General features: G+C 41.9%; 3 protein-coding genes across 3 annotated transcripts; all 3 read right to left on the bottom strand.

The window, feature by feature from the left end:
* Positions 1-21,483: 21,483 nt before the first annotated feature.
* egln3 (egl-9 family hypoxia-inducible factor 3) lies at positions 21,484-37,728 on the bottom strand. Its single transcript, XM_085440805.1, is given in 6 exon segments — positions 21,484-23,583; positions 23,693-23,766; positions 24,003-24,139; positions 24,470-24,589; positions 36,117-36,746; positions 36,748-37,728. Coding segments are annotated over 6 exon segments (1,185 nt in total). The 5' UTR covers positions 36,928-37,728; the 3' UTR covers positions 21,484-23,539.
* Positions 37,729-51,867: 14,139 nt separating this feature from the next.
* sptssa (serine palmitoyltransferase, small subunit A) lies at positions 51,868-56,327 on the bottom strand. Its single transcript, XM_085441906.1, has 2 exons — positions 56,086-56,327; positions 51,868-53,915 (listed from the first exon to the last, which is right to left on the bottom strand). Exons 1-2 carry the CDS (start codon positions 56,186-56,188, stop codon positions 53,812-53,814), a joined length of 207 nt encoding a protein of 68 aa, XP_085298032.1. The 5' UTR covers positions 56,189-56,327; the 3' UTR covers positions 51,868-53,811.
* A 974-nt stretch (positions 56,328-57,301) lies between these two features.
* Positions 57,302-63,870, bottom strand: eapp (e2f-associated phosphoprotein). The gene is made up of 6 exons (XM_085441974.1): positions 63,698-63,870; positions 62,791-62,969; positions 60,686-60,817; positions 59,953-60,067; positions 59,704-59,832; positions 57,302-58,295 (listed from the first exon to the last, which is right to left on the bottom strand). Exons 1-6 carry the CDS (start codon positions 63,775-63,777, stop codon positions 58,007-58,009), a joined length of 924 nt encoding a protein of 307 aa, XP_085298100.1. The 5' UTR covers positions 63,778-63,870; the 3' UTR covers positions 57,302-58,006.
* Positions 63,871-72,089: the final 8,219 nt, after the last annotated feature.

Genomic DNA, 72,089 nt, shown 5'->3' with positions numbered 1-72,089 from the left:
ATATTGGATGATAGCTTGAGGGAAATACAGGGTCTTTGCCTGGTTTTAGCAGGAGACTAATGTTGACAGAATTCATATTTGGTGGTAGTCTGCCAGTTTCCTTGATTTCCTGCGATGTTCTGTGGAATACTGGTGCCACAATTGTTCAGAATTCTGCTGGAACTTCATCTGGACCTGGAGCCTTAATATTGGGCACACTTATCAGCAGTGTTGAGAAGGTTACTATTAAAATGTATTCCACTACAGATTACAGAATACATGCCCCAAAATGTATTTTGTAACGTATTCTGTTACGTTACTCAATGAGAGTAACGTATTCTGAATACTTTGGATTACTTAATATATTATCATGCTTTGTACAACTACATGAATGTACAATTGCTGTGTGATTTTTTTTTTTACTATTACTGAAGGTTACTCGCCATACCAATACCAACTAGATTTTTAAATCTTAATATAAAATTAGTAACAGTAGGGTGGACATTAGGTAAGGCTGCACTTTTTGCAGCGATCTCGTATAGAAAGCAGGTTCGCAGCTCCGAACCGTAGTAAAGGGACCTCTGGCTAATACGTCGGGTTCCGTGTTGGGTTCGTAGCCGAAAACTAGCTTTACTTTGTTGTGTGGGTCAACTTTTGCTAGCGAGAGACAAAGAGAGGCGTTGAAAGGCTGCTCCAAGGGAACTTATTGTTTCGGTGGAAAACACAAGAAAAGTGTACAGTCGAGTCTTAATAGCTTACTTACAACTGGGCTACACTGCCCATGAGGCTACATTCTTTAGGGCTATGCTAGGGTGACCAACCGTCCTCCTTTCTCTGGACATGTCCACTTTTCACGTTCTGTCCGGGGCGTCCAGGGGGATTTTCAAGATGGATGAAAATGTCCAGGTTTTCCTATAGGCCAACATCACATTAAATTGTTCCTAATTTAATGTTTAAAAGCACTTGAAAAAGGCAAAATCCCATGTAAAATTAGGACAACAAACTGTATTGTCATTACTGAAAATAACCGTATTTTCATGGGAAAGTTATTTTCTGTTATTTTCTGGTATTATTTTGGTGCCCAGCTGCCGGAATATTACTGTTTTTTTAGGATTTTTTTTTTTTACGGTGTATGTATACTATACATTCATATATACCTGCACATGTCCATACACATGGAAGGTCCATTATGCATGAAGTGGTGACCGTGGATGTTCACAGTGTCCAGTGACTTATGACATCGTACACCAAAGTTTTTATCTGATGTACAACGTATAGAAATCATACATATACCAACAAAACAGTGTACACTGTCACTGTCACAACAGCGTTTGTTTTCATTCAAAGGCTTTATGGCTTTTCCTATAATACCAGGTGGGCCGGTCTCTAGTCATAATGCCCAGGCCCATTTTTTGTCCCAGTCCAGCCCTGGCTATGCCTGTAACACTCTGCCTATTGCCTTCATATTAAATAATTTTTTGAACATTAATTTTTAAAAACATTTCAAATCGAGGTGACATGGGCTGCGAGATTGAGACAGGCATTAGAGCGTCTGAACACGTGTTTTGTTTGGGTTTCCACCGGCGTGGAATTACCAAAAATAGAGAGGGCATAGCCTAACATATGAAACAGGAAAAGACTCACGTGTAATCCCTTGATTTCAACAAAGTAACGGTATTCTGAATACCACCTTTTTACACAGAAACTGCAACGGAATACAGTTACTCATATTTGTATTTTAAATACGTAATGCAGGTACATGTATTCTGTTACTCCCCAACACTGCTTATCTTCCTGGAGTTCACCTGGTGTTAGCGTCGAATCCAGTGCCACTGCTTGTCTGTCTGGTACTTTTGGAAGGGTTACATGTCAAGAATAAGGACTAAATTTTCAATTCAAAGCAGTTTTATTTATACAGCACCAAATCACAACAATTATATTGTAAGGTGGGACCTTACAACAATACAGAGAAAACCTCAACAATCAAATGATGCCTTTTGGGCAAGCACTTGGGAAGGAGAAACTCTTTTAACAGGAAGTAACCTCTGGTAGAGCTGCAGCCATCTGCCACTACTGGTTGGGGGTCAGAAGACCAAAGTCACACTGTGGAAGAGAGCCACAGACTAATAATAACTATTGATTAAATGCAAAGTGGTGTATAAACACATATCATGGGATGCAAAAGAATTCGCACTGTTCAACAAGTTTAAGCATGTTACATGAGCTATCAGAGCTGCTTTCCAACCCCTAGACTATATAAAGTTAGTATCTATTTGCCTCATAGTGTTTAGTGTTTTGGTCCACTGTTTCTTGTTTTTTCTATAGCTGTGTGAAGTAATGTTGTTCAGAATATAGGAACTAATGCAGAGTTGACTCAAACTGTAACATTACACCTCTATCAGACTGTTGATCAGATGTTTTACCTCCCCAAAACCGCACAGAGCAATGCCACGTGTCCCAAACCTACAACTTCAGTTTGACAAGCAGGAAGTACTGAACTTTGACCTCTCTGCTGACCTCTGCTGACCTCAGACTCGCCCATGTTTAATGACTCGTTTCATTAAAGGTGTGAAGCCATCAGCAGTAATTGACCATCACGGCACTAACGAACGTCAGGGCTGATGATGATGTTGATCCTGTCAGTCATTAGACCCAAAGATGTAAGAAATGAGTTTTGATAAACGCCCCTGCCATTTTTTTAATGAAAGCAAAACCAACTTCTTGAGTCATCACACTTTTTTCCTCATTTCAAAGGAAAATGACAGTGTGGTTTGGCAGTATATAAAAGTGTTGGATGAGATTAGCGACAGGAAGCATTTTTAACTGTAGTTTATCTTCTTTTAGTATTAATAGGATATTCCTTTCACATAAAATGCAATTGCAAAATGCATCAAGGGTTGATTTTATTCGATTATTGAGATGAATTATTGAATTATTGAATTATTGAGATGAATTATTTTCTCTCTTTCCTATCATTTTCTCTCTTCTCTTTCTCTTAAGCCCTCCCCACCAAGCTAGTTGTGGCAAATGCTGCCCCTCATTTTAGCCTGTCCTGCTGGAGGTTGAGAAGGGAGCTCTTTCTTCCCACTATCGCCATTTGCTTCTTCTTGGTGGGTAGCGTCATTGTTTGGGGATATCTCTGTAATATTTTTGTAATTATTTTTACTTTGAAGCATAAAGTGCATTGAGAAGATTGCTAATGGTGCAGATCATTGGGTTAGCTGGTCTACACAGCTGTGATTCGCTGTGTTTTGTCAGGCTGCAGAAGAAAGATAAAAAATAATATAAAGCGTATACAGTTCATACACTATCGATGTTTCTTTGATATTTAGCAATGGCAATTAGACAGAAAAGGAATAAGGGAATGGAAAAAGACATTAACATGTCTAGAAACAGTTAATAATATCTGGATGAAAACACTATGTTAGATTATGTTTATCGGACACTGTGAAGCAAAAAACACATTTTTAGGACAGAGACATGGGTGGTGTGTTTGTAAGTAGAGTGGAGCTGCAGAGACATCCAGAGGGTCAACAGTGGAACTGCCGCTGAAAAAGTAATTTTTCTATGTCTTATAATAAATTATGTCTTTGACTGATGTCACCATTGGTTGCAAACTAAAAAAATATTTCAGACCTCAAAGCTGCTAAATGTGGTTTGTCACTGTCCCTAATCTAATCAGAGAGGAGATGGGTTTAGAAAACAGTGACAGAGTCACAAATAGAGACTAAAAAACTATCTCCTATATTATTTATTGTATTAGTCCTTTATTTATCCAGGTAAAACTCTCACTGAGATTAAAAATCTCATTTTGAAGAGAGACCTGTCATTATGGCAAATAAAAGTCAAAAATACATGTGCCACATAACATTTAAAACAAATACAATATCCCGTACAAACGTGAAAAATGTACAATAACAGATCAAACTTAGAGCGACATTAAAAACAATCACACTGAGTAAAAGAGTTAGTCTCTCGTTTATAAGAAGTTAAGCAGCAAAATATGTGAATAAATCTCAAAATAAAATGTATAAAAGTCAAGAAAAGAACCTTTTGCTGTTATTTCTTCACAGATTAAAAAAAATCTGCAATTTGTTATCAAGTGGGCCAGGGAAGTAAATTGCTCATTACTTATAAAAAATTAAAACCACATACACTTTTTAGTGTAAAGAAGTAAAGATAAAATATGCTGCCTTGTTTGTACAAACATGCTTTCATTTTCTGTTTTTTATTATCTGTTCCCTGTCTTAAATCTCAAATTGAAGTTTAAATGATTATAATGATGTCTTTATTTCATCTCACCTGTATCATTGTAATTACCTTTTATTCCACCCGAGTAAATCATCCCTGGATCGCCTACTAATGGTCCAGTTTAGGATTTTGTTGATGACTTTCAGAGTCCAAAATTTTTAAATGCCTATCAGTCATACATGTCTGAATCTCTGAGGTCAGTGGATCAGTGACCCCATTCCTACAAAACTGCTCAAAGAATTCCTGCCATTAATTAATGCTTCAATCTTAAATATTATCATCCTATCTCTAATAAACAGCTATGTACCACAGGCCTTCAAGCTGGCTGTAGTTAAACCCTTACTTAAAAAGCATCTCTAGACCCAGCTGTCTTAGCTAATTATAGGCCAATCTCCAACCTTCCTTTCATTTCAAAAATCCTTGAAAGAGTAGTTGTCAACCAGTTTACAGATCATCTGTAGAAGCAGGGCTGGACTGGGACAAAAAATCGGCCTTGGCATTTTGATTAGAGACCGGCCCACCAGGTATTATAGGAAAAATCATAAAGCCTTTGAATGAAAACAAACGCTGTTGTGACAGTGATGTTCACTGTCTTGTTGGTATATGTATGATTTCTATACGTTGTACATCAGATAAAAACTTTGGTTGTAAGATTCAGATAATTATTTAATAAAAACTAGATATTTTAAATGAGATGCCCCCCTCTCCCTGTTAATGCCCCACCTGGCCCGCCTGGCAAAGCTTTGCTAGACCCGCCCCTGCACAGTTACCAGCTGTCAGCTACACAGAAAAGATCCTGGTGTTATTTGTCTCTCAGAAACAGTTCATAACTTCCCTTCAACTCATTCATGTCACCTAAAAGGTAAACCTGTTTCTCCATCACCTGTCCAGCTCTGATGATTCAGTGAGGACATCTCCTGGTTTCATCTTCATGTTTCCCTCTCCCCAGATAACCAAACCGACATAATCACCAGCAGCTTTTGCAGCTGTAGCTCCAGCAAACATCAGCTGATACTAGAAATTAATATTAAATAAATTCTAACAACAGCTGATCAAGCTTAAACGTGCTGCTGTTGTTTAGCGCGACATCCGCTGGTTTCCTCTTCCTGGCGCAAAGTGGGCGATAAACAAGCAAGAGAGAAAAGCCGATCAGCCGATCATTGATCAGTTTCATGATTGAATGAGAGAAGAAGAGACAGCTGACAGCGTAAAGACAGAGAAAAACTCCAGCGTTGTGTCTTTTTCCATCCTAGCTGAAGTACGGGACAAACTGTTCCTTTTCACCTCCATACCAAACGCGTAATATTTTCTCTGAATATGGGACAATTCCCTTTTTTAGGGGACGGTTGGCAACTCTACTAACTAACCTTATGAATAAAATAAAGTTCACTATCAATAACATAGCACCCACCCAGCTGTAGAAACTCCGTCATGCTAGCTAGTACGCAGTAACTGACGGTAAAAAGTCAGCACAACGAAAATAAACTCCACCTAAACTTGGTTTATATCTGACCTTCAGGTAAGAAGGTCATAACTTCTTACCTGAAGTTCAGTTCACCTGACACTCGGACCGGCGGCCGCCTCTGCTCCTCCTGCCTCACCTTTCCCTCATCCACCTGGCCTCTTGTGGCAGCTCTGCAATAGCCACCACCAAACAACTGAGTTATTTTTACACATCTGCCAGAATCTCTGGCATATCTGCCAGTCAATGAGTTGAGAGTGAGACTGCCGGACAACATTGGAGCATTGCAGTACATGTCAGTTTTCAATGTGGAGGAAACTCTAAAGCACAACAAGTCGTCTGTGGTTGGATTCAGAGTGCTTTTCTGAGACACCCCAGGGTTTCCCTTGTGCAAGTAAAATCGATTGATCACTGATTGTCTTGCTTCCTTATCGTTGATGGGAATAAGTTTCTAAACCAGCGGGACCTGTGGAAGCGCAGACCCAACACTTAGCCTGATCTAGTCTGTGAGCAGCAGGGTGCTGAATCCACTGGCAAATGTTGATGTACTCAAAGAGCCAATAGAGGGATACATCAAATCCAAACCATACCTTGGTTACGTTTTTGAGCTGAAAGCAGCTGAGTTGCATCTTGCGCCTGAGGATGAAAAAAATGTCAGAAAGCGGTGTGTAGCCTTCACCATGGATGGACGGACGGAAAAACGTCCATCCACAAAAGGTACGTCCAGATGAACACAATCACCTTTTTGGGGTTAAACCAATAGTGTCACTGCCCTCTGCTATGACTGGAGATAATATAGGAAATAAAGGAAGTGACAGCTATTGTTTTAATCACCCCATTATGTCCATTTTGTAGCACATAAAAATGTTTAGTTAATATTTGTAGACAGACATGTTTTTCCCGTAACTGCATTTTTACTCCAATCTTTGTTGAAAATGTAATTTTTGTAATGCTGAGCAGATCATTTCTAGTATGTGGGAAATTTTTGTGACCCCGTTGAGCTAATGTGATGAAATTATAACAATATCTTGATTAAAGTATCATATAAGCGCAGTGCTGGTGTGCAGTGGTGTTATATGCCTTGTAGGGATACTGCTGACATATTATAAACTGTTATGTTTATATCAAGCTTTTATCCTAATAATAATAAGAGTCTTTATTAAAAATTCGGATCCTTAGAGATTATTTGAGAAGTACAGTGGCTTGCAAAAGTATTTGGTCCCCTTGAACTTTTCCACATTTTGTCACATTACAGCCACAAACATGAATCAGTTTTATTGGAATTCCACGTGAAAGACCAACACAACGTGGTGTACATGTGAGAAGTGGAACGAAAATCATACATGATTCCAAACATTTTTTACAAATAAATAACTGCAAAGTGGGGTGTGCGTAATTATTCAGCCCCCTGAGTCAATACTTTGTAGAACCACCTTTTGCTGCAATTCCAGCTGCCAGTCTTTTAGGTTTGTCTCTACCAGCTTTGCACATCTAGAGACTGAAACTCTTGCCCATTCTTCTTTGCAAAGCAGCTCCAGCTCAGTCAGATTAGATGGACAGCGTTTGTGAACAGCAGTTTTCAGATCTTGCCACAGATTCTCGATTGGATTTAGATCTGGACTTTGACTGGGCCGTTCTAACACATGGATATGTTTTGTTTTAAACCACTCCATTGTTGCCCTGGCTTTATGTTCAGGGTCGTTGTCCTGCTGGAAGGTGAACCTCCGCCCCAGTCTCAAGTCTTTTGCAGACTCCAAGAGGTTTTCTTCCAAGATTGCCCTGTATTTGGCTCCATCCAGCTTCCCTGTCCCTGCTGAAGAGAAGCCCCCCAGAGCATGATGCTGCCACCACCATATCTGACAGTGGGGATGGTGTGTTCAGAGTGATGTGCAGTGTTAGTTTTCCGCCACACATAGCATTTTGCATTTTGGCCAAAAAGTTCCATTTTGGTCTCATCTGACCAGAGCACCTTCTTCCACATGTTTGCTGTGTCCCCCACATGGCTTGTGGCAAACTGCAAACGGGACTTCTTATGGTTTTCTGTTAACAATGGCTTTCTTCTTGCCACTCTTCCATAAAGACCAACTTTGTGCAGTGCACGACTAATAGTTGTCCTATGGACAGATTCCCCCACCTGAGCTGTAGATCTCTGCAGCTCGTCCAGAGTCACCATGGGCCAGTCACCAGAAAGGTTCATGCTTGTTTTCTCAAAACAGAAAACAAGCATGAACCTTTCTGAGCATGGTTTTGTGTCTCTGCTTAGCATAGCTGGACTAGCCATCGGGCATACCGGGCATAACAAATAATTATCTGAATCTTACAACAAACGTTTTCATCTGATGTAAAATGTATAGAAAAAAAATTACTATGTACAATAATGATTGTACATAGTAATTTTTTTGGGCCCCATCATAATTTCTTCAGAAGTAGCTAAGTAGCCTACTGTATATGATGCCAGTATTTTCCCACATTTTCTAGATTCTGTACCAGTACTGTGTGTAAAATGCCATCAAAAAGTCAATTAAGTTTTATTCTTTCTCACCTGTCTTTCTGTCTCCTTTCACTTTTTAAAGGTTGCCATGTTAGAAAAAGTATTTTGCCCTGCCATGCTGTTTATTGACGTGGCAAATGAATGGTTTATGAAAATATATCTAAATCTGCCATCAGTAATCAGTAATGATCATGACTCACCTCTAGTCTTCTCTGTCTTAATTTTAGGTTTTCACCATGTGTTGTAGATCTACAACACATGGTGTTGAAGATCTACTATCTACTATCTATAGTTCAGGAGGTTAACTCGACCAAGCAGTCTACTTTTGGGTACTGTTTAGAATACCAGAATAGGGAGGATGGCGTAGGTTTAAGTTTATTAGACTGCTACATATATACCAACAAGACAGTGTACATCACTGTGACAACAGCATTTGTTTTCATTCAAAGGCTTTATGGTTTTTCCTATAATACCTGGTGGGCCGGTCACCAGTCAAAATGCCCGGGCTGATTTTTTTTGTCCCAGTCTAGCCCTGCTGCTTATAATTTGGATACTAAGACAATAATGATCCTGACATGTGCTGTGTTCTCAGTCGGTGCCCAACATCAACTGTCTGCCCCAGGGTCCCTGAGAAGGTTGATCCAGCCATGATGATGACTGTGGATAAAGAGATGCTGGAAACAAACCTCAAAACTACTTTTGAACAGCATTTTAAAATATTTAACTGAACCATCACTGAAAATTGTTGGTGAGTACTTAAAGCATAGTTTTAAGATCATCTAATGCAGTGGAACATCTAAATAATACACTTGAATCTTTAAGCCACACAATTACTTTTTCAAAATCGATATTTTTCCTGTTTTACTGTGTCCCTCAACATGTAAACAAAGTGTGCAAAGTGATGTTTGAATTATTGAGCTACTGTGTGATTTTGCAGTGACCTAAGTAATCCACATCATGTAAAAAAAACAAGTATCCAACTAAAATTTAAACAAAAACTGCAATGATCAGAAAAATGTACTTTAAAATATATCTGCAGTATTTAAATAAACCTGTAGACAGTAACTGCCTTCATACAGCACATTCTTGTTACATTTTAATCAAACTTTGGGGTGATTTCATCTCAATGCATGTTAGTGTTATTGAATTACAGATTCTTGAATATAAAATGTTTGTGTTACAAACTCAAGAACAGTTGCTGTTATATAAATGCAGTGAAGTCATGACGGTTAACAGGGTGTTAATTAGTTTGTTAGTTTTTTGTATTTTTCTGTTTAGTTTGAATTAGTACAAATATAACACTTTTAAATATCTTATCATCAGTAAATATCAGATTTTAATATGACTTTCACTCTAACTGATTTTAACTGTTAACTCACACCTTGTTCCCACATACTTGTCCTTAGTTTAGTTCTGTATTATATGAGATGTAAGAACGCAGTCTAAAGAGAGCAAAACCTTTTATAATTGTGTGTGCCACAGGATCTTAGACAGACGCAGTTTTCCATTCTTCTGAGCGACCCCCTCAACCTGTCTGTCTTTAAAATGGACATCAGGGACCAAAACAATTATATTTTGGAAACAGTGCAGTGGGAAGAAGCGCCTTCCACTCCTGAAGTTGGCATTCTGGGGCAAACATCCTACCCTTTGCCTCTCCCTCCTTTCCCCACTGGGACACCTGCTCCCCCTCAGCCAGCATCAGATCCTCAGACTGGAGGATTCTTTAGCAACATCCTCCCAGAACCAGCTCCTCCTGTGTATCAGCAGCTGGTTCCACTCATGGTCTCAGCACCAGCTCACCTCTACAGTCAGCCAGGGACAGCTGAGACACCCAGAGGTAGTGACAGGTCTCATTGAAGTTTTATTGATAAAGATGCTTAAAACTGTTGCATTCTTCAGTCCACATGAAATAAAAAGTTTTATTTGACTCTAAAATGCTGAACAGTAAACTTAGTCGCTGCCAGTGAAACATAATTCCAAAGAATAACGCAGGAGATCAAAGTCCAGCTATGTATGAATGTAGTTTTATGCACATCTTCTCCTCCCACTGATCACTTCCTACACCGAGTGGATAGATCATAGCATTCCAGCTTTTCTCATCATCTGTTGTGTGTTTTGTGTGTTTCAAGCGTAATGTGCTCAGGATTCCACAAATGATCCAGTACCTGCATCCTGCTGGAGAACTGTACGTAAAACACACAAACACACCAGTGAACACAGCTGCTGAACATCTGTATCTTCATAAACTCTGTTATCTCGTATCCGTCTCTGCATCTGTGTAGGCACGGTGTTCCAGTCTGGGATTTTGTCCCTCCTGCTCCCCCATCCAACACCTCCACTCCAAAGTAAGTTTCTGTGGTGCTTTGTGTCAGTGATCTGCAGGAATCTGTCTGTCTTTCATCTGCAGATGTTTGTGCGAATTATTGTAATCAGCTTCCTTTAGTGGTGCCTCCTTACATTCAGTTGCTGACAGTGGGTTCTCATGATTGTCTGTCTGCAGTGGAGGTCTCTCTCAAAAGAACTACAAGCTAAATATTTTGATCAGGCTGAAAGCGAGAGATGCCGTCACGCCACAGAGCATCCAGACTGGTCCACCAAAGAAAACTACGTATGTCCAAAGTGCTAACATGCAGTTCATACATGTGCCCATCACTGCACTGAATTATGAAACAACCAGTGCACAGAGTTTGGATCAACTGATGAAAATTCTCATATTTTTGTTTTTAGGGCAAAAAGAGGAAGAGAACACGAAATCGCACCTCGAGCACAGGTGAGAGGAGATTTCTGGGAATTACGACGTTTTTTCATGTGAAATGTGATGAAAAGAAGACGGAAATCTGTTAACGAAAGAAGACTTACTGTGTTTTTGTTTGTGTTTGTTTGTGCAGCATCTGAACCTAAACAGGAAGATCAACAGGCCAAGAGGCTTTGTGTGACGCCAGCTCAGACACAGCCATCTTCTTCCTATTCAGTTGCGAAGGAGCCTCTTGAGCAGCCACAGAGACAGCCAGCTGTTACCAACCTTCCTGATCAGCAGTCAGCGTGTGTGCAGCTGCAGAACACACAGACAACAGTTGATGCACCTGTGTGTCAAGTAAATCCGGTCCTCCCAGCTTCTCGTGTGGATTTCTCCCCATCTGCATCACTGGCCTCCTCTGCTGCACCCGTCCAGCTCCAGGCCACTTTTGTCAGTGACACTGATGAAGCACTGCTGTCAGTGGTGGAACAGCTTGACCCCCTCCTCACTTCTGAGCAGTCTCAGCAGCCCTCCTCTCCACTCACTGGTCATCACCTAAATCAGACCAACCCTGCTTCTCCTGTATATACGTCTCTATCCACATCATTTACCTCTTCTGCCACATTCTTTCAACACCAAAAAGAGCCTATTGGTTTCGCTGACATTCAGGAAGACATGTGGTCACTCCTTAACCACCTCCCTGCCGCTCCACAGCCGGATACATTCTCCTTTCCTAACATTCCTACTCTGATTAGCCCTGCTTCTCTGGAGAACTCCTCTCCATCTAAATTGCTGGCCTCCCCTGTTGTGCCCACTGAATGCCAGTCAACGCCTCCCTTCTTCAGCCAAACTGTAAAAAGTATGATGTCGCTACTTAACGACCTCGAACCTGGGCCCTTTGCACAGCCTCTACAGCCCTCCTCTCCTCAAGCAGACTGGTTCTGACCATAATCAGATCAGTCCTGCACCCCCCAAACCACGGCTACCTTCTGTAATAAAGTCTTAGCTCACTGCAGTCTTTCCTCTGTTTCAGAACTGCTTGCCAGAAATCTCTCCATGTGTGTGTGTTTGTGCGTATGTGTACACATGTGTACAGATAATCCTTGTTTTGGTGTGTAAATAAAGCTTGATCAAAAAGTAAGTCAGCTCTTGAGTCTGCTTTTGGATCAGCCTCTCGTATGAACCCTCTGGGTTTGTGATGATATCACTCATATAAACTCTTTAAATAAGGCTGCCATTCCCTGGTGGTATGTGGTCTCACACACTGAGGCAATGAGAGACCTTTGGTACTTTATGCTAGGGAAATGGCCTCCAAAATCCAGTGGCAGTGTATCTGTTTATGTAAAGCTTTATACCTGGCTGTCAGCAAAGCAGACGAACAGTCTATCAGATAAATGCACATCCTGAATCTGTTTAATGAAGCAGCACATCACAGGACACAGAGGTTCACAGGGCTGCTGCATTCCATTTGTAAAAGAGCACTGGAAAGAGAAAACACACCTACACTTGCCGTTCATAGGCACACAGCTCTTGTAAATTAAGCCCTCACACTTTTGATCATTGCCACCATAGCTGCAAGCAAACCTTTAGCTGAGCTGACCTCTCAAGAGGCAAGACAGAGAATGAACACTGCAGGTAGCAGCTCCAAATACATGATGTACATCTTGCACTGGGGCAGTAATGTCAACTCCTCATTATGGAAAATCACTATAGGCTGTTCTAGAAGTCGCTAGAAGTGATGCCATCGCCTAATTTGCATAATTGGTCATGCTTGTAAACTACGCAGTAGGAAAGAGAAATAACATCGTGGAAAAGACATAAAGTGAGTAAAAAACACCCTAAATGCATTTAGAATATATTGTGGCGTGTTGGGGGAACAGCTAGTTCTCTCCCATCATGCCTTGGGACATATGCTGCTATTTAGATGTTCTTGTTTTATTGTTTATGGTTACACTACTTTTAACTGTTATCTTGAATGTTGTGTTTGTACTGCGGTTCAAAGTCACTTACAGTTATTGTTTTATAGAATGAATGCAACCATAAGTGAGTTCTGTTATGCTGTTAATGACCCTCGAAGCACAGTGTAGCATCAGCAAGTGTTGTAATAAAGAGCTCCCCCTACCAGCTTGGGGTTGAATAACAAGCTCAATCTCTCTCTGTGAGCTTCTTCGTAAAGATACCTTTGCATGCCACATTGGTGTCAGAAGTGGGATTCCAAGAGCATGGCCACTATTCTGAAAGAGGAAGAGGAGCTGAGGAAGATCAAGGAGCTTATCACTCGCCTGGAAGCAGTGAATGGAGCACGATCGAAGAAGCGGGGAGAGCCCCAGGCAGCAGCAAGCCAGCCAGGGGAAGATCTGTGGGGCTTACCAGATGGAGCCTCACACCCCCGCCCACTGGGGAGCTGTCGGAGCCGCCAAGGCATGCTGCAGGCTCCAAGACCACGAGCAACCAGCCAGCCTCCACTCATGGTGATGCCTGGGAGCAGCACACCCTCATTGTTGGCAGCCGAGGGGGACAACGTCAACTGTCTCCAGGACCAAGTGCAGCAGCTGCCGCCATCAGGGGCTCCTGTCCGGGGGAGCATGAAGCTGCCACGCTATAATGGGGAGGCACCTCCAGAGACCTACCTTATCCAGGTACAGCTGGCTGCTCAGCTAAACGGTTGGTCAACAGAGGAGACAGCTGTCCAAGTTGCCCTCGCCTTGGAAGGCAGGGCCCTGCAGATCCTCACAGATCTTCAGCCAGAAGAGCGTTTAAGTTGGCCTGCTGTTGCCAGAGCAATGCAGAGCAGGTTTGGCCTCCGTACACATGCAGATGATGCCCGAGATAAACTTGCTAGCCGCCCACGGAGACAAGAGGAGAGTCTGGGTGCCTATGCTGCTGACCTACGTCTTTATGCACGTAGAGGGTACCCTGCTTTTGATGCTGCAGCACAAGAAGAGCTTGCTCTCCAGGCTTTTGTCCGGGGTCTCCAGCCAAAACGATTACAAGAGCACATCCGTCTGCATGCACCAGAAACCCTGGTGGCAGCTCTAACTGAGGCCGAAAGAGTGGAGCATGTGCTCAGCCCAGGTGCACGCAGCCCTGGCATAAGTCACCAAGTGCGCCAAACGGACTACGAAAGGAGCGACCAGGAGGAGGAGGCCCGCCAAACCACCAACACACCACCCTGGCGATCTCGGCGAGGGAATAGGCGAGCAGGAGGCCAATCCAGGGGTAACTGCCATCGGTGTGGAGAACCAGGCCACATCCCACGCTACTGTCCAGCACCAAGCCCACAAAGCTTGGCACCCCAGCTGCCGTTAAACTAAGGCGGGGTGGCACAACGGAGGAACTGCCCCCTGCCACCACTCTGTCCTCCGAATCACACTTGCAGGTTGGCCGGCTCGGCCAGACACGGGGACTGTATCTGGACTGTGACCTTGCCGGCACCACCTGTAGAGCCCTGATAGACACTGGATCCACGCTCTCCTTAGTACAGGCTGGAGTCCTCCTTGGTTCTGATGGCCCAATACCGCAGGGTTGGCAGCCTACTCAGCTCCACATCACCACAGTCACGGGGGAGCGTGCCAAAGTTAAGGGGGAAAGATCCCTCCCGTGACTGTTGCTAACTGCACCGTGGACCACCAGTTCTGGCTAGCCAGCATCCAGGACCAATGCATCATTGGCCTGGACCTGTTAGCCAAATGGGAGGCCACAGTGGACGTGTCCCGAGCAATCTTTTACCTGGGCACGGAGGCTGTGAAGCTCCACACCACAAAGAAAGTCCCGCTGCCTGCCTCTACTTTTTCAGCCAGCGTCAGGAAGCCTGAGGACCTGTCGCCGCTGGCGGGGGAAGGGGGCTCCCCTTCACCAGCAGTACCGCAACTGTCTGCAGAGACCAAGCAAGCTGTCGAGGATCTATACCAGAGGAGCTGCGAGGGTCTTCAGGCTGATCAGCGACGGCAGCTGCGAGAGATACTCGACTTGTTTGCCGACATCTTTGCAGCCAAGGATGAGGACTGCATGCAAACCAGCCTGGTACAACACGACATTGACACTGGAGATGCACGGCCCATCCGCCTCCGCCCTCGTCGCCTTCCCCTTGCCAAGCGTGCCGCAGCAGAGCAAAAGATCAGGGAAATGGCAGAGGCGGGCATCATCGAACCCTCAAACAGCCCCTGGGCAGCCCCGGCTGTACTGGTTCGGAAAAAGGATGGTACCTGGCGGTTTTGTGTCAACTATCGTCTACTCAACAGCATCACACGCAAGGACTCCTACCCATTGCCCCGGATTGACGATGCCCTCGACGACATTGCTGGGTCCTGCTGGTTCAGTTACCTCGATTTGCGCAGTGGCTACTGGGAGGTGGAGCTGACGCCAGAGGCCCGCCCAAAGACTGCTTTCTCCATTGGCCAGGGACTGTGGCAGTTTAAGGTGATGCCCTTCGGCCTCTGCAATGCCCCAGCCACATTCGAGCGCCTAATGGAGAGGGTTCTGGCTGACATCCCCCGCGACCGCTGTGTGGTCTACCTGGATGACCTCCTCGTCCACGCGACAGACTTCGAGAAAGCCTTGGCTAACCTGACTGCTGTTTTCCACGCTATCCGCCAGGCTGGCCTTCGCCTCCACCCCAAAAAGTGCCATCTCTTCCGAAAGGAGACGACCTTCTTGGGTCACGTTGTGAGCGGAGCAGGGGTTTCCACTGACCCTGCGAAGGTGGCCGCTGTGAAAGATTGGCCCATTCCAGGCAACACTGCTGAGTTGCGGAGTTTCCTTGGCCTGGCATCATACTACCGGCGTTTCGTCAAGGACTTTGCTACCATTGCAAGCCCCCTGCACTGGCTCACACAGAAGGGCCGGGAGTTCCATTGGAGTGAGGACAGTGCCGTTGCATTTGATTGGCTCTGATCTGCACTGGTTGAGGCACCGGTGCTAGCCTACCCAGACCTGCAGCTCCCTTTTGTCGTGGACACCGATGCCAGCAACACAGGGGTGGGGGCTGTGCTGTCGCAGGAAGGCCCTGAGGGGGAGCGGGTCATCTCCTACTACAGCCATTCCCTCAGCAGACCGGAGAGGAACTATTGTGTCACCCGTCGAGAGCTGCTGGCCATCATCCTGGGTCTGCGCCATTTCAGACCCTACCTCTACGGGAAGAAGTTCCTCCTGCGCACAGACCATGCGTCCCTCACTTGGCTGCTCAGCTTTAAAGAACCGGAGGGACAGCTAGCCCGGTGGTTGGAGACATTGCAAGATTACCACTTTGAGGTCCGTCACCGGGCGGGACATCTCCACACCAATGCAGATGCCCTCTCCCGACGCCCTTGTGAGGAAAAACAGTGCAGGTACTGCCAACGCTTGGAGGACCGGGAGGGCATGACTTCAGTGATCGCTTCACCACAGGGCGGCCCTGAGAATGACTCTGTTCCAGGTGGGCATTGTAGCAGTCTTCAGGTCCAGTCCGCCGCAGGGGATACTGAGGGTCTGGAGGCCATGGATCCCCAACAGCTGCAACACGACCAGAACCAAGACCCTGCCCTTTCCCAGGTTCAGTGTTGGATTGGAGCTGGTCAGAGACCATCATGGCCAGAGGTATCTGCACTGGACCTCGAGACCAAGGCTCTCTACTCCCAATGGGTCAACCTCAAAAACCGAAACGGCCTCCTCTATCGCCGCTGGCAGGCTCCCGGGGGTCACCGTGAGGTCCTCCAGCTCGTGGTACCTCAACAGTTGCAGTCCAGGGTGCTCCAGTTGGTTCATGGTGCAGCAGGGGCAGGACACTTTGGAGTTACCAAGACTCTGCGGCAACTTCGGTCTCGGTTCTACTGGCCCAGGTGTCGCCAGGACGTAGAGCTCCATGTCCATCGGTGTGATGCCTGCACGGCTCAGAAAGGGCCTTCCCAACGCTCTCATGCCCCCTTGCAGCAGTATCAGGTGGGGGCTCCCATGGAACGGGTTGGTGTGGACATCCTGGGACCCTTCCCCACCACTGACCAGGGGAACCGCTACGTCCTGGTTGCCATGGACTACTTCACTAAGTGGCCTGAGGCCTATGCAGTCCCTGACCAGAGTGCTGTTACCACTGCTGAGCGTCTGGTCAACGAGATGTTCTGCCGGTTCGGGGTACCAGAGGAACTGCACAGCGACCAGGGCCGGAATTTTGAGGCTTCGGTGTTCAAGGAGGTCTGTCAGCGGCTGGGTATCAGGAAGACCCGGACGACGCCACTGCACCCTCAAAGCGATGGGTTGGTGGAACGCTTCAACCGCACCCTGGCCACGCAGCTTGCTATCCTGACCTCCCATCAGCAGCGTGACTGGGATCAACACCTTCCCCTGGTCCTAATGGCCTACCGTTCTGCAGTCCAGTAATCTACTAAGTGCACTCCAGCGGCCTTGATGTTCGGTCATGAGCTTCGTACCCCAGTGGACTTGGTGTTTGGATCCCCCCCCCCCGGGCAGGATGTGTGCGGGGACCCCGGGTTGGACTACCTCCACAACCTCCTCGCCCGGCTCCGATAGGTGCATCAGTTGACCAGGCAGGCTCTCCGAGATGCAGGCTCCCGGCAGAAGCGAGCTTATGATACCCGCTGCAAGGGGGAAGGACTTTCGCCCGGTCAGCATGTGTGGGTCTACAGCCCGGAGAGGAAGAAAGGGCTTTCTCCCAAACTGATGAGCCAGTGGGTTGGACCCTGCACTGTTCTTGAGAGGCTGTCCGACGTGGTCTACAGGGTGCGGCTGGTCAAACGGAACAGGGTGGTCGTACTCCATCGTGATCGCCTGGCACCCTATCAGCCCTTGAGTCCATCCAGGGAGGCGTCAGGGTCCCAGCTTCAACCGCAGGCCCCCAACCTGGCCTCGGAGGCAGCTGGGGGACCCACGGAACGTCCTCAACGAAGCCGTCGCCTTCCCCAACACCTCAGAGACTTTGCTATGGACATGCCGGTTGCTGGGGACAGCTAACCACTCAGGTGGGGGCTGTGTGGCGTGTTGGGGGAACAGCTAGTTCTCTCCCATCATGCCTTGGGACATATGCTGCTATTTAGATGTTCTTGTTTTATTGTTTATGGTTACACTACTTTTAACTGTTATCTTGAATGTTGTGTTTGTACTGCGGTTCAAAGTCACTTACAGTTATTGTTTTATAGAATGAATGCAACCATAAGTGAGTTCTGTTATGCTGTTAATGACCCTCGAAGCACAGTGTAGCATCAGCAAGTGTTGTAATAAAGAGCTCCCCCTACCAGCTTGGGGTTGAATAACAAGCTCAATCTCTCTCTGTGAGCTTCTTCGTAAAGATACCTCTGCATGCCACAATATTTAGAACCACAAGTTACATTTATCTTAATTCCAACCCTCCTCCTTTATCTGGGCTTGGGACCGGCAAAAGTGACCCGAAATAGGCACGCTTTTTAAGTAGTTTTAAACCACACAAGACTAAGGGTAAAAGTTTTTTACCATCATTTTGTTAACAAACTACATTAGCAATCTAAATGGACCAAAAACAGACAGTAGAAATAAACAGTGTCAATGTGAAAAAAAGATGGGGATTAGTCTGGTCCTAATTCAGCCTGATTGCTTTGTTTTTTAGTTTTTTTTCAGACATCCCTCCACACACACAGGCTGTGCTGGCTCGGTCACTCTGGCACAGCTGGCTGCAGGTGGAGCTCACAGGCACGTCACTGCAACCCCCCCCCCCGGCTTCTGCTCCGCGGCTGCTCAGTGACTCCTCATCTGGGGCTCTCCTCAGCTCTTTCTGGGAGAGTGGCGCGGCTGCCCCTCTGTTGGTCTTCCTTGGTCTCTTGTGCTCTGAGAGCCTCTGGTTGTCTAGAGTCTTGATCTCCTCCATACCTGCTTCATGCCCTGGAGGACGGGGCTGTGGCTCCCCACACCCTCTAGCAGATCATCTGTCTTAAACACCAAAAAGACCAAGGAGATCATTGTAGATTTCCGGAGGAAGGGTCATAACAACCATCTGCCTCTCTTCATCGGCAGTGAGGCGGTGGAGAGGGTGAGCAGTTTTAAATTCTTGGGGGTAACTGTGACCGAGGACCTGTCCTGGGGCAACCATATCACCTCAGTTGCACGGAAAGCCCAACAGCGCCTCTACTACCTGAGGAGACTGCGGAGCGCACACATTCCCAGATCTCTGATGTTGAACTTCTACAACTGTGCCATCAGCAGCGTTCTGACGTATGGATTTCTAGTGTGGTTCCCCAGCTGCACCAAGGCCGATCAGCAAGCACTCCAGCGGGTGGTGAAAGAAGCTGGCAGAATTATTGGAATAAGTCTGCCAGAGATTAGTAATATCTTCCCCACTCGCTGTCTGAGGAGGGTGCACAGTATTCTGCGGGACCAACATCACCCTGCGCGCCACCTTTTCCACCTGCTGCCCTCAGGGAGAAGGTACAGGTCTATACAGGCCAGAACATCCAGACTGGCCAACAGCCTGTATCCACAGGCTGTGAGGCTCCTGAACTCTCTGCCCCCCTCTCACGGACAATAACCATATCCAACTTCTTAATAGCACTGAACTTACTTGTCAGGTTCTCATGTTTACTTGTCATGTTCTCATGTTGTTGCTAAGGATTGTCTTATTGCACTGGAGTCACACTGGGTTAAATATTTACACTTGGGTTTTAAGGGGTATTTATTATTTTCTTCATTATTTTATTTACGGGTTGTACGGAAGCCCCAAATGCAATTTCATTGTTCTCTGACAATGACAATAAATAAATAAATACTAAATACTAAATACATTACATGAAGGAACCTTTTAAATACAAGCGCGCTCATGCTCAGAGGTGTACACACGGGTGCTCACACACACAAACTACACCCTTTTTGGCTCCTACCTCAAAGCACACTGTGCGCTGTCGATCTTACGTGCTGCACAATAATGTTTAATATTTAGTATTTACTGTTATATTCACATAGGTCATTGCGATGATGTTGTTTATTATATTGCTCTCTTTTTTTTTGCTTGTTTTCTCTTTTTTCTTTCAGACAGGTGATCCAGGTGATTGATATATGTATTTTTTTGTCTGTTTGTTTTGTTGGTTTTTGTTTTTTGCCCTTTATCTTTCCCCCAGTCAAGTCTGTCCCATGTGTAGCAAGTGAAAATAAAATAAAATAAACAATAAAAGCAAAGGTGAATCAAATAGACCAATACTGCAAGGCTGGGATGGTCCATTTGGTAAAGTAAATCCGTTGGGCATCTTTCTTTGCCTTTAATTCTGATGGCAAAAGAACCAAACGGGATAGGTGAAAAAGAAAAAAAGTTTGTGTTTAGGAGTTTTGTCTTTGGGCTTTGGGATGAACCGGTTTTTGTCTGAGTGTGTGGCTGGGTCTGAAGTACACTGGGATGTCGTGCTTAGAGAAGACTCTCCTGAGTTTTTCTGATAAACCGACTACATAGGGGATGACAATGTTGTTAAATCTACCAGTTAACGCTTGCTTGTTAGTTAGCTTAATGCTTATTCTTATCTTTGGCTTATTCTTAATTACTTTTAATCATTTTTAATTATTTTTTTGACTGTTTTATCCTTACACTTAGTTTTCTTTTATGCTTTTATATGCAATTCTTTTGCTTTTGTGTTTTAATGCCATTCAACCTGCTAGCATGTTTTGGTACCTTGCCATAGACCTCATCCTTCCCTGTTACTTCATCCTACTCTCTTAAGCACTTTGGTACACCACTGGTTTTTAAATGTGCTATATAAATAAAGTTTGTTGTTTTGTTGTTGTTGTGTTTGTCTTTCGGATCCTTCTTAGTTGGGAGGATAGGGCTTAAAATCTGGGACTCTCCACCAGTTGCTCTTAGAACTGAAGAAGCTTCTCCAAACACTTTTCTTTCCAAGCTCCTTAGACCACACCAGACTACCTTCTACCATTGCTCCGTTGTCCAGTTCTGATGCTCACATGCACATTGGTGGTGGTTTTGGTGGGAGATGCAGGTCAGCATGGGCACCCTGGGAGGTCTGCAGTTATGCAGCCCCATTTGCAAACTGGAATGCACTGTGTATTCCCACACATATCAATTGAGCTATCAGTAATTTTTAAACCAGCATCAACTTTTTTGGCAATTTGAGCAACATTAGCTTGTCACAGTTACTCCCTGTGTGCATCAGTGAGACTTGGCCAGTGATGACCCTGTCACTGGCTCACCACTCTTTCTTCCTTGGACCATTTTAATAGATACTGACCACTGCAGACCAGGAAACTCCCACAAGAACTGCAGTTTTGGAGATGCTCTAACCCATCTAGTCACATCCCAATTTGGCCCATTTTTCCTGCTTCTAACACATCAACGTTGGGACCTACATGTTCACTTGTTCGCTGATATAGCCCACTCACTAACAGTTGCTATCATGAAGAAATGTCAGTGTTATTCACTTCACCTGTCAGTGCTCATGTTATACCTGATCAGTGAATTGCACTGGAGCAGCCCTTGAATTTATATAAGAGTTCATAATTGAACCACTTATTTTACTTGTAAATAAAACCACTAATTGCTCAGCTGTACCGGTGATGTGAATGGTTAAATAAACCATAAAGCCATAAATAAAGTCAAACACCACAGTCTGTTTTTTTAAACCGAAGTTGTATTCAACACATTTGTAAATATCATGTTTACAGAACATTCGGATTGTGTACAAGACTTAACTCTTCCACCAAAGAATGCAGTAATACCAGCAGAGAGCCCAAGTGGGGGGGGGGTTGTCCCACTCCCGCTGCAATGAAGATGACAGATCAGTTTTAAAGGTGGTGTAAGTTGGCGGTGAGCGTTATTGTTTCAGGACAGCGACTCGAGCGCAATAATGTCTCAGAAGGGCTGTTTGAACGGAACATCAATTATTCATCCTCTCATATGTACAGTCTCTTTGACAGCTGCTTCACACGCTCCCGTCAAATCTGCTGTATCAGTGGAATCTGTCTCCTCATCGTCCTTCTCCGTCAGCAGAGGACGGCGCTTGCACCAGACACAGACATCCGTTTTTTGATTCAGGGACCGAACTCACGGGGACCGGAGTAAATGGAGCGTTTTGTCAAAATAATTTACGGAAGACTATTTGTGAATCACACTTAAAGTGAAAGGTTTTTCTATTTCTCAGCCAACAAAGTTCACTAATACACAGAAGCATTCCGAGAAGGGTATGAAAAACAAATCTGCAATTGTGGATATTTAACACATTTTACTATAAAAAATACGTCATTTATCAAATCTCAGTAGAATTGTGTTGGAAAGTAAAACCTTTCACATATGATGATGGAAGGTAGTGCAATATAAGAGATCATATGGTAAACTTCAATGAACAATTCATTCCCATTAAATGCAAACTTGACCTTAAAGGGGACCTTTTTGCTTTTCCTTCTTTTCTATCACACGAACATATTTCATGTTATTCACTATGTCAAGGAAGGAAATCATTTTCATGAACTAAGCAGGATACGGTAAGTAGGCATTATTTTGAACTGTGAATCGTACGACGTTGCTCATTTAAGAGTTCAAGAATAAAAATACGGAGTGAGAATGAGCAGAATGGGTCCCCTTTAAGAGCATTTTGTCCGAGGCCAGCAGCTTAGCTGAACCTACAAAACCATTTACTAGAAGGTGATTTGCAGCACACGCTAGTTCCCAATTGGAAGCTTGGTTGAAGCTACAAGGAATTTGGAAAAGTAACCGATTAAACTATTCGTTTTACTTTTCTGGATTAGATGACACAGCTATTTTCCACAAACGTTTTATATCATCGCGGCAAAGTGCTCTTCCCAAAATTGGCACTCCAGCGATGCACTGTATGATATATTAAGTGGAAACATTTACATCTAAGTTCTAGGGTAATAAAACTATTAGTGATTTAATAAATTTGTTGAATTTAAAATAAATAATTGACTTAATGCTAATGGAGTTTTTTTAAATAAAAGAAATCCTTAATGACTCAGTATTTCAATCTAGCAAGCTCTTTTTTTCCTTTTGGTTGTTCACAATAAAATATACAAAGTTTTTTCAAAAGTTTCTCCTAATAAGATCTCAAATTTGAAACATGTATTTTCATCTTTTTCAAGTTCAGCCCTCATTGGTCGGTGGATATCGAGGCATCATCTACTGGTAAACAATTTTTCTTCTTCTTCTGTAGTTTAAGCAACAGTTCTGTGCTCCTCCTTCTTAAGCACACATTTAAGTGTGAAACTTCCGTCACAGTGGTTTAAAAACATCATGTCTCTCTGTAAACCCCGAAAGCTGTCGGCAAACTCTCCTCCTCCTCTCATCTGAAGGCGAGGCTTTAAAAGAAAATTTACCAAAAAAAAAAAAAAAAGTACAGTGTACAGTTTTTTCTCTCCACTCAGACGAAATCAGCTGCGTATTGCAGAAACATCATGAAAAGCAGGGAATGTCCAGAACAGCTGCAGGTCGCCCAAAGTGCCTCGGGTTATAGCAGCAGCAGGAGCAGCAGCAGAAATGCAGGCAGGTCAGAAACGCCCGTCCTTAGATCAGGACAGGGTAAAAACTTTTTTTTTTTGTTTGTTTTTCAACTTTTCTTTCAGCTTTTCCAGAAGCTTCGACGACCAGAAGGAACCCTGCCGCCCTCTCCTGCGGTTTGGAGGTTGAACACTAGGTGGTGACACCTCCTCGTGATCAGCTGGAGCTGCTGGAGCTACCGCCCTGCTGCGCCTTTGATGCTGAAACAGAAAAAACAAAGACATTCAGAAATGAAATTCTGTCTCAAGATATAATTTGAAAGCATTTGCTGTGGAAATAAACTGCGCTTTGTCCGGGGTTCGTTTGTACCTGTGAGGTCTCTGAAGCGTCTCTTGGCCTCGGCTCGCTCCTCAGAGTCGAAATACCAAACTGTGATGGCGTACCTGAAACACAAACGGCAAGAACAGTGTCTTCAGTGGTTGCCATTGCTGTCTGTAACGACCAGTGTGTGTTAATAAGGGTTACGTTTTTGCTAATTAATTTGCCATGTTTTAAGGAAAATTACAACACATCTAACAAATGCCAACAAAGGCAGATGGTCCAAGTCATCATGTCTGTAGTAGTTACAGGAGAAGCTGCCTCATGAATTGGGGTACTGATGGGTTGGTTGGCGGGTTACCTGGTGGTATAGGAAGGCTGCACTTCATGTGGGTTCCTGCGGTCTGACCAAAAGAAGAGCAGCCTATCAAAAAGTGGCTTGATGTCTGCCACGTACGACTTCCCTTCTGGAAAGATCCTGAGGATGCCGCCATGCTCCTGATAAACAACAGCAGGAAAGACAATTTAGTGAAAGTTCTTTTTCTCTCATTTCTATTCACTCCTGTCCCCAGACAGAAACCAATAATGTGCAAATATTCACATCTTAATTCTAATCAGTCGCGATCACTTCCTCTGATTTTATCAAGTCAAAGGAAGCAAAAAAACATTTCATACTGATATCATCAGAGATCAAAGTCAGAAACTTCACTATTCACTCAGCTCACAATCAGACTTGAAATCATAAAAAAGATTCGAGATGGTGATCAAACACGAAAAACTGAAAAGAGGGTTCGATAAATGAATAAATGAACAAAGTGTAATAAGCACCTTGGCATTCCAGTTCTTGTTGAGGTAGTAGATGCAGGTGATGCAGCGTCCATCACAGTTGGGATTGTCCACGTGCTTGACATAACCCGCCCCATTTCCTGGGTAACACGCCACCATAGCCTAAACAGACACGCACAAGCAGAAATAATTAGAGCACTCCCGTGTCACTACTACCACAAAACCCTGCTGCTTTAAATGCACTTCACCACGAGCTCGGACATCATAGAAAGTGCTAACATTAACTGCTATTTTTTTCCTCATGTGTCTCATATTTGACTACATTACACAGATAAATAAAGTTTTTGCTTCACAGATTTATTTACGAAACATAATGGAAAACAGCACATATAAACAGAATTGATTAGTTATTACTTGGTTACTTTTTATTTTTGTTACCACTGATATTGTAATTATTCATAATTGTGGTTCTCATCAGTAGAATTTAACTGAGGCTTTGTAAACTTGTGAGCTGTCACAACTGCTGCTCACGTTTTTCCAAAGTTTTACAAATCAAACCATCAACACATGAATCAAGAGAGAAAAGAAAAGAAGTGAAGTTCTGAAACTGGAGTATAATGGAAGGAACTGATGAATAGTAAAAATACTAAAATATCAGGAATAAAATTGTAGTGTTAACAGAGATAACAGGAAATAAAAATGTACTAGACTGTTCTTTTAGTTTAGCACAATCTGATGTAATAAGATGATCATTTCCTATGGCTTGTTTTGGAAATATAATAACATAATATAAAAACAAGTAATGCTGAACGAGTACAGTGGCTGATATAATCTTCGAAATAAAAGCTGGCGCGTTGAAAATCAGTTATGCTGACACAATTACACATACTCCCTCTATGTGTGTGCGCACCAATGTAGGTGTGTGTGTGGTGGTTATTTACTAATATTTCTCGTGTCCAGATGTGCTTGTTGTGGTTGCATGCCTACACACCGAGTCGCACGTACACGTGTATGTGTACATATGTGTGTGTGTGCGTACGTGCTGCCAGTCAGTATTGGGAGGAAATTGGAACAGCCGCGCTTGTGGTTACAGTATTGATAAGAGGCCATAATAGTTTTGCAAAGACCGACAGATTTCCCAACACAACCAGGAATCCTGACGTCACTGAGATTTTGGCCCCATCATCTATTTGTTCCACTATTTTTTGAAAATGAGCCATTTCTTTTTACATGTTTAAAATGAAAGAAATACTAAAACTAGAATACCAGTTCTTACAAACCAGTGCTTTGACTACAGAGTCCTCATAATTAATTGCTTCCTCGAAGCAATAAATAAAAATAAAATAATAAAAATACAATAAATATTCACAGAAAACGAGTTCATTTCAGTTAAAATGGAAACCTTTTCCAAACAGGACATGGGAGGTGGGAGCTAGGGGGGGGGGTTTCCCTGCATCCCCTCCCTGCAGCGCTGCGACCTCATAACCCCAGCAGGAAGTGTCTGATAAGCTCAGAGTAAGAGACGAGACTGTGAGACGTGAGACTGTGTCTCAGAGTCCACAGAAAACAAAGCACAAACTGTGATCCTTGCCGATGAAACAAAACCCAGTGGTCACAAACAGCTGATTCTGTGCTACTCAGGTTAGATCTGCTCAGACTGCCCACTGCAGCTAAACACCTACATCTAGCATTTCACAGACTGATATTATTATTTACTTGGGCTTGCAGTAAAACACACCTGCCCCTTTAATTTTTTCCAAAACAGAAAAAAAATATTAAAAGACAATTTATTAAAGTTTTGTGCAAGTTTCCATGTTTCATCATTTGGCACTGAAAAATCAATCATTTTTTCCAGAATGTGGACCCTACTTTACAAATGAAAGAAAAAAAGAAAAGGAAAATGACGTTAGAGAAGATTGATGCTTGTTAAAAACACATGTTCCTTAAACGCGCCAAAACAAACATCAGCAGCACTGATTTATGTCAAAGCGTGTTATCTTTACCATCTCTCTGACGTCAACGTCGTCACCTCACCCCGATGATTACACACAGACTGCACGCAAGCCCCTCGACCAATGCCTGTAGCTCAATGTACGCACATGTCCAAGACATGAGCGTGATTTGCATTTATTCGCGGAACCTCGATAGCAGACAATTATAGAGGCAAAGTCACGGCAGCAGTCACGCTGTCAACGTGCTTGCCCCTTTTCTCTGATGGGATTTCATTGTGAACCCCCCTTATTGTCAAACACATGCGTGCAAAGGCCTTCTACACCTTTGCACGCTCCATAGAATCTCATGGAAGCGAACATCCTGTTCACTTCCTTTCCTTTACGATTATCAACACACATGCCAGTTTATACAGGAAGGTCACAGTGCAGATTAACCCCAGATCCAATAGACCATTCCCTCGATACATCAACGACAACAGCAGCACACCTTTAGTAACCTTACCGACATCAACATGTACCACCTGATGTCTGTGTTTATACACCCGTCGCATGCAACCATGTAGAAGCCACATCCCTTCCCTTTTGGGCGCTCTCGCTGTGAAACGCCCCTCTCTATTGCTTTTCATGAGAAGGGGATCGGGATGGTGGGTGGGTGCAGAAGTCAAGCCCCCGTCAGTATGCGCGAGGGACTCCAAACGTGCACGTAGTTTCAGGCCTCCCTGGCTGCCAGTGACGACAAACCCCTAGCGCTGATAACGAGCGGCTGACCTGCTCCACAGGCTCGCTCTGAGGGGAAGTGGAGAAATCACGCAAGTTTGTTTACACGCCGCCACTAGGGCACGTACACACACACATACAGGCTTCATCATCATTACTGTCATCGTACAAGTGAGTTCCTGTAGAATGAGAAAAAAAAAAAAGCGCAGTGACACAGGAGGGGGGCTGAGCGGAGATGAAATGATACACTGTGAGAGGAAAAGGGCTGAAAACAAAACGCCTTAGAACTGTTTTTCAATTCAACTTTATCTTATCTCTCTAGCAGAGGGAGATGCAGAGAGGGGGGAGGAGAGGGGCACGGGGAGATGTTGTGCAGGTGTGGTGATGTCTGTGCGGTTGTTTGGCAGGTTTCCAGCCAGCTGATGGTTTAATGACAAAGCTACGTGTGGCGCGTGAGGCTACAGCGCGTCTGCAGCGCCACCGACATCCAGCAGCAGTGATTCTGCAACTTTTAGCAAACCCAGTCCAAGAGGTTTTAAGACCTTTTTAATGCCTCACAGATACTGGAGCTAGACTGTTTGGCTTCAACCACCTAACAGACTGGTGTCAAGCAATGCTTGGAGTTGGGTTTGTCTACTACTTTGGGTGCAATCTTTGATTTTTAATTATGTCCAGCTGCTTGTATCATAATCAGAATTGTATTTCAAACTATTATTAAAGGTGTTTTGTGTCCTCCACACAAAAGACAAATCCTGCTGTTTATTCTCCTGCATCATCTCCACGTGTGTGTGTGTGTGTGTGTGTGTGTGTGTGTGTGTGTGTGTGTGTGTGTGTGTGTGTGTGTGTGTGTGTGTGTGTTGTAACCAGGCTGACCCGTTTTCACAAGAAGTTCTATCTGATAACACGTACACACACAAACATGTGATAAGAGCTTACTGTACACTGCAGCACGTGAATGTGTGTGTGTGTGTGTGTGTGTGTGTGTGTGTGTGTGTGTGTGTGTGTGTGTGTGTGTGTGTGTGTGTAATGAGGATACTGTATGTGAGTGAGTGAGCTTTAGTGTGTGCTGAGGAGGAGTGAAGGAAGAATTGAATGTGTACGTGAGAATGTCCACTGCTACACGCGCATACCTTCACGCCCACTCACACGAATGGGCGTGTATCTGTTCTGCTGTGTCTGACTTTCCGAGGAACAATGTCTTTATAGGGACATTTTTGAAAATTTAAGACAGTTTGGTCGCTCCTTGCTTTGGGATTTAAAACTTTAACAAGAACTTTTTGAGAGTTAGGCTTAGTTTTAAAGTTAAGGTCAGGGTCATTCGAGCCCAAGTGATGCTGATCTCAGAGAAAAGGACACAGACACAGTCTGGCATCCATCAAACACTGACTTGATGTTGTTATTTCAATAAATTAGCTGACTAGTTGTTGCAGGCTTTTGATATCATTTATCTAACATATTTTTCCATCTGTGTAAAATAGAATATCTGTAAGTGACTGACTAGATCTCCCCCTTTCTGTTGAGTTTCAGTTTTTCTGCTCTCCTATAACCAAAATGTAAAGTCTCAAATCTCTTAGATATATTCAATTAGATTTTTAGAAATGTCAAACAACAACAACAACAAAACAAAATGTGAATTTTTGCAAATCAGATCCAAATGACATTGAGGTATTTTAATAAAATGCAGTCTCAGTCTTGGAGTTCCTCTAAGTGCCACTTGGGGCTGGTACTAAAAAGGAGTCAATGCCCATAGACTCCCATGTTGAGCATTAAAAGCATATCCTAGTACAAAAATTGATTTTGGCCTCAATGGCTGGTTTCCACTTTCATAAAACTCTGAGTAGGGGGAATATGTTTATGACACATCCACCTGAATTTTTATATTAGGAAGATGCCCACACTGATTGGGACACCATACAGGTGGTCATGGGGTTTGCTAGGCTTGCTGTGACTATAGACGTGAAATTATGTTACGAGATGACAAACCCTTCAAATTTTTCTTAAAATGCAGCTCATAAATGTCTTTTTTGCGGGATGAATCAAGGAGATCCCAAGATTCATTGTGGATTGGTGGTTTGGACAGTCCAAGCAAAGTGGTCAAAGAATTCTCTTTTAGATGTAAGCACATTTCACTCGCCGATCGAGCAGTACCGATGTTAAAATTACTGAATTTCAAATTAAGTTACATTTGTGACGCGAGTCGTTACTTATTGTGGCTCAGGTCCAGCAGTCTAAAAGCCTTTAAAACAAAAAGCAGCTTAAATTTTTAATTTAATCTTACACAGACTGTGGCAGTGTTATAGGTAATGAATACTATCGTCTTAATTTGTCTTAGGACTGCAAATGTCTAGAGTGAGGGGAGACTGAGAAACCCACTGATGCAAAACTTCTTTGGTGCTTCAGAGGAGAGGTGATGGGATAGAGGTTTTCCACTGCTGATGACCCTCTGGGACAAATTCATCAATGTGCGAGAAAAGGGAAGAGAAACTGGAGTCTGGAGCACCAGCTTAATGCATGAGCTGTTTTCTACCAGTCCCTCAACTATAGAAAAATTTAAACCGATTCCTAAATATTTGCTACCTATATTTAAAGCAAGTATCAGCAACAAAATGTCCTTGAAGATAAGTGAAAGAAATCTCCGTCCCGGGTTTCTCCGTGGATCGGGTTTCCTCCGAGGCGTGGGCACCTATAAGCAGAGTTTTGTCTTTACCCTATGAGATTCAAAATTATTCAAAGTAACACTCAGGTATGCCGTTCAGCAGGTTAGTTACAGCGCCGGGAGTAGCTTGGGAGAACAAGGAAACACAGACTGCTTCAGGTTGCTTTCCCAAAATCAACTCAAAGGTTTATTCATCAGACAACAGTTTATATAGAGGAAAAAGGTTCGTGTGTCAGCAGAATCAGAATCAGAAAGGGGTTTATTGCCAAATGTTGAGCAGGTTTACAACATTAGGAAATTGCTGCGGTGCTTCAGTGCAAACATAGTGTCATAAATAGCACTTAAATGGACATGAAAAAATAAAAGTAGGGATAAGAATTAAAAGTGCTACGTAGAAAGATATGTGCATGAGCTATACATGAGATATATACATGAGAATAAGAATTAAGAGTGCTACGTTGAAAGATATATACATGAGTGCAGGTGGTGATCAGTGCCAAACATGGAATGATGCAGTGAACACAGCGTAGGGTCATGTGTTAGTGGTGGGAACAGTCATATGGTTATTGTTCATGTGTCCAACAGCAGAGGGGAAGAAACTGTTCTTATGGCGAGAGGTTCTGGTGCGAATGGACCGGAGCCTCCTGCCTGAGGGGAGCAGGTCAAACAGACTGTGTCCAGGGTGAGAAGGGTCAGCTGAGATCCGAGCTGCACGCCGCAATGTCCTGGAGGTGTACAGGTCCTGCAGAGATGGGAGTCTGCAGCCAATCACCTTCTCAGCAGAGCGCACAACACGCTGCAGTCTCTGTTTGTCCCTGATAGTGGCTCCAGCGTACCACACGGTGATGGAGGGGGTGAGGATGGACTCGATGATTGCAGTGTAGAACTGCATCATCGTCCGTGTTGGCAGGTTGAATTTCTTCAGCTGCCTCAGAAAGTACATCCTCTGCTGGGCTTTCTTAATGACGGAGGTGATGGTGGGCTCCCACTTCAGGTCCTGGGTGATGGTGGTACCCAGGAAGCGGAATGAGTCCACAGAGGTGATGGGGGTGTCAGTCAGGATGATGGGGGGGAGTGGGGCTGTGTGCTTCCTGAAGTCCACAATAATCTCCACTGTCTTCTGGGCATTCAGCACCAGGTTGTTGTGGCTGCACCAGGACACCAGACGTTCAACCTCCCTCCTGTAGGCAGACTCATCCCCGTCCGACATGAGTCCAATAACGGTGGTGTCATCTGCAAACTTGATTAGCTTGACAGACTGGTGGGTGGAGGTGCAGCAGTTGGTGTACAGGGAGAAGAGCAGAGGAGAAAGAACACAGCCCTGAGGGGAGCCGGTGCTGATGGTCCGGGAGTCCGAGACATTCTTTCCCAGCCTCACATGCTGCTTCCTGTCCGTCAGGAAGTCAGTGATCCACCGGAAGATGGGGTCAGGCACATTCATCTGGGAAAGCTTGTCTCGGAGATGGTCTGGAAGGATGGTGTTGAAGGCAGAGCTGAAGTCCACAAACAGGATCCTGGCGCAGATTCTCAGTTCAGACCGGTACAGACCAAATAAGGAAACGTCTTCCTGCCCTCTGAGCAAAGAAGTATCCTTTGTATAGTTTATCAGTTCAGCTACAATTTATGATTATCCCAGCAAAATACACTCCTAGACATAGAATACAGAGTTCTTTCATTAGTGAATTCTGAAACAAACCACCTGGCCTTTAACAAGCTCTTTTCTAGGAGATAAAGAAGGGAGGATGGGAATAAGGAAGTGATCTCTGTGGTATTTTCGACCTTGGTACCAGCCTGTGATTCTTACACATTAATTCTTGGGTCACAGAGAAAGAGAAAAACAACTAGTATTTACTAGTTGTTTTTCTCTTTCTCTGTAACAGTTTTCCTGTATAATATCACTATAAAACAATATCCTGTAAATGCTACCATGGTATCAAAATATCACAACTGTTCCTAAGTAAATGTATTTTGATCAGTTAAATTCCACCTCCGGCCATTTTTATGGAAATGTATGAAAAATATACATCCTATAATAAAATAATCCATTTAATGTAGGCCCTTGGATATTTTATTATACTGTGCCAAAGTGAAATGACATTAGTCACACAAACTACACTAACTGTTTACTGACTAATTGTAACACTACTGTTAGCTAAAGGACACAGCTTAATAACGTTGTTTTTACATGTGCCAAGTACATCACAAAATCTAAAAGTTCTCCAGTAAAAGTAAAACAAATTAGATAAAATAAAGATTTTCTCTAGCTGCTGTGCACACGAAACAGTGCGTTGTATCTACACCATCTCACTTAAGGGTGCCTTAGTTTCAGCCTTCAGTCTTCACAACTTGCATTATTATTCCTACAATACTGCTGTTCATTATCTGTCTGAGAGTTGTAGAGTTAAAGTTTTTAACACATTAATAGAACTTTAGATCTACTTTGAACTGCATTGTACTGCATGTCAATTCAGCAGTTTATATACTGCTAGTAAATACAATATTGTTATTATTATGTGGAGGCTCATTCTGGGTCAATGCCCACAGGTTTCTGTTCAGGTTAATAGGTAGAGACGATACATGTAAAAGCTGAGAATGGTACTCCTACGACGGAACCGTAATCTTCACGCCATTAATCATCACAGCAGCGGAGAACACCCAGAGGACCTGACCTGATGTCGTAAATTCCCTGCCCTTCCTGCACCTTGTTCTGGTTTCTGAAACACTGGCTCAGGGCCCAGAATTGGTCAGTTACTGAAATACTGCCAAAAGGCCAACAAGTTACTGAGAAAAAGAAGAACGTCCAAGCACAACAGAAAGAAAGAAAAGGATAGAGGAAATAAAGCAGAGCTCCAGTCAGTGCCTAGTGATTAAGTTATGTAGAGTCCACTTGAGCTCACATCTGCCTTTTTCACAACTAACAATTCGCTGTAATAAATACCAATATTAAAACCACTGTCACAGCATGCCATGTTTTTGTGCAAGAGCTTTGGTGTGTTTACTTCTACGCATGATGCACCTTTCCACTGAGCAGCTAGAGGAGGAGAGCATGTGAGGAGCGTGTGATGAGCCAAGCCGTTAAATGAAAGAAGGAAGGCCTGAGATAAACAGCATCTCCTGATCTCAGCATCACTTATAACCAGCTGGAGTCCAAACCAGCGCACAGCTTCAGCACAATGCCACTACTGACAGTGGGGAGTGACATCTCCGTTTTTATTTTAACCTGTGAGTTCCAGACACACGAAGTTTATTTTTAACTGCTGACTGGAGTTTGTTGATGGTGAAAACTACACGAAGCAAGTTATAAAGTCTTTACGGTCTACATCACAAATAAATTATATAAAAAACAGTTAAAGAATTTGTTACTTAACTAAAATGAGTTTACTAAAGTCGGCTTTAAACAGTGTACCCTTTTAAAAAGTACATATCTTATGATGCTTATTTCGGGGTTTTACTCACTTTAACTCTGAATAAACTACTCATGATGTGCTTTATTTGGGCTTTTTGGTTTTCAAACATTCGACGACAAACTACACATGTAAGCAGGTCTGATCGTGTTTAAAGATCGGTTCGTATTTTGCTTTCCTCAGTTTTGTCAGCTCTGGTCCTCTGCGTCTCCTGTTTGGTCGCTCCCGATCAAATACTGGCACATTTTGGCCCTTTATTAGCTTGTTTTTCTGAATCGTCACGATGGCTGTAAACCAGGATCGTGCCACCAGGCGGTTTCGCTTACCTGGGATCTTTCCCGAATCGCTTTGTTTCCCAGCCTCCCGGAGCAAAAGGAGATCAGCTTATCGATCAGGTTGAGCAAGAAGTTGATGGCCTCGCAGCCGCGTTCCGATCCGCTCACCCAGGCGATCTTGTCTCCACGGATGCTCCTCCGGTGGACTGCCGGGACGGATCCGGCCAGCCGGCCGTCCTGCAGAACTCCAGAGCGGTGCATGTCTTTCACCTGATCCAACACCGCGCCCCCGGCCAGCTCGCCGAGGAGTCCGTCCACGTAGTAGAAGCCGTATTCCTGCAGGGCCGGGACGACCTGCTCAAGAGCCAAACGCTCCAATTCCGTGTCCGATAAGTGTTCAATGAAAGGCATTTTAACTGTTGAGGTAATCTTGGAAGTTTAAAAAACGTACAAAAAGAAACGAGTCGCAGGTTCAAAGTTTTGGCTGTAAAATGATTGAATCGACAAACAGAGAGAGGGAAGCCCGTTTCGCCGTCAGCTCTGTTTCTGTGACGGTCTGAATTCAGCCCTGCTGAAGTCCAACAGTCAAGCACCGAGCTGACAGAGTTCACGGAATACCTCTGAAGTCCTGCGTTTCTCCGCTCGCGTTTATCATTCTGCCCACGACACAGGCGATCAAGCGACTGTACAAGTACACCACATCCGGTAACGGATTTCACAATAAGTGTCGCACTGCCTGACAAACCTTTTGCCTCTTGGTGTGTTTAATTTTTAACGGTGGTCGAGGGGATTGCTAGTTATTACAAGGGTGTCTGGAACATCAGTTCCAGAAAAAATTAAATAATATATCTGAAAGAATAAACCTTCAGCGTGGGACTAAAATATTTCAGTATGAGACTAAACAGGCTGCTATAGAGCATTTCTCATTAATTGCTGAAAACTAATCAATAATATGATCAAAAGACATTTTAACAAATCATTTTTGTACAAGTGATTTGTCACGTAAAATGCTAAATATTCTAAGCTCAGCAATAGTTCAAACTAATCTGTCGCATTATATATACACTAAGCATTCTGATGAAATTCAACTGTATTGAAATTCGTCATGATGCTTAACTGTAAAACACAAAGCTAACTTTTAAATCAAATGCACTAATTCTGATATTGATTCGACATTTAGCCTTCAATAAGACGAATTCCTCTGAATTGACAATTGATTCTTGAGAGTTACGATAGTTTTATAGCTTTATTTTACAGGAATGCCGGCCTACTTCCGGTGGCATTCCTCTAGCTTTACAGTAGAGATCGGGGAGTGAATGTGCGAGGAGTGAGAGACGTGCTGGATGTGATGTCCACTGTGTGGGGGAGAGGTGAGGCTTCGTGACTTCCCCACTGCGTTTCTCTTTTATGGCCTCCTCTTACATCACGTGACGATTCGCGTGCCAAATCATTTTCACTTGAATTCCCACACAAAACAAGCGGTACACAAAAAAACAATGTGCCACAACAAGAAACCACGGCAGCACAAACTCCACACAGATCATTCACCTCGTTGTCAGCAACACAAAATATCACGCAGTAAAGTTGCCACAATGCGAGTTAGTTAAAGTTAAAGGAGCAGTAGTGGTTCGGTAACGTGCCCACGCGCTGGGCGTGCCCGTCGCCATTAAGTACTACGTGAGCTGCATGTAGCCCTCGCGCTCACTGCCTCCTCCCCTCCCTAACGGAAGTAAACAGTGAACGTGTACTTGACCACGTGCAGGGAAAATACAAAGCAGCTGCAACGGAAACTATCATGCAGCATACAGGATAATAATATTAAAATAAATAAATAAATATATAAATAATAATAACAATTAAACTAAACCCGTAAACAATTGAAGTGTATTACCGGGTATGTCTTAAAATCGTTCATCTTTAATTAATTATTTGCAGCAATTTTAAATTCTAGTATTCAATTAAATTTTATTTATACAGCGCCAAATCACAACAACAGTCGCCTCAAGACTATGATTATGGTGCTATAATTACAGTGGAGTGTTGAATGCTGCACACTTTGATTACAGAGACTCAAAAAATAAAGATTGACTCTATGTCAGATATTGGATTATTTGAACACATACTGGGAGACGTTAAGCTGGAAAAAAAAAAACCCAAAAAAACAAATCAGGATTCCACAGACCTGCTGAGATATGTGAGCCCAACAGCTCTTTGCTTTTCACAAGACAACGGAAAGGTTTGAAATGGCTGGTTTAATCTACAGCATTATAAAATGTTGTATTGTTCACTGTGTAAAAACTTCCTATGATTACCACAAGCTGTAAAAACGCAGTGTAGTAAAAAGAACAATGTTACACTCTGAAATAATTTGGAAGTATAATTCAAGAAAAGTGTACTCAAGCACTGTAACCTCCTAAATGTTCTTAATTACTGTCAGGAAAAACATTTGAAATCTCTCACAGTAGTCCATCCCAGACTGTACACATAAACTCCAAAGTAATCAAGAGTTTATTGAGAAATAGGTCCCCTGCCAATATTGGCAGTTATGTACAAATCACTGATAAAAATAAAGATTCAAAGATCCTGAGGAAACACTAAAACAGAATTCCTATGGAATAAAATAACCTTCAGATATAAAGTAAGTGAGGTGCATGGGGATGTAGACGGAGTATGACAGCTACTAACCTTGTGCCTTCCTCTGATCTTGTGCTTCCCCAACTTCCCATCGGCGTAGGTGACCAGTTTGTCCATCTTCGACAGCAGGTAGCCGATGTTCTCGCAGCCTGGCTCGTTTCCTTCCACCCAAACGATCTGGTCTCCACGAATACTCCTAGTGTTGTCCAGGCCTCTGCTGGCCAGCTTGCCGTCCTGCATCTTCCCGGAGTGGTGCAGCTCTTGGACCTCTTGCAGAACCCGGTCTCCAATTTTGCTCCCGAGGAAGTTGTCAATGATGCACATGCCATAGGAGTTCATGCTGGGGATGATGTAGTGGAGCACCAGTCTGTGACTGCTGCGGTACCTCCGGTCTTTGGATCTGGGATGGGCGCTCCAGGGAAGAGCATAGGGTACGATCCCGGCCCTATTTTTCCCAGCCCCAGCCCTGGCTATATCTCTGACTGTTTTCCCGACTTCACTCACAGCTTCAATTCCAGCTTCAACCCCAGTCCCATTTTCTTGGATCTGACCTTTCATGTCTGCAACTGTAACACTGTTGCTGCTGGTCCCAAATGTAACGCCATCTCCAGTATCGAACCCTGTATCAAATCCAGCTTTGACACCAGTCCCAACTTGGGGCTCTACCCCCACAACTGTGGGGCTCTACCCCCACAAAAGTGTCTCCAGGTCCAGTGTCAGCACTGCTAAACCTCCAGGGGAGCAGCTGATCTGCATGTCTGTGGTCATTATCATCATCATTGACAAGTTTGTGGGAGTCAGTTTTAATTTCTTCCTTATTCACAACCTTGGATAGAGGACTCATGTCTGCATGCGTTCCCATCCGACTTGTTTAGCTGCTCTACACTCTGCTGACTGTTTTATAGGAAAGCACAAAGCCCCCAGGAAAGAACAGGAAGACAGAAAATGAGCAAGCTGGTTTCCAAAATAAGAGTGAGAGTAAAGGCCACCTTAATAGCTACACAAACAGCCATTACAAAAATATATCAAAAAGTTGAAAAAAAAAAAAAGTATCACAAGAATATATGCTGGAAAGGACTTTCCTTCACTATCCAAAAATCCAAAATCATTTGTCGACAATGCTTTTATTTTGAAAGTTTTGGTCAGAAGTTTTTGTTGCATTGTACTTTAATGGGTTAGGATAGTTTTTGAAAGTCTAATAATAATAATAATAATAATAATAATAATAATAATAATAATAATAATAATAATGTTTTAGGTTGTTCCACCGTCTACCGTGACCTTTTTGGCAGGATAGCCTGTCTATCGAAGTTGTACTTTTAAACTTATTCAGTAAAATATAGGCGGACTGTTCCTCCAAAACATACACAGAATGTCTTAAAACAGCTATCTGACGCGCATTTCTGCCAGCACCGCGCTGTTTGGCCGACTCCAGACCGTTTGTATCTGCCAAACTGAGAGTAAAGTCGTATTTTTTACGTTGTCATTAAAAAAATAAAAACAACATTTTCTCGGAAACAGCTGTCGGGGTAGTGTACCTGCTGGTTTTTCCCCCAGTCAAAAAGCCGTGTGAATCCCGTTACTGCTCCCAAAAAAGTCGCAGTGGAATAATCTGCTGTCACCTCGGAACGTACGTGACTTGCGGCAGATTCTAGTACAGAGGCTGCCTCGGATGACCGAAGCACGCACTGAGAGTCGAGCGAAGCGTGCACGTTAGCTGAGACATCCCGAGAGTGCAGGAAGGGGCTGAAACATCACTGCTGCTATATAAAGACGCAGAGCTAAACTTTAAAGAAGTGACCATCAGATTAATAATATCGGTTTGCTAATAAAAGCAACACGTATGCCGATTTTCTGGTGACTGTATCTTACAGCCGTCGAACTGTACAATACCCCTATTTAAACGTGCATTGGTTAAGTTAGTTATCTTTTTAAGCACATTTAAGTAGAGAGAACCAAGAGATTTTGAGTAATTATCAAAAAGGAAGAAGAAACCTCTAGGTTCATTTATTTAATGATAAATAAATGATTAATGATAATTTAATCCTCTTTCTCAGAGGAAGGCGTATAGATACGTAAACACGGCATAATACTATTTAGCTCTAGAAGGATCTAAACTTTAGAGATCGCTATAAGTAGACATTAAGGTCAGGGGAGAAGATAAGGTGTGGTCAGGGGTGGCCAAGGTCACCACAGCAACTCTATTCAACCCACATATAAAATGTAAAAGTTTACCTTCATGAAATGAATGTTTTTGTTTGTTTGTTTAAAATTACAGACATTGATTTTTTTTAACAAAAGGATGTTAGAAAATTATGTTGTCAGTAAAGGTTCTAGAAGAAGAATGTAAGTCAAAATGAGGTTTCATATGCTACACTCATCTTTATGGTGGAATAACCATGGAAATTTGAGCCAAAATGCACTTTTTGAATAATCCAGGGCATCAGCGTTTGTTTCTGCTCCTCTTCAACATGATCATTGAATTGGTGCCATTTTGCTATTGAAACTATGTAATGATACTGATGCTCAGAGTATGTTTTAGAAGAAAATTATGTTGAACGACAAGATTCCGGCCTTGGGTTGTGACATGTGGAGATGGTGTAAAAATGATTTTTCTGCAGTTTTTAACAGAGCTTAAGATCTGTTTTTCAACCATGAAAATATAAGACACGAGTGACCCGTAAGAATCTGCATGGCAGGCATAACAACAGCTCTTCAAATTCCCTAAATAAGTGAAGGTGCTGTAGTGCTTCCCATATTATGTCCTTTAGGCTACACTGGATGATTCTTTATGAAAGGAAAGGAGGTAATGCTCTCCTAATAAACCGTCAGACAATAAAATTTCATGCCATAAATTGCTGATTTGGTCTAAACCAAACTTTCAGATACAGGCTGTATTAAACCCTTCACTGGACTCTGAACGTCACACTTTTGTGATCCAATCTACATTTTGTCAAGTTATTGCTTTATATGAATATTTATAGTAAATTAAATTAAACATAAATAAATAAAATCTATAAATTAACATTTTAATAGTAACATGATTTCTTTGCAAGTGGTTATATGACACTCATGAGAAAACATGGTGAGAATTTGTGGAGGGAATCATCTAAGACGTTCTTTTTGTAGTCCCTTTTAAGGACATTGTAGTTTCACCTTAAGAGACCCACATTAAAGATCAAGGAGCCAGTGTAAGGGCAATTGGAATCTCTTCACATAAATCCTTATAAATGCTCCTTAACATATGTTCTTGATCACATGATGTTAATCATGGCAATTGCTTTGGACTATTCCATTACAGCCATTTCATTGATAATGATAACTGTGTGTACATATGTTGGGTTTAAAACTTTAAATTACATTTTTTTTAAAAACCTAAGACCAAATTAACTGAACAAAACCTGAACAGACAAACTATCAAATTCTTAGCTCCTGGAGACACAGGGTGTTTGGTTTGTTGTGGTTCATCATGGTTCTGGTCACACAGTAACATGTGTTAACAAGCATCTGCAGAATGCAAATCTACAGTACTGGACAAAATGACTAGTTTCACCTCATTTCTTTATTTTTTGCTAGGAAAATGGAAGAAGTCAAAGATGGAAATACAGCAGCATATAAGCAAAAATAGAGTTGTTACAGTTCTAATGAGCTTGAATGTTAATTTTTGGTATTGCCACCTCTACTCTTTAATAAAGCAATATTTCTTTTAGGCAAGCTTTCTTGTAATTTCCTTAGGTAGTTTCAAGAATAGTTCTCCAGATTTTTTTAAGGACTATCCAAAGTTCTTCTTTGGGTGCTGGCTGCCTTTTATTTCTTGCTCTTTCAACCCCACGCTATTTTAATAATGTTTGGGCTCTGGGGAGGCCAATCCATGACTGACAGTCAGTGATGGGAATAACGGCGTTACTTTTTTCAGTAGCGCGTAATCTAACTAATTACTATTTCTATTGTTACAACGCTGTTACCGTTACTAACAAGAAAATGCGGTGCGTTCACGTTACTATTTTTCAACAAACAGTGTTGAAGCTGTCTTCAGCTTATCCCTTCTTATATCAGTTGCACGGAAGTAGCTGTAAGTAATCTGGGCGCTACAGCTTTAATCAGAATCAGAATCAGAAAGGGTTTTATTGTCAAATGTTGAGCAGGTTAGGAAATTGCTGCGGTGCTTCAGTGCAAACATACTGTCATAAATTACGCTTAAATAGACATGAAAAAATAAGAATAAGAATTAAAAGTGCTACGTAGAAAGATATATACATGAGTGCAGGTGGTGATCAGTGCCAAACATGGAATGATGCAGTGAACACAGCGTAGGGTCATGTGTTAGTGGTGGGAACAGTCATACAGTTATTGTTCATGTGTCCAACAGCAGAGGGGAAGAAACTGTTCTTATGGCGAGAGGTTCTGGTGCGAATGGACCGGAGCCTCCTGCCTGAGGGGAGCAGGTCAAACAGACTGTGTCCAGGGTGAGAAGGGTCAGCTGAGATCCGGGCTGCACGCCGCAATGTCCTGGAGGTGTACAGGTCCTGCAGAGATGGGAGTCTGCAGCCAATCACCTTCTCAGCAGAGTGCACAACACGCTGCAGTCTCTGTTTGTCCCTGATAGTGGCTCCAGCGTACCACACGGTGATGGAGGGGGTGAGGATGGACTCGATGATTGCAGTGTAGAATTGCATCATCGTCCGTGTTGGCAGGTTGAATTTCTTCAGCTGCCTCAGGAAGTACATCCTCTGCTGGGCTTTCTTAATGACGGAGGTGATGGTGGGCTCCCACTTCAGGTCCTGGGTGACGGTGGTACCCAGGAAGCGGAATGAGTCCACAGAGGTGATGGGGGTGTCAGACAGGATGATGGGGGGGAGTGGGGCTGTGTGCTTCCTGAAGTCCACAATAATCTCCACTGTCTTCTGGGCATTCAGCACCAGGTTGTTGTGGCTGCACCAAGACACCAGACGTTCAACCTCCCTCCTGTAGGCAGACTCATCCCCGTCCGAGATGAGTCCAATAACGGTGGTGTCATCTGCAAACTTGATTAGCTTGACAGACTGGTGGGTGGAGGTGCAGCAGTTAGTATACAGGGAGAAGAGCAGAGGAGAAAGAACACAGCCCTGATGGTCCGGGAGTCCGAGACATTCTTTCCCAGCCTCACATGCTGCTTCCTGTCCGACAGGAAGTCAGTGATCCACCGGCAGATGGGATCAGGCACATTCATCTGGGAAAGCTTGCCTTGGAGATGGTCTGGAAGGATGGTGTTGAATGCAGAGCTGAAGTCCACAAACAGGATCCTGGCGTAGGTTCCTGGGGAGTCCAGATGCTGCAGGATGAAGTGTAGGGCCATGTTGATTGCGTCATCTACAGACCTGTTGGCTCTGTATGCAAACTGCAGGGGGTCCAGGAGGGGGGCCGTGAGGGTCTTGAGATAGGAGAGAACCAGGCGCTCAAAAGACTTCATGACCACAGATGTCAGAGCCACGGGTCGGTAGTCATTTAGTCCAGTGATCCTAGGTTTCTTGGGGACAGGGATTATGGTAGAGGATTTGAAGCAGGCAGGCACATGACATGCCTGCAGTGAGGAGTTGAAAATGCCAGAAAACACTGGGGCCAGCTCGTTTGCACAGTGTCTGAGGGTGGCAGGAGACACACCGTCTGGGCCGGGAGCTTTTCGAGCATTCAGACTCCTAAACTGCTTCCTCACACCTGCTTCATGAATATGAAGAGTTGTGGTGGGAGGAGGTGGTGTGAAATCCTCCTTTGTGTGGGGTGAGGAGGGGGGTGTTGTAGGTGAAGTGTTTGAAGGTGGTGATGGCTCTATGGAGGGGGGAGAGGTGGGGGAATGAGTGTCCAAAGTGCCTCTATTGTTGGGGCCGTTGGAGGTGTGAAGGCTGCCTGATGGCTCGTCAAAACGGCAGTAGAAGTCGTTGAGGGTGTTGGCTAAGAGCAAGTCATCAGTGGAGTGGGGGGTTTTAGGCTTGTAGTTGGTGATATTCCTAAAACTTTTCCACACAGAGGCCGAGTCATTCTCTGAGATCTGCTGCTGCATCTTCTCAGAGTGCTGATGTTTAGCAACGTCCACTTCTTTAGTGAACCTGTACTTGGCCTCTCTGTAGCAGTCCCTGTCTCCGCTTCTGAACGCCTTTCTCTTTTCCAGCCACAGCTTCTTGAGTTTAGGAGTAAACCAGGGTTTGTCGTTGTTATAACTCACCCTGGTGCGTGATGGCACAATGCTGTCCTCACAGAAGTGGAGGTGACAGTGTCCGTAAACTCATCCAAGCTGTTAGAAGCAGCCTTCATTGTGTCCCCGTCTGTAGACTCCAAACACGTGCGAAGCTCCTCCACAGCCTCGTTGCTCCACAGTTTTTTGGTCCTCACGACAGGTTTGGAGAGCTTCAGCCTCTGTCTGTACGCGGGGATTAGGTGGATCATGACGTGGTCAGAAAGTCCGAGTGAAGCGCGGGGCACCGCGCGATAGGCCCCGCTGATCGTGCTGTAACAGTGGTCTAATGTCCTCTCCTCTCTGGTCGGGCATTTAATATACTGCTTGTATTTGGGAAGCTCATGGCTCAGATTGACTTTATTAAAGTCCCCAAGAGCAATAATGAGAGAGTCCGGGAATGTCCGCTCCATGTGCAGTATCTGCTAAGCAGCTGCGCGCATTGTCATTGTCATTGTTTTGCCAATCACATGACCACTTCAAGATGACAAAGCAACAAGGTGACATATACCAGTTTTTAAATTGTGTTGATAGGCCACGTGAAACCAGAGTCATGATAAACAATACATACGTGTGTTTTTTCCTGAATAGTTTTGTCACGTTTACTGTCTAAGGACAGCGCAGCGAGCACTCTCTGCTTATGACCAAAAAACCCCCAAAACCCCGCCCTTTCGTGTTGGTGGAAAAATGCACCGTGTCGACCAATCAAAAAATGATATGGCAACATGATATTTGGTTGTTTAGGAAGACGGGGAAGTTATAGGAGTGACGGCGAGAGAGAGAGAGAGAGAGCGAGTTTTGAGATGTGAGAGATTTGTGACGTTTAGCGTGTTGGGATTATGTAGTTAATGTGTTGTCTTGTGTAGTTAGTGTGTAGTGTTGTGGATAGTTTTGTTTTGTGTGTCAGAACAATGAGCTGACTGCTGTCTCCTGGTAGAAACAGGAGTGATACACCTGCTGCTGTCAGACCTGCAGGTATCAGGCTGTGATGTTCTCCTTTATAGTGGACAGAAATTTTTGGAGTGGCACAAATAATTTGTGTGGCATCTTATTGAATGCAGAACAGCTGATTGTTACCTAGTTTGAAATGGTTATTAAAAAAGGGTAAAAGGTAAATGGCTGCAAATAACTTGCAACATAGGATTTTAAAATTGACAACTTATATTTGCATTTAAAGTTATGAAATATGATTCATTAAACATGTTAGTGGTTGTTACAGTAAAAAATATAACTTTTTCTACTCAGATATTATGTTTTTTGTCTGATTTTAGATCAATTGTGTTAATACAGTATGTCAAAATGAAAACATAACTGTAAATTCAGACATATGAGGTTGACCTCATTGGGTCGCAAAGTAACACAATAGTTACTTTTCAATTAATTACTTTTAGAATCTTGTAACTCAGTTACTAACTCAGTTACTTTTTTGAAGAAGTAACTAGTAACTATAATTAATTACTTTTTCAAAGTAACTTGCCCAACACTACTGTGTATTTGCTTTTATCCAGATAGATGCATTGGCAACTGTATTTGTTGCTTTTTTCATGTTGAAAAAAGACACAAGTGACAGCAACAAATACAGTAACAAATACAGATGTTATTGCTTGATAAATCAAAATCTGACACTAAATTGCAAACTGACTGTTTTTTATGGAGCATCTTTATACTAAATTGACCACTCAAAGCACTTGCCCAATCACATACACATTCATTTAGCACTTCTGTGTTCATAGTTCCATCAGTTTTGATCTCAAATACCACTGGCTGAATTGCAGCCCCATGCAATGACAGAGCCTCTACCGTGTTTTACAGATGGCTTTAGACTCTCACTGTTGTATGTCTCGCTTGGCTTCAGTAAACAGTAGATGGATCAACTCAAGGAAAAATGATGAATCTGTCCATTTTTGTGTCAGGTCTGTGCTGGATTTTTTTCTAATTTCTTAGTGACATGACTTGAAGATACTGTTCATAGTTTTAAGGGCTGCCACAGTCTTTCACTTGTCCAGTTTCCTCTGTTTTTTTAAGGACACATGGCACACCATGCTGAGCTATAGATAAGATTTCAGCCAATAACTCTTTGGGAATCACCTTATTGTACCTCATAGTACAAAAATACTATTTTATGCCTTTAAAACTGTATTATTGGGACTTTTCGTGCTGATTCAGTGAAAGAAATGATAACAAACATATGTTTTTGTAATGGGCTGCTAGTAAAAAAAGTGAGGTGCCTGTTATACAAAAGTTGAAATACTTTCTAAATAAAACAGACTGCTGGCAATACTAAAAACAACTGGACTAGACTGCCCCTTTGAGTTATTTTAGTTGCTTCTATTTCAAACATTTTTATTTGTTTTAAATATTATTAGCTGACTATAAATATCAATAGCATTAAAAGTCTTTCAGTATCACTATGTTGTGTTGGCAGCGCTCTACAGCAGACACTCAGTGACCCTGCAGGGTGGATTCAAGGTTGAAGAAAATAACCCGTGTATCTGATAACCAAGTACTTAATAAGGAATCAGAGGGTGCAGACGTGTCACGTCGTGCCTCGCTGTCGCTGCTCGCTCCCCGGAGCTCCATTTCTGAGGAATGTCTGCATACGTGATTCTCCACACAGCAGTCAGCTTCCTGTTGCCAGATGAAACAGGGACGGTGTTAAAGAAGCTGTGCCAGCTCTACCAAAGGCTTGCCCTTAATCAGCACAGTGACGCCCATTAATGACCACACCCCCTATGAGTCAGTGTTTGCTGCAAACTGGTTGTAGTGTAAATATTTTTTTCTCTCTTCAGACAAACACAAAAGTCAGAAATAACAGTGACTCTTGAGAGCAGAGGGTCAAAGGTCACCTGAAGGGGAATGTCATTTTGGTAAGTTCAGCTTGTTTCCATTACATGTAATCAGCTTGGATGATGGCCCTGCAACTTATAGTGTCAGTAGAGAGGGCGTAAACGTTTTAATATAATTTAACATCATCAACATTCAATTCAATTCAATTTTATTTATATAGCGCCAAATCACAACAAAAGTCGCCTCAAGGCGCTTCATAGGTACAGAGAAAAACCCAACAATCATATGACCCCCTATGAGCAAGCACTTTGGCGACAGTGGGAAGGAAAAACTCCCTTTCAACAGGAAGAAACCTCCAGCAGAACCAGGCTCAGGGAGGGGCGGGGCCATCTGCTGCGACCGGTTGGGGTGAGAGAACATATCACCAACATAATGTCTTTGAAAAAAGAACTACAAATTCTATTCAGCACAATATGTTATTTGCTCTCCAACAGTTTCCACAAAACACACGAATGTTTTTATGCATTTTTATATTTTTTATTTAAACTGTATTGTGAAAGGGCTTCCGTTAGGTCTAATAAACATGTAAAGGTTCTTTTAGCACCTAGTTTGGGTTTTACACAAAATTTATTTGAACCTATATCCAAACTGATAAATCAGCCTTGCCTGCTGGTATCTTAAATGAGCTTAAATTCAGTTTTATTTATATTGCACCAAATGACAACAATACTCGCCTCAGGATGCTTTATACTGTAAGGCAAAGACCCTACCATAGTACAGAGAAAATCCCAACAATCAAATGACCCCTTATGAGCAAGCACTTGGCAACAGTGAAAAGAAAAAACTCCCTCTTAACAGGAAGAAAACTCTTGTAGCATCAAGCTCAGGGAGGGGCAGCCATCTGCCGTGTGCCATTTGGGGTGAGGGGCTGGAGACAGGACAAAAGACACACCATGGAAGAGAGCCAGAGAAATGTTTCAAATGGTTTTTATATTGGAAAAAAAACTAACTAATAATTGATCTTCTTGAAATGAATAATCCCCCTAGTAGAATATAATATGTTCCTACCTCTGAAGATGGCAGTATATAAAGAAATTGTTTAGACCACCGCCATTTAATCACACAACTACAAAGAAGAAAGTGTTGCCAACAACCACAGACAGTATAAAAGACGGACAGAGATACTGTAATGTCACCACATTATTTCTGAAGTCCTGCTTTGAAGTGTTTCCGCCATCTTGGTTGCAAAAACTGGATGTGACAAGAAGGTCTTACTGTGTGACTGCATGCTCATTGGCTAACAGCTTTTCCAATCACAAGTCACTACCCAATGGATGATGCCCCTTTTGGCCCAAGAATGATTGACAGTGACTATAAGTCAGTAAGGTTTGTACAGAGGTCAACAGAGACATGCTGGTTTTCCTTAGACTTCTATAGGACTGGAAATCCTTTTGCAACTACAACTAAACACAACAAATCACTCTAAGAGTTTAAACTGCCACAACCATCACCATCATCAGGTTAGTGCCATTATTCTTGGTTAAGCAAAGTATACTCTTTATAATTGGAAGATTTGACCATTCAGGGCTCAAAAAGGGCGTACAACACAGTCAAGCTTTGTTTAGGTTTGCACGTGTGGGGGGAAAAAAAGCACTGTGTTGCTTCTTGTTCATTATTTAGCATAAAAATGAACATCTATTAAGAGCACTAAAACACAAAGCAAATTAAAGTAGGTGTAGCCTTTAAAAGTTAACATCTGATGACATATAAGAGACAATAAAGGTATATTTGTGGGCAAATCAGATTGTTTTTGTGTTTCATATAACGGCGGTTCAAACTCCAGTGAGCACCCTCTTGTGCGTACGTGAGAATAGCTTCATCGTCTGAGTTAACCAGTAACCAGACCTCTGTTTCCTTTCTGATCTGCAGCCAGAGAGCAAAGGAAGGAATGATTCCTTGGCAGAGTGCGTACATGTTGTAATTTGAGAGTGTTTTTGAAGCCTGGCAGCGACACAGAGGAGATTTCGACTGAAGCTCCTGATGGCTGATAATCAGGAGATATCAATTTGTGATGATTTTCAAGACCACAAAAATCCACTCTAATTCATCTGTTTTTCCTGGAGGCTTCTGAAACTGAGGTTAGAATGTCATGGGACATGACAGGCTTTTTCTTTTTTTTACTGAGGTTTATACAAGTTCCTGGTTACAGGGCAAGGCTAAAATAACGCCTGACAGTCTACTGCAAGCCATTACATTATGATGCCTCATAACAAATCCTACAACATTGTACTGTCTGACAGGATTAGATTCAGATATATGCAGAAAATATGCAGTTTAATCCACAAAGGAGTGACTGAAGGAGTTTCACAACCTTTATCCACAAGGCTTCTCCAGTTGCGACTGACTGATAGGAATTTCTGTAGATTAGCAGAGCTCCTATACTTTCTATTAGAAATTGGCTGCCATTCAGGAAGGGGGCAACAGATGGTACCTTCTATGAATAGGAGACAATGGTAGAAAAGCCGAAAAAAGTTTTTACTTTTTGTGTCTGTAGCTATAATATGTACAAACAAACAAAACAGAATTTCTGTCCTTTTGGCTTTTCTTACAGAAAAGCTGGTATAGCCATAAAATGCTAGCTGATGTATGCTGACGGGTTTACATTAAGCAACAGCACATGCATAGTTGTGGTGGTTGTAGGTGTGACTGTACATGAAGTCCCCATGTCACAGCAGAAGTCCAGAGTGGTGCATATTAACAGTATATTAGACACGAATGTTAAATGTGTCGTGGAAAGCATGAATTAAACTGTCTTGACTGTAGACAACATTAATATTAAGTGTGTTCCAAGACACAACATGTTGTACCATAATTTCCGCAAAGCGCACACATGTGTCTCAACATACATTTTGAAACTATTCTTGCAAGTTTTACAGCTCAACCTCCGCCATGGCCATTCACAATACACCAAAGTGTATCAAAATGATAGATTTTTGTTATTTTACACATTTACTTCTTACAATTTAAGCCCAGTTGTGCCGACAGATTTATTTCATTTACTACAGCAGTATTTCTTTATGATGTAGAAAAACAGACGTACTGTTGAAATTGTGCTTCTTTGTCTTATATTAGGAAATCTTAGTGATTAAATGTGTAGTTAAGTTTCTTTATACCGACAGGTTTCACAGGTCCGGCCCACATAAGATCAAAGTGAGCTGTATATGGCCTGCCATGTAAAATGAGTTTGGCATCCTTGCACTACGCAACAAGCATCAAAGTTGGGTTTGAGTTAAATAACCTTGTGTTTGTATCGTTCTGTTCTGTCTGGTGTTGTACTGTTACTTGCAGTTTTATTTGGAATGTTGCACTTTATGTAGTCCTGTGTTGATTGTCTATGTAGCACCATGGTCTTGGATCAACACTGTTTCCTTTCACTTTGTACTGTACCACTGCAGATGGTTAAAATGACGATAAAGCCAGCTGACTTGACTTGAATTGAAATAAAGAGAAAACCAGCAAGCCAAGCGAGCTAAATGAAGCAGTCAGATGATGGACATCCTCCAGTAGCTAAACAAAGAGATGGGAATGACAAAGGTGAAGGTGAACAATGTATTGGTAAAAAACCAACAGCAGGCTGGGAGCTGGAAAGATGGAAAGCTCATTAATTTGTTCAATTCAATTCAATTTCTTTATTGTCCCACAAGGGGAAATTAATTTAGCAGCAGGATAAAAGTAAACAGAAGAATACTTTAAAATAATAATGACAATAATAGTGATAGAAAGTCCAAGGACAGTTATTTGCCATTGAGGAGACAAGATGCAGTGAGGATAAAAGAGACCTGGGCCCGTATCCCTAAAGAATCTTTGTGCAAAAAGTGGCTCCTAGCGGCCAAATTCTAAGAAAATTCTCAGAGTCATGACGTTTTCTTAGAATTTCCCCTAAAAGTGACACGACAATCCCAGTTAATATAAAAGCTATTCCTCAAGATTCCTAACGCTTAAAAGGGCTCCTAAGGCGAGATCTGCTAAGAGCAGGGAAGAGGACTTTTAGTGGCTTAGGAGTTCCCCTAAGCAGCTGCACAAAATGGCCAACAGAAGAGGCAGGAGAGATGTCCTGCAAACACTGGATGACAGGGAATTATTGAGATGCTACAGATTGGATCGTGCAGGAATCATGTTTGTGGTGGATCTCCTTAGAGATGCAATTACTTCACCAACTCGACGCCACAACACTATTACACCAGAGACGAAAGTAATCACAACCCTGAGGTATTTGGCATCCGGGAAAATGCAACAATGCAGCAGTGATGACTTGGGTCTGCAATCACAGACATTGCTAAAAGCTGAGCCGTGTTACCCTCGTTAAGACCACACTGGACTTGTAACGTTGTGATTTCTACTTCATTAAGGACAGCCCCTTGAGATAGGCCATCTTGTTTTCAACAGGGTCCATATGGGAGTGAAAGTACAAAATATGTCAGCTAGGATATTAATATGAGCAAATAAGACACAAATCATTATTTGAACAGGGTGTAATGAGTTTAAGTTTTCACATATTTTAGATTCTAATGTTAGGCTATAACCCCTACAGCTTACTATTCATTTTCCAGATATTTTCTTGAATGTGAAATATTATTTACAATTACAGTCAGCATAAGATTAGAGTGTATAATTATGTTTATTGATTTGAGGGTACATCCTTTCTCATTATCACCAAAAGCTCATTTCCATCAAACTTGTAGGATCAACCAATCACGGCTTTTGAAATGATGACTCATACCTAGTAACGGGGTCAACCACACCTCCTCACTAAGATAGGATTTTTCATCCATTCCTTGCTCAGAGTTCACTGAAAATGTTCTGGAATCACTTCTAAGCTAAAACTCCTGGCAAGGAATTTTTAGGTTAAGTTAGGAGCTCTCTGAGAGGATTCTCAGAATCTTTAGGGATACGGGCCCTGGAGTCTGGAGAATAGAAATTCCACAGTGGTATTCGCTACATTACATCTCTGTCAGTCAATTATTTTTTACTGCTTCCAATTCAATTTAGTGTCAGTTAGTTTACTAAAAAACAGAACAAAAAAACCCCAAACAAAAACAAATGAAGAGAGAAGAACAGAAACGGACTCAGCATGGGGGAAAAGTATTCTTCCACTTATCCAAAATCTAGTGAAGTCAAAATTTACAGTTATACTGAAGTAACAGAAGTATCCAAAAATGAGGCCGTGATGATTCACCTGGCTGAGTGTGCTCTCAACGGCTTCCCTCACAAACTTCTCTATAACAGAGTCCTGGTGCTTGTGTTTGTCAAATGAATGACAGTAAAATTAACACATTTTGGCTAACTTACCATTAAAAAGGGGAAATTGTGGGGAAAAAATACTGAATTGAAACATAATTAGAATTACATTTAAATTCCATTTCACTTTCACCACAACAACAATCCCCTCAAGCTGTTTTATATTTTATATTTATTTTACATTTATATAAAACACAGAGAAAGCCCCAGCAATCAGATGACCCCCCTCCCCCCATGATATTAATTACAAGTTTTAAAAATCTACATACAGCTCTTTTAAACCTTTAATATTTGCTGCTGTATAAAGCTACAATTATTTACATTGTAAATACTTTTTATAATTTTTTTTATTGCATAAGTAAATGAAAAAAAATACTTTTGTTCATTTGTGCAAAATTTTACTATGATGGCTAAAAATGTAATAACTGTGGACAGGGTTGTTCTTTAACTGCTACACATGCATGCAGAGACTTTTAAACACAAGTATGTCCCAAACATACACTGGAAACAATGGATATAGTCATCTGTTAGCTTGTGCACACCCACTTAAAACCTTTAGTTGAATATGTTGGTTGGTTACCAGTTACAAAGTAACCTGTTTTAATGTCTATTTTAATCAACTTTACACAACGGAAATCATAATTTATCAGACAAGACCTCATAGTAGTGATGAGTATTTGTCAAAAATGGTGAAACTTCAGATTTGCTGTAATTCAAGACCAAAAAAGAAGCAAAATTTCAGCTTTTATAAGTTCTTTCTTTTTTTGGGGGGGGGGGGGGGGGTCTTTTAAATGAACCATAAATTATTTAGTATTTTATATTACAAATTTACTTTAAAAAGTAACTCTATAGCCCATGGGGCAGTTGACTCATTAACAATCAGGCCAATGGTCATCAAAAAAATCATAGTAAAAAACTTTTAAACAAAGAATAATAATACTCAGGTGCGGTAATCTTACCTTAAATTTGTACTTCAGTTTATGTAACTCCCAGAAGGTTGATTCTGTTCATCTGGATTTGGCGCTTTCAGTAGGAGAAACGTTTTATCACTCATCCAAGTGACTTCAGTCTCAGCTGACTGCAGGTTTCCCCAATCTTATAAACAGTACCTTTGTGCAATGACTGAAACTAGCTCACTGAATGAATAATGGGCTGTGAAGTCAGTTTCTTGATAATTAATTAATAATTAATGTGCAAATGCACGGTTTATAAGGTTGGGGATGATTGAGCATGCATCAAGACCTTCAGTTTATGTAAATACTCATAAACATGTTTACAAAACTTTGATGATGAAATCCACAAGATCCACTTTAAGGCTGTCTTTTTTTTATTGACGAAAGTCTTGAATGGACTGTTTACAATAAGTTACATTCACTGATAACAACGCACCTGCGTTCATTCTTGTTTGGATTGCAGGAGCAAGAGAAAAAGAAAAACCATAGAAACCCTGCCATCTAGTGGCCTACACTGACAAGTGCACAGGAAGGATTGAGACCAAGTGGAACAACGTTAGTTTAACATCCCTTTAATGAGTTCAGTCATGTAGAAGAAGAAATAGCTCACAAAAACAAATGATTAATTCCATTTACTAATATATTTGACTATAAAACTTTACAAATATGTATTTAAGGTTATATATACATAATTGAGAAAAATACATCATTTTGCAAGGAAAGGGGATCGTAATTCTTACAGGAGTAACATTGGCAGTACAAATACACATAAAATATTTTCACATTAAAATGTATTTTCGCTAACATTTCTGTGCTGAAGAAACTCTTAATGACGACCACAGTAACATTAACTTTGGATAATTGAGCACTCTCAAGCATAAAAGGGGACAATGCTGGCTTTTCAGAGCAATGCATATGTACAAGCACATAAAACCACACGTTACCATCTCACAGCCTCATAAAGGGAAGAAATCGCTGTAGTTTCTCAGTAGATCAAAGTGAATTTACTAATATTGACTGTATAGTCGTTCTTGGTGTGCTCTAGTCGCTGCAGTTCCATTGGTCTAAATTAGACTTGGCAGCAGATTAAAATCAAGCTTAACAACATCTCTACATTTTCTGCATCAACAAATTAATACTTGCACCATTCTCATGACAATGAAACTTCATTCAGTAGTTTGGAGGTGTATTCTGCAGTAGTACTTAGTGCAGGCAGAACTGCTGTGCCCAAAATCAGACCGTGTTAATTTGGCTTACAGCAATAAGGGCTGGAGTGTAAAGTTAAAAAAAAAAAGGAGGATGTGTCAAACCCAGCTTTGTTGCAGCAAGTTCACACTGTCATGACTATTTATTTGATCCCTGGAATTTTAAGTGATTACAGTGCCACTTAAAAATGACAATGTGTGTGGAAGGGAAAAGAGACAACTGAAGAATATTGAAATAATTTATGGGGACTAACCAAATTTGGAAGACGGCAAATTGAGTCAACTCATGTCCACTCAAGACCTTCAGGTGGGCAACAAATCCTTTAAAATGGGCGGGTGTTTTAGACCAAGATTCTCTAAAATGCCCAGACTGCTTCATCACACTCACATTCTGACCCAGCTTGGACTAATGGGATAAGGATGAAGGTCCTTATTGTAGTGGTGGAAGTAGAAACAAAAGCATTTTTTACAGATGTGCGCCTCCAACGTGGAGAATAAATCACTCATTTAACTGACTGCAAGTGCATTTGATTTGAGAGGAAGTCACTGAAAGTTACTCAGCAGTTTAAGTCATGCCTTTGACCTTTATATTGTAAAAGGATTAACCTTTTGACTGAACCGTCTGATGATGCACACGATCAACAGTTACAGTGCCCGTATGTACAAACCATAGCATAAAAGTGATGGGAAATAGTTACGGTGGAAAAGAGTTTATCAGTTCCTAAGAGCAACAACTTGACAGCCTGGATTGAGAATCAGGTGCCCTTCGGATCCAGTCCTGCTCAAAAAATGGTGTATTTTTTATTCTATGTATTCTGTTCATCGTCCAGTGTGTCCCATCTCTGAATGTAACTAAGACAACAACTGTTTTAGTGTATCAATGAAATTAACAAAATAGTCCTCTTAACGTACACACATTAAGGCATAATTGATCCAGAAGAGAGAGGGGGAAAAAAAGAAGAAGAAAAAGCACAGCACAAAGAACAACCTAATGTGAATCAACACCAAGCACACCCCTTTTCAAGGCTTTGCCTCCAAGCCCAGCACTGCTCACAATCTGAACGTCAGTAGCAAAGAAACAGTCGTGAGGACTGTTTCTTTGCCTACAGTGTCCAACAAAGTATCTGGCATGACCCTCCCAGCCAGATACTTGACCGTTGATACTGGATCAGTCTTGGAAAGGAGAAAATTTCCGCTGCAGAACCCCAGAGGACAGCAGAAAGACAGGTGAATGGGGAGTAGGCAGATGGACTGACAGGAAGCCACAGACATACACGACGATCCGGATCCCTGGATCACTGGATGACTTCAAAGTAGTGCAAGATGGCCATGATGTGCTGTGGCATGAACACATAGCCGGTGTATATGGCCATACCAGCCACAGAGATCAGCAGGGAGTCTGAAGGAGAGACGTTAAGGAGGAATTTCTGAAGACATTCAAGTTTTACTGCAGGGAACCACAAACAAACTCTAACTGATGTGCCTTCAACAATCAGTAGCTGGTAATGTGATTTACATCCAACAAACACTGCCTGCTAATGGATACAGGCTGGCAGCCAGTTACACCTGCATGCAAATGTTTGGCCACCAAACAGTCAGTGACCTCTTTTCCTGGTTTGTGAATAGAAAAGATATCAATACAAGCCCTGCAAAATGTTAACTGGCTTATATAACAGCTGTGGCTAAAGTGTAGACACAAAGTCTCATAATTTCAGTAAGGCAAGTCAAACTTTAGTGGTAAATCTTCTAGCAACTGGAAAGAATTTCAAACTCGTTCGGCAGGATTTACATTCCAGAAAGCAGGGAGGAAAAAATATTTGAAATAACTTTAAAACTATGTACAGAGATAGCCACAATAATGCTCTCAAAATCACACTATTGAGCGTAAAGCATGTTTACACACTTTATAATTACCTTGCTAATGTAAACAGGAAAGCAGACTGTTGCCATCATTTTGCTCAAAGCATGGTCCAATAGACATTTTCATTGTTGAATGTCCTTGCTGATAGCTATCATATAAGATCACCACTACACAAAAAGGCAAGTTGCAGAAGGCTCTGCAGCTCTTATACTTGCTGCTTTCCACAGGCAGCATCTTCCAGTGGGAATATGTGACACTGTTGTCTTGCCTGACAAAATTACTGTGCTTACAAGAAAATTAGCAACCGCATCACACACACATCTGAAAGCTCCTGGTTCTTCAAGGACAGAAACTGCTGCTTTTTATCATCTTACATTTTTAACTTATGACTCAAAAAGATCATTTACAGTACCAGGAAACTTTAGGTGGAGGAACTTCAGTGTTTATTTTTGCTCCATTTAGCTGTAAATGTTGTACAAAACAGATTTTAAACTTGTGACAGGATGTTTTGCAATGAAAATAACCTTGGAGGTCACAGCTCTCTACAGAGCTGTACACCTTCTATCAAGTGACCAGATATTTCCTAACAGATTTGTCAACCAAGAAATTTTGTCAGTCACTGACATTTTCTAACGCTCATTCACTTGCTATTCCCGATAGGAAAAGAAACAGGAAAAAACCCAAACCCTTAAATACTTACAAAACCTACAAAAGTCTCATCAGCCACTGGAAGTTAAGTTCATCGTAGCCATAATCTGCTTCCTGTAGATCAACAATAAAATAACCAGTGTGATCCCTGAGCGACTGCGTCAAGTTATTTGATGAGATGCAGGCCGATAACGATCAGGAAGACACAGTAACACACCTGACCCTCGGAGGGAGACGAGATACACCCCGACAGTGACGCCATCATGCACAGAACGTGATACTGATGACTTCCTGCACTGCCACAGATCAAAGTACAGTCATAAAACCATCAACAAGGGGTACACTCTAATTATTAACTTCGTTCAGTTAACATTGTTTGCGTTTTTTTAAAAGCATAAAATTAAAATAAAGGTCATACGTAACGTGTATGTACTTCACGCGACAATCACCTGACCGACTCTCTTACAGTAGCTGAAGCTAGCTTAGCTTTGATGCCGCCCAAAGAGTAAACTAACCGCACACACGCTGGACTTGAAAGGCAAAGTACACAGCACGACAACAAAGTGTGAAACATTCTTTAATGTATCAATGAAAGGAATTTGACGCTTTACTCAAGTCTGTCACTACAAACACGTTTCTTTATGTCAACTAGGTTATGAACTAGGAAGCGGTTTACGCACACATCGCTCCAGTTTTCATCCGTTTATACACAAACCAATTACAGATTAAAACACATAACTTGTAGAATAACATTTAGAGCAGTCTCTACAATGTGGCGGATGAGTGTTCAATTCAGAATTGACTAAGCTGTGAACTCTTTAGCTTTCAACGATAACAAGGGCCGACTCGGTCTATATGCCGCATTTGCCATAAATCACCGCTCATGTGTTAAAATGCTGTAAATGGTTTATACAAACAACTGAAGCTATGTTTACTTTTACCCAAAGTTAGCGCTATCAGTGAAAGATCTAGGCCAGTCAGGCTAGCGTTCGGCTAAAGGTAGCAAATTAGCTCGGTAGTACATCCCTTCAGAAGCCACTTCAATACGGAAAAAGGATACTGAACACCGTCCTCTCCCAGGGCTCCAGCATGTACAAGGCTGTCACCAGAAGATACTGGTAGTAAAACCAGGATAACTGCTTCCAACACTCTCCAAGTGCCATGGTCCAACTTTTAAAATCAACTTTGCTCCTTCCTCGCGGCTCTTATCCTCTTTATGTTTCGTGGTGAGGTGTTTTGTGCTCACGTAAGGTTTAATCGCGAGGCGCTGGTTTCCGGCAAATCACAACTCCGCGTTCAACCGTATGATTGTGACGCAGACCAGGGTGTTCCACCTTCCTAATTTCAAAATAAGAGTCAAAAGTAACTTTCAACACCACATCAAAGTTGGATTTATACTCTATGTTTCAGAACAGCAGCTCTATTTTTATTTGCTTGTTTATCTTGCTTTGCCTTAACCGAGTGCCCATCTTAGTGTATTTTCTTTCCATTAAGCATCAAATATCTTGGTTCTTTAAAACAGATTTTGAGTCACCCCCCAAACCAAAGCACTCTACTGGCCCAAACACTCACTAAAGCACTAAATGTGGATCATTCCATGGCTGAATAGATTCCCCAACAAAATGCTATACTCCCCAGTTTGAAACACATTTCCTTAAGAAGTACAGATATTTATGAAATCAGTTAACTACCAATTAAATGTCAGGAAACTATATTATGATCATACCAACTGTGTACAAGTGAGGCAGACAAAGCACTGTCTCTATTCCTACAATTCTGATAGACATCAGAACATTTACTTACCGAAGCCATAACTGTGGCATGCATATGCTGAAAATTACCCGTCTCAGGCGAGATTATTTGTCAAGGAAAAATGATGTAGCCTTTCAAAAGTTTCAGAAAACTGTATTTTTTTTGCATTTTAAAAAATAAAAACAGCAGCAAATGTAAAACTTTTAGAAGTTTTTCAGTGTCAGTGTGATTTAGTCTATATTATTTATGGCCAATTACACAGGCCACATTAGCATGATGGCAAAATTGCAAAAATACACTGATAGTCGTAGAAAGTTCTGTGGCTGCTCTACTAACAATGCACAATAATGACCAGCATTCAAACTACAGCGGTGCAAATTGGTCGAAAACAAGCAGACACTATGAGTGTCGAAGTATTCTGCTAATAAAATAACAAAAAATCTAATAAAACAAGGCACAGGTTTGATGATGCTCTTGTTAATATAAACAGCATTGTAATTCAGATTAATGAGGGGAAGCTAAAGGAAAATCAATATGTTTTAATATAGGGGCAAACTGTCCTGTCAGAAATTGATGAGGAATTTGTGTAATCAAGTGGGAGGAGGTGAAGTATAGGATTCAACCAGAGGAGAGCTGCATTATGCTGACCTGTACCTTAATAAATCAGATTTGTGTGACCGATTTAAATTTTCTACTCCCAACATTTTTGCTCTCCAAATTACACACGCAGTAAGACAAGACACAAGAACACCGGAGTCAACGGCAAAAGGTTGTGTTCAGGCGCAGCACTTAAAGTTTTACAGACATGAGGTGGTACATTTTTTCTAATGCTGAAAAGGATTTCATTTTTGTTACCTGTTGAACAATGTGTTCAAAATGTGTATGACAAACATGATCAGGCGACTGATCACAGACTGATTTGCCATCTCAGCCGTGACGCTGAAGCAAAAAAAGCTGTCAAAACTGTTGTAACTCCTGTAAACACAACACTGACAAGTTATCACTGGCGCCATGATCTTATTTGCAGAAAAAGAAAAAAGAAGATGGACATTTACACATCCTGCAAATACAGAACAATAACAGCGTTAACTTAAAGTGATGAGCACACGTCCAGCGTTCACTCCCCTTTAGCTTTGCTTTGGTGAGCATTTTGGATATAAAGACAAAGATCTGAGCCACGAGGTGTGAAGTTAGAGACAAAGTCCAGCTCAGACCTCGTTCAGTCCTTGTCAGCAGTGGCTGGCCAGGATGTTGAAGAAGTGGTAAACCTCATCTTTATCGAACACGGCCACCTCAGTGGAGCACTCAGAGCACTGCACCGGGTGGTACACCTCATCAGCATCCATCCCCATCGCTGCTGGAGTCTCATCCGCAGGCGTCTCTGTCTGCTGTCCCCTCCTCCTCTTCCTGTTCCTCCGGTTCTTCTCCTGCTGGTTTTTGTAACGCAGCACCTCCTCTCTCTTGACTGTGCAGTTCATCACAAACATTGCTCGATACTGCGTGCGGTACTTCTCGTGCCTGAACGGACACAAGAGTGAGTGACATTTTAAAATGACAAAATCTCTACAAACTAATGAACATTTCTCTTACAATCACTTCAAATCTTTTTTAAAAAACAAACAAACAAACAAACAAACAACAAAAAACTGATGTAGAGTATGAAGTGACTCACATGCCTTGTGTTGTCAAAACAGCTTTGACTGTGATACTATGATCCCTAATCTAACCAGGCTAATCAGAGACATGTAATGGGAGTTGGGCAATGGCCCATTGGCTCTCCTTAGTCAGTTTTTATTCATATTTTCATCACATATTTAATCACTCCAGCTTGTCAAACATGGGAACTAGTCCTGTGCATATATGAAAACATGGGTGTAGCTTTGGTGTCAGTGAAGTAAAGCTTAAGTGGAAGTGGATTAACCTGCATTCTTTGTAATGGCCAGCAGGGGGGCAGCAGGGGGCGAGTCCTAGCTTTGCGAAAAGGTTTCCAGTTGTTTGAAGTATATGGCTAAACGGCCCTCAGCTCCTGTTATCTGTGCCCTCAGCAAGGACATTCTGGATAAGTTAAATCACCAAATTAAAGTCATAAGGCTCCAGTACACCCTCTGCTTTGGTCGCTTCACACGCTGCAGCAAGCTTATCACGCAGTCACTTCTATTTATGCCCATTAGGGCATAAAGGAAGTCAATGCATTATTTGCCTGAATGATGGGTGTCGCCACTCAAAGAATACCGCCAACATCAGCACTAATATATGAGGAGAAGAAGTCAAAACCCCAAAGTCTCAAGTTTTCAAAATGTTTCAAAATCTCCCTCTGTATATGTGTATGTCTCTGAGCTTCTGTCCTGGAATATCATTAAAATGGTGATGAAAACCTGACACAATCGTACACTTGTGTTCAACCCAGCTGCGACAGCTGCAGTGGAACACTCCAGGTTACAAAATCAAGAGTTGCACCACAGGTGGAAGATAAATCAAAACAGCAGTGTGTGCGAACTGATGCAAGGTTATTTTCAGTGCACACTGCCGTGCTTTGGGGCACACGGTGAGCATATTGAATACAACATGATGTTGTTCTCAATCACAACAAGTGACCTGAGCTCTCCTAAAATATATTGCATGTGATACTTTGGCACGCTGTGCATAAACAAGGATTAATACAAACACTTTTCAAAGACTTTTCTTAAAATGTCAGTATTATTACGTTCTAGCAATTTTCCCTCTGCTGGACTGAAACTCCACTGTGTAGGACATGAAGCACGTTTTAGTGTAATAAAAAAGAAACTTGGCCACTATCAGAGATGGTATATGTAACACTACTCCATCATCAGTCAGATTTTGTGGATGTCAAACTTCTGTAGAGGCGAGCAGCTCTGTGATCTCAGTTAACATTAGGCTGACACCTTAATCTGTTGTGGAGCCTCACCTCTGACAGTCCAGGCAGAGCGTCGTCATGCAGGCGGGACAGTTAAGCACAGCGTCGCTGTGAGGCAAAGCTTGAGGGTGGCGAAGCTTTGAGTGAAAAGCTGCAGCAGGTCGTTTTCTTCTGCTGTACCTACACAGGAAGGTAAGAGGTGGAATGAGTCTCTGGAGGGAAATTTAAAAAAAGAAAAAAAAAAGAAGCAAAAACATCTGGTGGCATGTGTTTTAGAAATTGTAAGAGAATCTGTGTTACTCTCTCCTCCTGGCGTCAACCCAGGCCTGGTCTCTGTCGTCCTCGTCGGGGTCGTACAGCAGCTCGTCATTGGTCGGAATGGTCCGCTGTCTCCGCCTCTGGCTTGTTGAGCTGCCTACAGAAGAAATTTTAAATACTGTTAGTGGCAGGTTGTACATGTATTCTGTCATCATGATTCAGTTAAAAGGACTGGATGTTAAAGTCCCTGATAATGCATTGCTTTAGATGAAGAGACTCTCGAGGGATGGCTGTTATGAGGAAAAGGCAGCCTAGAAACTTTGCCAGCAGCACACATCGTTGTGTGCCTCAACTTTCGGTCTTTTACCCAGGCTAATCTGCCATTTTCCTTCCTTGGTTAGGTTTAGGGATTAGAGATCGATCTAGATTATCATTTTAAATTTGGGACACATCATCAGTAGTGGACCTTGGATTCATCAGGTGTTTCGGCCATTATCACTAGACACCCTCATCCAAGGAGGCCCTGCCAGGGTCGATCAGGCCCTGGAGTGTGTCACTGGTTTATGTTAAATTGTTACTTCTCTCCTTTTTTCTTCTGTTCAGTTTCCTACAGTTTATTTTCTATCTATTCACTGCAACTGAGAAATAATACTTACCTCTTTAGCATTTATGGAGCCTAACTTCTTCAAAGGGATAGAAAAGGTGATAGCGAGAAGTAAGACAATGACATCTTAATGACTGTTAGTAACCACAGCAGGAAAACCAGTTCTCTTACTCGGTGTGCCGTCCTCCTCTGAGTCCGAGTCAAAATAAACCTCATCATACATCTGTGGGTTAGAAAGTCCAGGACCACCAACAGCACTTCCTTCCCCTTCTGCTGCTCCTCCTCCTGGTCGTTTTGAGGTCTCTACCAGAGAACAAACACACAAATGCTAAGCACAAACTGTATTTACAGAGACGGTCTGTCAGACACAGCAGGATAAGTTAGTTAACCTTGGGATTAAACTTGGCTTCCTCCTATACCACTAGTGACACAACATAATACTTGTTTTGTGCTTAAACATACGCTGCAGCACATTATTTAGTGAGTCAGAAATTAATGCTGGGCTTACACTGTGCGATTTGTGGCTCATTTTGAGCCGATTTTTCAGTCGTGCGACTGTTTTGGGGATCGGCCCGAATTTCGCCTTCATCGTGTTTCGTGCATCGTGTAGTATACGTAGGGTATCGAGAAGCGATTAACACCTCACGACCAGCTCCCGATCATCAATCGCTCGGTCGTAAGAAAACCAAACCTGCTTGAAATCCTGTCGGCCGTCGTGAGGGTGTCACAGCAGCCTCTCACACTGCGCACGCGCAAACACAGAAATGAAAGTGAAAAAACGGGGCACACGACACAAGCGATGGAGGCACAACTTGTAGAACTTTGGCAAGCTCATCTGAGCCTTTCCCATGTGGCCTAACAAAATTATCATGACCACAACAACCGTGAAAATAATTGGATGGACATTGCTGCTCAATCACAGCTGCCTGATCAATGTTTTTCATTAGCAATTTAGCAAAGTTGATGGTGGCAGTGTGCGTGTCTGTGTGAGTGAAAGACAGAGAGGGAGAGCGAGCGACAGATTTTCCGTTATAATGAATAGCCTTTATTGTCATTGTACAAGGTACAACGAAATTGGAGTAATAATAATAATAATAAACTTTATTTATAAAGCACACTTAAAAACCAAGGGTATGCCAAGGTGCTTAACAAGTAAAACTTCCCACCACTCCCTTGGTGCAAAATGCAATAATAAATATAAAATATAAAAAGTACAATAAAACAACCAAAGTACTCAAACAATAATAAGTACGATATATACAGAATAGCAACATTCATATAATGATAGTATGAATAGCAGCATAATATAGTGACAGTGGTAAGTATGGTATAGTTAAGCAGGTTCAATTGTTTTGTGCCTTTTTACTACGGTGATAGCTCTGGGAAAGAAGCTATCCCTGAATCTGTTTGTCCTGGTTTTATGTGACCTGTACCGTCAGCCTGATGGTAATAGTTCAAACAGTTGATTACTGGGGTGAGAGTAGTCCTTAATGATATTGCCAGCTCTGCTGAGGTACCGAGAGTTTGCAATGGCCTCCAGGCTGGGCAGAGAGCAGCCAGTGATCTTCTGGGCTGCGCTGATGACCCTCTGCAGTACTTTCCTGTCTGCAACTGAGCACCCTGCATACCATGTTGTTATGCTGTACGTTAGGATGCTCTCTATGGTGGCTCTATAGAATGTCACCAGCAGCCTCTCCTCCAGGTTGTTCCTCCTGAGCACTCTCAAAAAATGGAGACGCTGCTGGCCCTTTTTTACCACCACTGTGGTATTTGCAGTCCAGGACAGATCATCAGAGATCTGCACGCCCTTCATGTTATGGACGCACAGTGTGAGCACTGAAGTCGCATCAGAGCATTGGGGCGTATAATGTGAGCATCGTGACCTGCGAACTTCTAACCCCTGCGAGTCAATCGTGCAGTTTGAGCAGAAGCTGAATAACGTGACTGAAAAACAAACAAACAAAAAAAAAAACGCACAGTATCTGCCCAGCTTAACAACAGTGGCAACGCCGGTTGTTTTGGAGCCAGAAGTGGCCATAATTGGACAAGATGATGGAGTGCTAAGTTTTACTCAGCAAATAAATGAACCACACAGCTGATTATTTGTAAGATATTTTCATTAAAAATGCTCAAAACGACAACATCACAAACACTGAATTAGCTAAGATGAAGCTTTGCACACAGCTTTTGGCTATAGCTGCCATCTAATCAGTTAATAGAAAAGTAAATCCAGACATATCACTAAGAAAATACAAATACTAGCAGCTGGGTGTTACCTGCTGCTGGTCCCCAGGTTCCCTGCATGGTCTTGATGGTGGAGCTGAGCTCTGCCTCCATCTCTTTTTCAAAATCATCCTCGCTGGATGACTCGCTCTCCCCAGTTAGATACTCTCTGATCAGCTTCTTTTTCTGGTCCGGAGTCCCGTTCAGGAGCACGTCCAGCTCATCCTCCGAACTGAAACAGAGAAAAAGTTTTCAGGAAAAAACCCCAAAAAAACCCACAGACTCCCAAACCCAGAAGATTAAGAAATTGAAGTAACCATTCATATGTTATTCTGCACACGTAACATTATATCATCTGGTGGTATCGTATAGTATTTAAAAGACCAAATAATTAAGCACTTAATTTGAAAACCAAGAATCCACGTCGAAACTGTCGCTTTAAGCTTAACTCAAAACCAAAATAAGTTGCCTGTACTCACTGCATCCATCGGTACATACATATTTGCTGCTTTAATAATGAATAAACTTCAGATCTTCAGGTAGACAAGTTCTTTTGAAGTTTTGGACACATCAAGACATCGCAAGACATCACTTATAACTATTAATAATTATGACGTCTTGCTTAATTTTCTCCAATTTAGCGCCATAATAATAAATCCAGAATATTCTTGGCTAATTAGGGCAATAATAAGCATCTACACTCGTGTATTTTATTTTCTTCTCACCCGCTTTCCTGCAACATTTAGACTTGTAAAAATCTGCCGCCTTTCTATAAACATAATTAAGCAGTAACATCCATGTCACGTTAAAATAAATTCACCGTAAAGAGGGGCTCAGCGCAGTCTCCCTGCTATTCTAGTTTGTTTACATGTTAGCTCCCAGCTAGCTAACTGCACTTTAGCCTCCCAAAGCCAAAGCTGCGCTGGCCCCTAAAAATAAACACCCGTGTTATCCTCGCACCTGCTGGCGGCCCGCTCTTCGTCGCTCGGCTCTTCGATCTCATATGACTCAAAGTCTTGTGCTTGACCTAGCTTATTCATGTTAAATGTTAGAGGAGCGTTAATTACAATAGCATGAGGTGCTGATAAGTTAGCTACAACACGCCAAATTGCTTCTTCCGCTTCCGCTTCTTCTTCGTTTGTGTTTAATAAGGGTTGGTAAGCGTATACTAAAGTCTATTACCGCCCTCAACTGGGCTGGAGTGTGGGACAGGCTCTTAGGGAGGAATATAACAAAAGGATGAAAAAAAACCTGCTTTATGTTATAAAGTTGTATATATCCCCAACAGTGTCACCAGCAAAGCACCTCTACACTATCACACCTCCTCCTCCATGCTTGTAGAGACCATCCGTTCACCTTTTCTGCGTCGCACAAAGACGCATCTCAAATTTGGACTCATCAGACAAAAGCACAAATTTCCACTGGTCTAATGCCAATTCCTTGTTTTTCCTAGCTCCAAACAAATCTCTGTTTGTTGCTTTTCCTTAGTAGTGATTTCTTAGCAGCTATTTGACCATAAAGGACTGATTAGCACAGATGTGTCTGCTTTGGAACCCTCTTTTCCGGACTGACTGAACTTAAGTAATAATGGACTGTGATTTCTCTTTACTTAGGTGACTGCTTCTTGTAATAATATGGAACAAGGTTGTCAGCTGTGTGCCAACCTGACTTCTGCACGACGCAACTGATGGTTTCAACCCCATTAAGCAGGCATAGTTGGTGCTGTGGGAAACATTAAAATCTCACACTCCAAGCCCCGCATAATCACAAAAAGAAATTTAAAGAGTTTTCAGTGAGCAAGCTTTTCTTTATAACTTCTTCAGTTTTACCCATATGGAAAAGATATATATAAATCTTATAAAGTTTGTATCTGTCTTGTGTGAAACTTGTATGAAAAGCATATAAGAGTGAAAACAGATATAAGATCCCTTGAAAAATTATATAATGAAACTTGTATGTTTTGGATACTTACTAAAACAATGTATGAAAGTAATGCGAAAGTGGCCACTTTCATGAGTAAATCATGTAAGCCTTATATGATTTACTCATGAAAGTGACCACTTTCATGAGTAATCACATATAAGTTTTTACTATTTCTTTTCCGTATGGGTAACTGGTGTCGTATTACATTGATTGACAATGTCGATTTAGCTTGGAAATATTTCCAGAGAGTTTTATCTGCTTTGTGGACAAACATGCACCCTTTTGTCAGGTCAGAGTTAAAGGTCGGGTGGGCCCCTGGTTCAGTTCTGAACTGGCTGGTCTCCTACATGAGAGAAACCAGGCCTGGGCAGCTGTGAGATCAGATTCTGATGGTGATTGGCCACTTTTTCATCAGCTGCAGAAAGGCCAACTGTGACTACTTATTGACTTTAACCACTGACACTCGAAATGACCCTAGCTGGTGAGGTTTTGGCAAGCTATAAAGTCTCTCTGTCAGCTCTCATTCCACAGAGCTACCTCCTCACTTAATTATTAACTCCACTCCTGTGTCAGACAAAACCAAAACTCTCAATTGTTGTAACAAACACTTTGTTGCTTCTTATTCTGTGTAGCACATACATATACAACTCTGCTGGCAGTTCCTCAGTTACTAATACTTTTTCCTTTACACCCTTTATGGTAGAGGAGGTATGTATCTGCTCAAGGCATTTCCATTGAAACTGAGGCGTCATACAAATATCTAGGCATTGTGATTGATGACAATCTTTCCTTTAAGCTATGCATTGACCACCTAATAAAGAAACTGAGGGTGAAGCTGGGGTTCTTTTTCAGAAACAGATCATGTTTCTCTTTCACGGCAGGGAAAGGACTTGTTGCTGCCACTTTTTTACCCCTCCTGGATTACGGTGATATACTTTACATGAATGCCTGTGCTCATCTGTTGGATTCTGTCTATCATGGGGCATTAAGATTTATAATTGGCCATAAACCTTTAACACACCACTGTACTTTATATTCTCTTGTTGACTGGTCCTCATTGCTTTAAGCAGGACGGTTCATTGGTATCACTTTATGTATAACTCTATTTCTGGTTTGCTGCCCTCTTATTTATCAGAGTGCATGTTACACAAACAGTTTAGTCATAGACTGCGGTCTCAGGACATCATTACGTTCACTGTTCCACCAGTTCATACAGAGCATGGAAATAAGGTGTTCTCCTTTTCTGCCCTGTCTTCACATTATTGCAGGATTTGAAGCTCTCTCAACTGATTCCACTTGCAGACTTTAAAAGACGAACACATGTTTTTGTGAAATCATCACTGGGAACTTGTTCTTGCCTTTGATATGACTGTGTACATTAGACGAGTTTAGCTATTTTATTGTTTCTGTTGTTGTTGTAAGTTTAATATGTTTGTCTGGAACAGGTCTTGCTTGTAAATGACACATTGAGTCTCAGTGGGTCTACCTGTATAATAAAGGTTTAATAAAAATAAAAATGTAAACACAATATTGAGTTTTTAAATGATTTCATTCATTCAGAAAAAACAAAAAGCCACCCTAATGTACCCAGCCCTGTATCAAAAAGTAATTGGTGTGAGGCTGCTTTGATGTTTGACGACCTGGACAATTTGTCGTAATTCATGGAACCATGAATTTTGCTCTCTGCCACAAAATCCTGAAGGAAAATAGCTAGCCACTAGCTTGTACCTTGAAGCTCAAGAACACTCAGGTTATGTAGGAGCACAATGATCTGAAACACACCATCAACTTCACCTCTGAAAAAAAGGTTGTCGAATGGCCTCGTCAAAGTCAGAGCAGTTTTAGACGCATGACCTTAAACAGAAAACCCTTCAATGTGGCTGAAGTAGAACAATTCTGGAAAAAAGAGTGGGCCAAAATTCCTCTACAGCTTTGTGAAAGACTCATTGCCAGCTATTACAAATGTCTGATTGCAGTTCTCGCTGCCAAGGGTGGCACAACCAGTTATTCTGTTTAGGTGGTAATTACTTTTTCACACAGGCTTGGATATGTTTTTTTCCTTAGTAACTGAAATCATCATTTCAAAACTGCAGTTTGCATCAACTGCGTTTTATCTTTGTCTAATATTACAATTTATTGGATGATCAGAAACATTTAAGGTGTGACAAATACACAAAAACTAAAAACTTCTTCACAGCACTGTATATTACCTTATAACATTTGTGCACTCAAACAATTTTTTTCCCCAGGTGATGAAATAAATTAACAGTTTGTTTCATTGGTTGAAATGGTCATTTCAAGAGTATTTCATGTAAGAAAGCCATGAAAGCTGACTGCATCACTGATACTGGAGGTGATTCTCAGGAGTCAGGTTTTGATGGTGATGCTGGCATGTAGGCCGCACATCCACAGTAAAGCACTGGCTTCATTAATGCAGTTTGTGCACCATCTTTAGTCGTCAGAGGACATACTGGAGGATCTCTCGACACCTGTCTCTTCTCTGTTTTGATATTGTCCGTTAAAGCTTTGGTAAGCATTGGTGAAATATGCCGTGATAACATTTCAGCAGAGTTTTATGCCGTATTTATGGATGGCATGGTGAACTGTGTCCACAGACAGTGATTTCTGTGATTTCAGTGACAGAATCATGCCTGTTTTTAATGCATGTGAAATCCCCAAAATCATCACCCAGTGTTGATTGTTGACCTTGCACACAGATTTCTACAGATCTAGTGATGATATAATACACTTTATGAGATATTCTTTTGAGATAAGTCTTTTTTTGTTGGAGAGCATTATTCTGAAGTTGTTCTATTTTTGGGGATGCTTTTTTTTTTGCAGATGAGTGAAGCTCTGCCAATCTTTACTTCTGAGAAACCCTGCCTCTCTGAGATCCTTCTTTTATACCCAACCACATTACTGACCTGTTGTCATTTAACATAAATGGCAGCAAAACGTTCCTCGAGCTGTTTCTTTGTAGTACTACTTACTTTTCCAACCTATTCTTGCTCTTTCCTAACATTTTTGTTTCAGCTGAAAATGAATAGATTTTTTTTTCTAAATAGTTAAATGTGAATTGTCAATAAAATGTGGATTTTTAGGATTTACAGATCATTCTGTCTTTCTTTATATTTTACACAGTGTGCTAGTGTTTTTGGAAGTGGGGATGTATTTTCTTAGGTGATTAGAGATCGTCCACTATTGCTGAAGGAGAGCCCGACCCAACAAGACACTACAAAGTGGTTGATATTTACAAGATACACGTAGACGTGGTCGTGTTTTTTGTCTTGCCAGATGAAAGATGCTTATAAAAGACAGAAGAGAACTGCAGGAGCAAGAGCCTTACATGCAGAGACCATAGATTTAAAGAATGTGAGATAGAGATGGAGCCGCCAGTAGATGGAGCCAAAAGATCAGACATGTTGTTTCAGATGCTCAGGACAGATGCGCTGATGAAGGCCGACACCATGAGGTGCTATTAGGAAGGCGGATTTAATACACAAATTCATCCATCCATCTATCCTCTTGCGCTTGTCCTGGTCCCTACTCCTTTAGTTTTTCCCATTTTTGAATTACTGATGAAACTGTGTGCAGGGTGATGCTGCTTAAATAGTATGCTGTGTGAGATTTAGTAGTTTGATAGCCTGAGTTGATCTACTGAGACTGCAGCTTAATTTTGTGGCCTGTTTGGACTAATGTTTAATTTTCCACAGTACTCAGTAATTCTAAAATGAGTGTAAATTAAATATCTAAAATCAGTGGTTAATTAATTTCAATAATTTAACCATTATGAAAATATGCTTGGCTTATACAGAATATATATCAATTAGTTACATTTAATCCAACAAGATTAAATAAATTTTAACATTTTACATGATTTTATGTAACAAAACATGTAATCAAATGATCTAAAGTCAAGGTTTTGGGCATAAATATTTTTTTTTCTGTTTTCATGCATCTGACTGAGCATGAAGACATATGGCCAACCTGAAATCTGATCACATCACTACCAAATCAGTACATCAATTTCAATTCTTTTTTATTTATTATCCATCCATTATTTTTAACTACTCATCATGCGTCACCAGTCCTGCACAGGGCTAACACAGAGAAACAGACAACCGTTCACTCTGGCATCCAAAACAACAAAACCAAAACAAAACCAAATGAACCCATAACACACTGTTTTTGTGTCTAACTGTATTGTTATCTCATCATCTGGTTAAGTCAGTCTGAGCACAAATGTTTGAGCCATCTTTGGGCCAAAACGGCTCAAATATGCTTGATTTGTAAGAAGGCTGTCTTAGATATGCCAGGTTCCATAAATGAACAACTCGACATCTGGGTAAAGGAATGCACTTTCTAAATTGTGGTAACATTGCCTGTGACATTAAACTTTAACAAGACTGACAGGTTTACTTTAAATTGCTATTTGCTACTCGAACTGAATTGAATGCCTTGAAAGCACAACTACTCGATTTCATTTCAGTTTTATTCATATAGCACCAAATTACAGCAACAGTCAACTTGAGGTGCTTTATGTTGTGAGATGAAGACGCTACAATAATACAGACAAAAACCCAACTATCACACAACCCCCAGTAAGCACTTGGTGACAGTGGTTAGGAAGAAATCCATTTTAATAGGAAGTAACCTCCAGCTTAATTAACAAGACTCAGAGAGGGACAGCCTACTGATGTGAGCAGTAGGGGGTGACAACAAAACTGATTTTGGTTTGCAGGCACCAGCCAGAAAACACTCCAAATGCCATTATGCAAATATCATGCATTGTTTTGCTGTGTATTCAAATGGTTTCTCAACAGATGAAATCATGTTAAGGCAAGAGATTATTTTTTGCCAGAGTTATACTGTCAAGTTATAATAAATAGAACTGTAATCTGTAGCAATTACTGAAAAACATGCTATTTAATTACAGATTTTGAAAAAAAAAATCTAGGAACCATCCATGTGTACTGGCCTAATAATCTCTGAGAGTGCCAAACAGGCAGGCAGCTGACACCAGCAAGACAGGAAGCCATGTTGTCAGACATGACTGACTATTAGTGCTGTTCTAATGAGCTCTTTTCTTTATCCAATCGGTAAAAGGCTCTGTTACTGTACAGAGTAATGCTTGTTCACCAGCATGTTAAACGTGAGGTAACATCCAGAGAATGGCTGAACACTAATTCTCCCTTCCAAAAAACAGCACTTTAACAAACATATTGAGGTAATAATGTAATAATGTGTGTGGCTCATTTATTGAATTCGCTGTAGTTACATGTACATTACAGTGCACAGACTGTAGTGCTTTGGTGGAAGTAAGCAACAACTTTTTCACACAACTTTTTTAGATCTAAGATATTTTGAACTACGAGACATTTTCACTGTTACTCAAGGTGATAACAACAGAGCAGCAATAGCTGTATTTTTTATGAGTACTCAGTGACAATATTTCACTTTGCAAAAAAGCAAAGGCTTCTGAACTGAACCCTTTCAGCCTCTGGCATGACTGACACTTCGAATCTAAAGGCCATAGAAGAAGCTTTATGTGCAGATTTCATGCCTTATTTATTTCTTGGTTGTCCCTTTCTGAGCCTGGGTGCTTGCTCAAAATAAAGCACTGCTCTAATTTTGTAGATTATATGTTGTAATCGCTAATCAAATATTTTCAGTCAAACTACACTGATGAAAATAGTTCCATCATTATTATATTTTTGAGAGGGTAACAAGCAAAGTCAGATTTCTCTCATTTGTGACCATCACAAAACGACTGAGACTCATGCATCTATGACTCCACTTGCTTGTCTTGAGTCATTATGGAATATGGTCATCATATTCAAAATTTGTCATGATCGGCCATGACAGAGCATGACCAGTAGCTGTTATGATGACTTTGCTGTTTGACAGCAGACACTTTTTTTCAGTGTCTGCTGCTGTGTTTATCTTTATTAAAAACAGTCAGCAACAGCAACAGAAGCATAAAAGACAGGAAGTCCATGCAGATCTTCACAGTTACTTTGCTGGATTTAGGAGAGGGCACGAGGAACCAGTACAGCAGCGAATTCTGTAGAAATGCAATACACCAACCCAAAAGTTATAGAGCGCCGCTAACTAAAGCAGATTGTCACAATACAAGAATCAATAGAATACCATACAGAAAATGCACTGAGAATGTAAAAGATAAGCCAATAAACTTTGTTTTCAGAAGGGGAAAAGAAGCAAACCTGAGATCTCCCACAAAGCTCTGCATCCAGGCTCTGACTGCAGACAGGACTGGAAGATATCAGGCTGCACTCAGATGAAAACAATGCAAACCTATGTCTCTGCTCAGATCCCAAGTGTTTAGAAAAGAAGGGAGACCAAACGCAGTTTTTCAATAAAACACAGTAAAGAAAACAAGCAATATTATAAGACTGTGTGGAAGTCATTGTATTGATATCTGTGCGCTTGCTAGATGAATGAATGTGAAACAAAATAAAGACAACAAACTGTAATTCAGACAGCCAGGGAAAGAGACCTGCCAGTTCCTCTGGGAGAGGACCAGCCAGGCCTGCTTTATAGTCAGGTGTTCTGCAGCCCTAAGAAAGAAAGTTATAGGCAAATAGAAGAAGCACGAGTAATCAGTGATATTCCCACCCACAAGACATGATTCCTTCAACAAAACAACAAAGTACCCTGAACTCTTCATGTTACGAGCGCTAGACCATTTAATACTTTAGGTGGCTTAGAGGTTTTAGACGTGCCAGTCTTAACTACACCCCCAGTGCCAAACGCCTCCCCAGACCATCGAACCTTAGCAGCCATGGCACCTAAGTGCAGTTTAAAAACAATAAAACACTGTTGTCATTTCCTTTAATATAGCAGATGGTTAAATTGTCAGGCTGCAGAAACAGAACATTAAAAAAAGGTGAGTTATGGCAAGAAAATGTGAGCGCACTTTATATCTTATCAACAAAACACCCGATGTGACGGCTTTGTATGTTACGTTTATGTATCACAACCTTTGGGCTGCTGTTTTAATGTGGTCACACATCACTGATTCAAACCCACCTGGAGTCAGAGCTACGATAAATGACCAGGTCATCAGTTTGGTTCCAGACACTTTGTGCCTCAATCTCATCTGGACAGATTTTAGATCCATTCACAGTCTTATTTTGTTGTTACATAGTCTGTAATTGCAACAAATTGCAATTCTACATTCATTAAACACTTGGAAAGCTACTCTGATGTTTAGTTAAATTCACCATGACTGACCCCTTACTATTAAGAGTCACTCAGTTTATATTCAATCACATTCTAAATGGTCACACTGTAGAACATTAAACAATAACTGATAACACTTTATAATACGGCCCATGATTGATGCCATAGTTCTGCTGTAATTAAATGGAATTTCAATGTACTGTATCTGAAATTACAGTGTAATTAT

The sequence above is a fragment of the Copadichromis virginalis genome, linkage group LG19 (genome assembly GCF_057382275.1).
Source record: "Copadichromis virginalis isolate Kocher_CV1m ecotype Utaka linkage group LG19, C_Virginalis_male_GT1.1, whole genome shotgun sequence".
NCBI classification, from domain to species: Eukaryota; Metazoa; Chordata; class Actinopteri; order Cichliformes; family Cichlidae; genus Copadichromis; species Copadichromis virginalis.
The sequence above is the reverse complement of the archived record's forward strand: the minus strand, read 5'-3'. Positions and strand labels throughout refer to the sequence as shown.

Excerpts from the sequence above, each read along its gene's own strand:
- sptssa (XM_085441906.1), bottom strand. The coding sequence starts at position 56,188 with ATGGCACTTGGAGAGTGTTGGAAGCAGTTATCCTGGTTTTACTACCAG. Across the intron at positions 53,916-56,085 it reads CTGGGAGAGGACGGTGTTCA|ACTCCCTGCTGATCTCTGTG; the intron begins GTATCCTTTTTC and ends TCTCTCCTTCAG.
- eapp (XM_085441974.1), bottom strand. The coding sequence starts at position 63,777 with ATGAATAAGCTAGGTCAAGCACAAGACTTTGAGTCATATGAGATCGAA. Across the intron at positions 60,818-62,790 it reads AACCTGGGGACCAGCAGCAG|AGACCTCAAAACGACCAGGA; the intron begins GTAACACCCAGC and ends GTTCTCTGGTAG. Across the intron at positions 60,068-60,685 it reads AGAGGAGGACGGCACACCGA|GCAGCTCAACAAGCCAGAGG; the intron begins GTAAGAGAACTG and ends TTTCTTCTGTAG.